At 37.1% G+C, this 72,089-nt stretch overlaps 2 protein-coding genes across 3 annotated transcripts; both read left to right on the top strand.

Moving 5' to 3' along the window:
• The first annotated feature begins 16,178 nt into the window (after nucleotides 1-16,178).
• Nucleotides 16,179-25,880, top strand: LOC149934362 (acyl-CoA synthetase short-chain family member 3, mitochondrial-like). Its single transcript, XM_090153911.1, has 14 exons — nucleotides 16,179-16,194; nucleotides 16,621-16,755; nucleotides 17,267-17,404; nucleotides 19,156-19,205; nucleotides 19,282-19,411; nucleotides 19,472-19,582; nucleotides 19,644-19,684; nucleotides 20,337-20,440; nucleotides 20,503-20,598; nucleotides 21,891-22,036; nucleotides 22,519-22,641; nucleotides 23,959-24,058; nucleotides 24,229-24,404; nucleotides 25,786-25,880. The coding sequence occupies exons 3-14, from the start codon at nucleotides 17,273-17,275 to the stop codon at nucleotides 25,870-25,872; spliced, it is 1,296 nt and encodes a 431-aa protein (XP_090010037.1). The 5' UTR covers nucleotides 16,179-16,194; nucleotides 16,621-16,755; nucleotides 17,267-17,272; the 3' UTR covers nucleotides 25,873-25,880.
• Nucleotides 25,881-26,292: 412 nt separating this feature from the next.
• Nucleotides 26,293-60,524, top strand: LOC149934361 (acyl-CoA synthetase short-chain family member 3, mitochondrial-like). Of its 2 annotated transcripts, XR_016472202.1 has the most exons (20): nucleotides 26,293-26,365; nucleotides 35,380-35,554; nucleotides 38,393-38,537; nucleotides 38,597-38,785; nucleotides 42,204-42,338; nucleotides 42,507-42,644; nucleotides 43,793-43,842; nucleotides 43,921-44,053; nucleotides 44,120-44,230; nucleotides 44,631-44,671; nucleotides 44,733-44,836; nucleotides 45,477-45,572; nucleotides 45,632-45,695; nucleotides 46,315-46,396; nucleotides 47,172-47,294; nucleotides 48,299-48,398; nucleotides 48,473-48,648; nucleotides 56,025-56,221; nucleotides 58,494-58,601; nucleotides 60,331-60,524. XR_016472202.1 is itself a non-coding variant. In XM_090153053.1 (18 exons), exons 1-18 carry the CDS (start codon nucleotides 26,341-26,343, stop codon nucleotides 56,094-56,096), a joined length of 1,959 nt encoding a protein of 652 aa, XP_090009179.1. In that variant the 5' UTR covers nucleotides 26,293-26,340; the 3' UTR covers nucleotides 56,097-56,553. The 2 variants fall into 2 exon arrangements, 1 of the variants encoding a protein (XP_090009179.1); XM_090153053.1 differs by lacking the exons at nucleotides 58,494-58,601; nucleotides 60,331-60,524 and having other exon boundaries at nucleotides 56,025-56,553.
• Nucleotides 60,525-72,089: the final 11,565 nt, after the last annotated feature.

Here is a 72,089-nt window from a genome sequence, read left to right as displayed (position 1 = left end):
TGGTGGTTTCTGTGCTTGATTTATTCTCTTGGAAGTTTTAACTGCGTTGACTTTTGACGTTGCCTCATGTTGAGTATGTGTCCTCATTTGTTGGGCATTGTGTTTTGCTGTTTCGATCTTCTGAACCAGATCAATTGCTACTTGCAATTTTATGTCATCGCTTTCTTCTGTTAGTCGTTGTTGCATGTCCTCGTTGTTGATGCCACAAACGAGCTGGTGCATAATCATTTCATCGAAGTGTTTGCCAAAACCACAATGAGCTGATAAACGCTTTAGTTCCGCAACGTACTCCGCTACTGTTTCGTCATTTTGTCGATAACGTCGATTGAATTTCAATCTTTCCAATATCCTAGAAGGTTTGGGATTGAAGTGTTTGTCGAATAAGGCTGCCAAAGCCTCATAGTCAGTTTCTAATACAGTTTTCGGATATACCAAACTGTTTAATAGGGTTAGAGTAGGTGCTGGTAATACCGTCAGCAAAACAGCTCTCTTTTCTTCTTCTTTCACTTTATTGATTATAAAATGGGCGTCTAAACGTTGTTTATATTGTGACCATGGCTCTGTGTCTTGATGAAAGTCCGGTAATTTTCCCATTGTGGAGGAATTCGAAATCCTTGTTGCGTCTGCCAGGTCTCTTGTTGAGCGTAATTAATGTAATTGCTTGTTGCTCTGTTAGAAACGGCTGCCGTGGATGTTGACTTTATTTCTGTTTTCTTAGTTACTTAGTTGTTACCTCGTGGCCTTCCCCTCGCCTTGAGGCTTAGGAAAGTCGTGCACTGTGTCCGCGGTCCGTTAGGCTTAGCACGCGGGCCTTTGTTGCCCTCGTGGGTTCCGTCGGAAAATCCTTATTGCGCGGAACTATCTCCGTCGCCATTGTTGTAGTTATGATGTTGTAAGATGAATAACATTCAATTACAAGTTAAAATACACTTTATTATTCTAAGTATTAAAAGGTTAAAATTGAGGTACTAAATTTGCCATTACTTGCCCGGTCAGGGACTGAATCAAGAGAGACCTCTGTACTTTTTCCTAACTTCTTCCCTACCCCTCATGCGCCCCCTAGTGCTCGCAAGAGTAACTAATTTTACCTATACACTTCAATTAAGTTATCGTCTCTACTATTTCCTTCGACCGATAAGACACAAATAGCTGCTTTCATTTACGGAACTTTAATCTTTGGGATATCCATTAAATTTCTGTCTTTAAAACTTTCTTAACGGCTTTGACACAAGTACTTCACAAATACGAGATCTGGAAATTTAAGCCAAGGTGCCTCCGTCGAAAAAACGTTTTGCCGTTTTCTAGCCGGCGCACATTGAATTGGAATACCAGCGAACACCGCTAGTTTTGCGGGGCACAACTTTGTCCGAATTGCCGTCCAATCGATCGAGACAGACCTTCGACGGAAGCGGGGACGTGCAGAGAGCGGTGATGTTGCCGACTTGTTGTGCGAATAAGTCGAAAGGGGGAAGGAAATCGAAAGAGAGGGAAATCAAAAAGTTGTGAATGGCGTGCGTGGTGTGCGTTTTGTGCTTTTTAGCAAAGCATTTTGAAGTAAGAAGCGGTGTACGCTTGTGAACGGTGTGCGCTTGTGCTTTTTAGTCAAGGCCCAGGAAAGTCTTCAAATGGGTAACAAGTTGCAGACGATTCCTCAAATGTCAACCAAAACAACAAGGTCTAATATAAGCTTTCCGTAACCGAAATCTACATTCAGAGGCTGCTAATAGGCTACCTATCTAGTTTACAAAGACCACGAAAAGAGGGGTTTGGATAGTATTTGTTATACAAGCGCTAGCTACTAACCAAGGATTAAATAATCTTACAGGGATAGTTCTCTGGGGTACGTACCCTGGTGGCCAGAATTGTCAACGACCGGAAGTCTCAATTTCAGTGATACAGGGGGGGGGGTGATATTGCAAAGGGGGTGCAATCGCGATTGATAAAATTATTATTTTTGTAGGCCAAGGCCTATATATAGAAAATTGCTTACAGTTTGAAAGCCTATAAACAATTTAACGAAAAATTAGGTGATATACATAAATGGCTCAAAAACAATAAGAAAAAGGTCCATTTCAAATGTTATATTACAATAAACCATTGGGAAAATATTAAAAACTAAAATATACTTTATATTTAATTTTTTGCCAAAAAATATCTCTAAAGCATTTTAAAAATCTCAAACTAGATAGTTCTCAACTTACTCCATCCCCCTTATACCTGCCTTCAAAATGCTTTGGTAAAAGCATTTTTGTTTTCATAGTTATAATAGGACGTAAATACGATTAAATAAAAATGACGACTCTCATGGTATGTATTTTTTTATGAAAATACAAAGCTTTTCACTTGATTAATTTTAAAATATCTGATAACAATAACAATTTTATGCCTTTTCATAAACAAATCGGTTAAACAACTGACGTAGGAATAGAATCGCGATTATCGCTGATCGTGAAAGGTTAATAAGTTATGTCGAGCCTATGACTGCCCCTCGAAAAGACCTTTTGTAACATATTTTCACTTCTTTATTTCAAATCTAACGATCCAGTGGACTGTTGTAAGCTGTAGGAGCGTTTCTACTTACCGCGATCAACAATTGTGAGGTAAGCGGAAAAACGATAACACACATGAAGTAGCTAGAGAACCGAATTGTAAAGCTTCACGTACGCCACACTATTAGTAAAAATAGCATAACACATACTACCCACCAAAACCTTGGGTAATTTAGTGTTGCCCTTTGTTGGTACATAAACAATTTGGGTTTGATGTAAATGATATGGATAATTCCCAAAATATCCGGTTTAATCCAATTAAATCCATGGAGCCTTTAAAAAAATACTTTTTACAACTCCCGAGGGAGTGCTTTAATTAGAATGGTTCAAGAAAAAGATAACGCAATTGGAAAACCTGCAAACTTAGTATTTTGGTTAAATATTTCGATATGATTGCGCCTTATTTAATTATAAGTTGAATTTGGAAACAAACCATTGCATACAGTGAAAAACAAGTTATCATTACATTATTCCTGTCAGACTTGGAAATAGTGATATTTTTTAAGGGGGCCCTGGGGGCCCCCGACCCCCCTTAAGTTTATTTTTAATGAGAGCCACTGGCCCAAGCGAGGGGCGAATTGGGGGAAAAAATTAAAATTAGGTAGGGAAAATAGCAAAATAAATATTAGTTACGTTACTTAAATAACATTTATTAACTTTAAAACAAGCAAGTATATTATAATATCACACATAATCATTTGTAACTTTAGATCCCGCTCTCGTATAGGAAAACAGAGTTTCAAAAACGGCGTACAAATCACGTTCCAGACATTTCCGTAAAATGTTTAATACATATTTTTTAATTAAATTGAGAGCCCCGGTGGCCCGCAACCCCCGTTCGAATGATTTATTTTAAGAGCCCACTGATTTTTATTAACAGCCATTGGCCCTAAGACTCCCGCTAATTCCAAGTCTGATTCCTGTATTCTGAAATCTTCACGTTAGCTACCTTTAGAAATACAAATCTACTCAAATTTTGAAATTAAGGAATAGTCGCAATTGCAAGTCCTACTGAACTAGCCCTAAATTGTCTTTGGGATGATTAAGTTAATTTAACTCTTAATTAAAAGAAAGTTCTATTAAAATTAAAATATTATATTTGTACAATGTATAGACTCCCTAGGCTAGCGATTAAACAATAACTAACAAACCAATTTTTATATATATATACTAGCTGAGAAGCCAGCCTGTAAGGGGCAGCCTTTTCCCCATATTCGAACCACCGCAGTAAGGCCGCCTCCCCCTTTTTCCCATGCGAGAATTACCGTGACACCCTTTACCCCATATTCGAACCACCGCAGTAAGGCCCCCGACCCTTTTTCCACGCGATAATTTCCGTGGTACCCTTTACCCCATAGTCGAACCTCCCCCACCCCCAGTAAGGCCTCTTCCCCCTTTTTCCCAGGGGATAATTACCATGGTACCCCATCCCCCCTTTTCAAATGTGATAATTACCGTAGTACCCCCTCCCCCTTTTCCCATGTGATAACTACCGTTGTATCCCCTCCATCCTTTTCCCCGTGTTATAATTACCGTGGTACCCCCTCCCCCTTTTCCCACGTGATAACTACCTTGGTACTCCCTCCCCCTTTTCCCATGTGATAATTACCATGGTACTCTTTGCCCCATAGTAGAACCATCCCAGTAATGCCCTTTCTCCCCTTTTCCCCCAAGTGATATTTACCATGGTACCCCATCCCCCATTTTCAAATGTGATAATTACCGTAGTACCCCCTCCCCCTTTTCCCATGTGATAACTACCGTTGTATCCCCTCCATCCTTTTCCCCATGTTATAATTACCGTGGTACCCCCTCCCCCCTTTTCCCACGTGATAACTACCTTGGTATTCCCTCCCCCTTTTCCCATGTGATAATTACCATGGTACTCTTTTCCCCATAGTAGAACCATCCCAGTAATGCCTTTTCTCCCCTTTTCCCCCAAGTGATAATTACCTTGGTACCCCATCCCCCCTTTTCAAATGTGATAATTACCGTAGTACCCCTCCCCTTTTTCCCATGTGATAACTACCGTTGTATCCCCTCCATCCTTTTCCCCATGTTATAATTACCGTGGTACCCCCTCCCCCCTTTTCCCACGTGATAACTACCTTGGTACTCCCTCCCCCTTTTCCCATGTGATAATTACCATGGTACTCTTCTCCCCATAGTAGAACCATCCCAGTAATGCCCTTTCTCCCCTTTTCCCCCAAGTGATAATTACCATGGTACCCCATCCCCCCTTTTCAAATGTGATAATTACCGTAGTACCCCTCCCCCTTTTCCCATGTGATAACTACCGTTGTATCCCCTCCATCCTTTTCCCCATGTTATAATTACCGTGGTACCCCCTCCCCCCTTTTCCCACGTGATAACTACCTTGGTACTCCCTCCCCCTTTTCCTATGTGATAATTACCATGGTACTCTTTTCCCCATAGTAGAACCATCCCAGTAATGCCTTTTCTCCACTTTTCCCCCAAGTGATAATTACCTTGGTACCCCATCCCCCCTTTTCAAATGTGATAATTACCGTAGTACCCCTCCCCCTTTTCCCATGTGATAACTACCGTTGTATCCCCTCCATCCTTTTCCCCATGTTATAATTACCGTGGTACCCCCTCCCCCCTTTTCCCACGTGATAACTACCTTGGTACTCCCTCCCCCTTTTCCCATGTGATAATTACCATGGTACTCTTTTCCCCATAGTAGAACCATCCCAGTAATGCCCTTTCTCCCCTTTTCCCCCAAGTGATAATTACCTTGGTACCCCATCCCCCCTTTTCAAATGTGATAATTACCGTAGTACCCCCTCCCCCTTTTCCCATGTGATAACTACCGTTGTATCCCCTCCATCCTTTTCCCCATGTTATAATTACCGTGGTACCCCCTCCCCCCTTTTTCCACGTGATAACTACCTTGGTACTCCCTCCCCCTTTTCCCATGTGATAATTACCATGGTACTCTTCTCCCCATAGTAGAACCATCCCAGTAATGCCCTTTCTCCCCTTTTCCCCAAATGTGATAATTACCGTAGTACCCCTCCCCCTTTTCCCATGTGATAACTACCGTTGTATCCCCTCCATCCTTTTCCCCATGTTATAATTACAGTGGTACCCCCTCCCCCCTTTTCCCACTTGATAATTACCGTGGTACCCCCTCCCCCCTTTTCCCACGTGATAATTACCTTGGTACTCCCTCCCCCTTTTCCCATGTGATAATTACCTTGGTACTCCCTCCCCCTTTTCCCATGTGATAATTACCTTGGTACTCCCTCCACCTTTTCCCATGCGATAATTACCTTGGTACTCCCTCCCCCTTTTCCCATGTGATAACTACCGTGGTACCCTCACCCCCCTTTTCTCATGTGATAATTACCTTGGTACTCCCTCCCCCTTTTCCCATGTGATAATAACCGTGGTACTCTTTTCCCCATAGTAGAACCATCCCAGTAATGCCCTTTCTCCCCTTTTCCCCCAAGTGATAATTACCTTGGTACCCCATCCCCCCTTTTCAAATCTGTTAATTACCGTAGTACCCCCTCCCCCTTTTCCCATGTGATAACTACCGTTGTATCCCCTCCATCCTTTTCCCCATGTTATAATTACCGTGGTACCCCCCCCTTTTTCCACGTGATAACTACCTTGGTACTCCCTCCCCCTTTTCCCATGTGATAATTACCATGGTACTCTTTTCCCCCTTTTCCCATGTGATAACTACCGTGGTACCCTCACCCCCCTTTTCTCATGTGATAATTACCTTGGTACTCCCTCCCCCTTTTCAAATCTGTTAATTACCGTAGTACCCCCTCCCCCTTTTCCCATGTGATAACTACCGTTGTATCCCCTCCATCCTTTTCCCCATGTTATAATTACCGTGGTACCCCCCCCCTTTTTCCACGTGATAACTACCTTGGTACTCCCTCCCCCTTTTCCCATGTGATAATTACCTTGGTACTCCCTCCCCCTTTTCCCATGTGATAACTACCGTGGTACCCTCACCCCCCTTTTCTCATGTGATAATTACCTTGGTACTCCCTCCCCCTTTTCCCATGTGATAATAACCGTGGTACTCTTTTCCCCATAGTAGAACCATCCCAGTAATGCCCTTTCTCCCCTTTTCCCCCAAGTGATAATTACCTTGGTACCCCATCCCCCCTTTTCAAATCTGTTAATTACCGTAGTACCCCCTCCCCCTTTTCCCATGTGATAACTACCGTTGTATCCCCTCCATCCTTTTCCCCATGTTATAATTACCGTGGTACCCCCCCTTTTTCCACGTGATAACTACCTTGGTACTCCCTCCCCCTTTTCCCATGTGATAATTACCATGGTACTCTTTTCCCCATAGTAGAACCATCCCAGTAATGCCCTTTCTCCCCTTTTCCCCCAAGTGATAATTACCATGGTACCCCATCCCCCCTTTTCAAATGTGATAATTACCGTAGTACCCCTCCCCCTTTTCCCATGTGATAACTACCGTTGTATCCCCTCCATCCTTTTCCCCATGTTATAATTACCGTGGTACCCCCTCCCCCCTTTTCCCACTTGATAATTACCGTGGTACCCCCTCCCCCCTTTTCCCACGTGATAATTACCTTGGTACTCCCTCCCCCTTTTCCCATGTGATAATTACCTTGGTACTCCCTCCCCCTTTTCCCATGTGATAATTACCTTGGTACTCCCTCCACCTTTTCCCATGCGATAATTACCTTGGTACTCCCTCCCCCTTTTCCCATGTGATAACTACCGTGGTATCCCCTCCACCCTTTTCCCACGTGATAACTACCGTGGTACCCCCACCCCCTTTTCTCATGTGATAATTACCTTGGTACTCCCTCCCCCTTTTCCCATGTGATAATAACCGTGGTACCCCCTCCCCCTTTTCCCATGTGATAACTACCGTGGTATCCCCTCCACCCTTTTCCCCATGTTATAATTACCGTGGACCACCTCCACCCTTTTCCCACGTGATAATAACCGCGGGACCCCCTCCCGCTTTGTCCCATGCGAGAATTTCCGTGGTACCCTTTTCGCCGCAAAAATAACTCAAAAACTGGCAGGCGTCCAAAACCCCTCTGTACTCCTTTAAACCCCCCGTATCCAATGGCTGATTTACTCTCATGACGAACAAATTAAAATTACAGTGCGAAATCCGATCCGAAATTCCAAAAACAAACTCAATGACAAAAATATACTCAATGACCTAGTATTAAGGCGAAGCGCAACGACCACGGGTTATACACAGAGAAATTAACTTCAGCGATGTCACGTTAGACCCTATTTCTAAAATATACTCCATGACCTAGTATTAAGGCGAAGCGCTAGGTATACCTTCGGTGTGTACCTCCGGGTACCTTCGGCGATGCCACATAAAAGTCGCGAAAAAAAATTGGACGGAAGGGTCTTAAAGTTTTATTATGTAGATACTCAATGACCTAGTATTAAGGCGAAGCGCAACGACCACGGGTTATACACAGAGAAATTACCTTCGGCGATGTCACGTTAAACCCGATTTCTGAAATATACTCAATGACCTAGTATTAAGGCGAAGCGCTAGGCATACCTTCGGTGTGTAACTCCGTGTACCTGCGGCGATGCCACGTTAGAGTCGCGAATGAACGCCAGAAGAAAATGCGACGAAAGGGGCTTAGAGTTTTATTATGTAGATAGATAAATAATCTTTCGTTTCTTTGTGGTTCTTTATGCACGGATTTAGCTTCGACATAACACAAGGATGGTTGTAAAAAAACAATTTAGTAATAAAACATTATCCCTCGATTTTATGAATAAAAAACCTTATTTCCCCGTATCAAGAACACTGCCAGCTCATATAAGCCAGAGCTATGGAATTGCTCTTTTTATCTCCAGCTAATGGTAGTTCTAAGTTTTCTTTGTTCGCACTTCAGTCACGTGTTTAAAGTTTATTGCCGCCCCAGCTCTTCCGTTCCATTTACCGAAGTTATGTGTGCTTTAATTTCTAAAACGGTTTCCTAATTATTTTCACCCACTGCTACCAGATTTGATTTCAAATAATATTTAAATGTCTCTGAAACAACTAACTAAAGCGCTTCAGCTAGTACGTAATTATTCGGTTTCAAATCTACCGCCACGAAATCCTTTAAAGATTATAAAGGTACCATGTTTTCACCGTAATAAAGTACACTTTTCAGGCGACCATTTAAATCTCGCTAAGTAATTTTTTACAATTTAGATGCGAAATGCCCAATATTTATCAACCATGCCTTAAGGTTTATAAATAAAAAAGCTGAATACACAAACAATCAAAGATAGATAATACTTTATCCTATAAACAGTTAGATCTATTATGTTCTGGCCAAGCGAGGTCAACCGTGATTCGTCGTAATAAATAAATTGAGAGACATGACAATAGCCTTGGATCTGGCCGAGTAATCGCGCCTCTTCAAATGCTAATACGCAATCCTTTCGCGTGACTTCCGAAATGGATATAAACCCTATAATTTTAAAAAGTAAAATTGCAACGCCCATCCCGTTTAAAATCTTTATATAAATCTTCGCCACTCAATAGAGGACTGGGATTTTCACCCGAGTGTTCGATTCTTGAAGATTATTAGCGGAGACGATATGGCACTGTCGCACCTGGAATTGGATAAGCTCCGCAAAGAGGCGCTCACCAATCGAGACGCCTTTTGGACGGGCGTTGCTGAAAAACTCGTCTGGACCAAGAAATGGGATAAAGTTTGCGACCAGTCTGACGCTCCGGTCACGAAATGGTAGATAATTCATTGCCTTTAGAGATTGATACGATATAGCGTTGTAAATTAATTCGAATGAGGTGTTGTAAACTTTGGCCGCTAGTTAATTTAACTTAAATACTACGTTAACTTTTTCATCTTTGGAACAGTATATTAACATAAGGAAGATAAAAGCGGAAGTATTACAGTTTCTATTCTCCCAACCAATTGTTTTACATGATAGTCTGTTTCGACAATGACCACTTCATTTATCAAAGTTAAATATTCGCGCGTTGTTACTGCTATTTGTAACGGCCAGGTACTGATGCCCGAGAAATATCCGCCGTTAGCTTTTTTACAAAATCAGCCAAGGCCTAGTGAAAATTATCCTTTTTCAAAAGTAAAAATAACGCATAATTCTTATAAATAATTATGAATAGAATCATAAATTTGACTATTATAAACGGTCATTTCGTTTCTCTGGGTAAAAAGTTTCATATTTGAGACTTGAACCCGTTTAGGTTGTATTATTTTGCCATCAAACTAATCTGGGCCGCGTCAAAATTCTGAGAAGGAATTCTTCTCTTGAAAAGAGTTCTTCGTGAGAATTTTTCTCCCCGTGAGAACTCGCTAAAATGCGTCCAATGTAAAATGATTCTTCTAAAGATGGCGGCTTACAAAGTTACGATAATCCCACGAACGTGATAAACTAAGCCTTTGACAATTAATATTATTTTTACAGAATTTCACGACAATATATGAAGGAAGGAAAGATTTTATTTATAATTTAAAAGGAAAGGTTTCATAGGAAATTTAACTAACCATTCTATATACTCTGAAATTAATAATCGTCCACAAAATTATCATAATGTTTATTTTCTTCAGCATCAAGCAAACTTATTAGAATATTAGCTGCCATTTTCATTTGTAATTTGACCGAGTGAGAATGCTCGGAGGCATTCTCACTCTTCTCAAGAGAGCTCGTGAGAAGAGATTACGTCACCGTGAGAAGGACCGTCATAATTTTGAGAAGTGAGAATTCTCACTATCAAGGGAAGAATTCTTAGAATTTTGACGTGCCCCTGGCAGTGATCGTAGGGAGTATAGAGTTTCCTATTTGAAAACTAACGATTACGTATTAAAATAAACTCCTGAACCTAAGAACGCTTATTGTTGATTTGCAATTTACCGAAATGTCATTTTAAGTCAGTGGTTTTTGTTACCAAAACCAGATGGTGTACTAATAGATTGTCAAAATGCGAAATATAGTTCGGCGCTTAAAATTGGGCTAATGTCAATTATAAATATATGCCAAACTAAAAAAACTTAGAAACGTTTAAAATAAAAATAAAATTATTTGAAAATTTCAAATTACGTGTCTTACGTCCATATCCCGTATTAGAAGTTAGGTTCGCTGATTATTCGTATCCGAAAGTAATTAAACGTTTCGGTGTCGCTATGGAAAGTCCAGACAGTCAATCCCACAAGCGGTCCAGTGAATTTCAAGTGAGGTGAATTTTGCATACACTTTTATTTAAATATAACTAATGTATCAACTCCCTCATCATTTGATCGCGGGACTGTAATATTCGTCTCGCATCAGCTAGGGAAAGTGGGAAAACAGACGACATGAAGGGAAGTGATTCTGCACTTAAAGTTAAATGGAACGAAATTTTTACTCACTGACTTTTGTAATCGAACTACAGTTTCTTGGAACCACACGAAATTGCTCTTAAATACGCTCCACAGAGTAGTTTATTCAGAAATATTAAATTAGGCAGATTTCTACCGAAGAAGAATATTTAAACCATCATTCTACCTTCTTAACACTAAGTTTATATTATTAATCCAGTAACTTTAATAAAATGTTTGGTCAATCTTCGGGATAATTGCCACCGGGCGGAATTTTTTCAGGCTCCTTCATTTAGTCAGAATATATTATCTGTCAAAAGTCCCCATCATTTGGTTGCGAGCACATTTTTATGGCGGGAAATAGGCGCACAAAAATGTTTTTTTTTTACTATCTCCGTTTGCACAAAGTAATATCGGCGTGACGTATGTCGACGACACCGATGCTTTTTACTATAGATAAAAAACTGCCCTCAAAATGGCTGTTATAGCCCAAAGCTACAGAGCGATACTACTCTATTGTATTTACGCCTAATTACTAAAATTAGGGCCCATATTTCTAACAAAAACGATTTTTTTTAAATATTTCGGTACGTGCTATCGATTTTGGACAATCGTAATTTGAACGTTGCACCCGAAACGCGTTTCACAATTTGACTAAAAACGGAGCCGCCACTCTCCTTCGCAGTTGCCTGAATGCACGTCGCGTTTTTATGAGGCTCGGATATTTCCGATCGATTTAACCGGTAAATTTAGTTAACCATGATTAATTGGAAAACTTACAGATAATTGAACGGTAAAATCTCGATATTGTTTCATCAAATATTGTAGTTTTAAAAATTTGTAGCTGGTTTTAGTCGAGATAAATTTACTTACGACTAACTGTTCATGTGATTTTTTATTTAAATTAGATTGTAAACACTTATTTCAGGCAAAAAAAAGCTCTGATTAGTACTCTTTTAAATATGTTAAAAAGTAATATTTTACAAAGAAAAGTGCGAATTGAATTTTTTTCGAATAGACAATTTTTCGTTATGAATATATTGTTGTTCCGATTGTGACGCAGCCCGACTCATAATAAAACACAAATTTTAAACTCGTATTTGTTTATCTATGGATGATAGTTAACTATTTTCAATTTTGCCGTAACTTATTTTTGAACTAAAAAAATCAACGCTTTAGCGAATAATAATATCACTTGGTGTTTCCATCCGGTTCTGCCTGGAAACGATATTTCAACAGCTAAGGTAACCATGGAAATAACTCGATAATCAGTGAATTTAAAATTTGGAATGTTAATGGTGACTTATGAAACATTAATTGTTTAAATGTATTTTCTCCTTGTCATATGGATACATTCCGTCATAGAATTGTTTTGGTTCTAATCTGGGTCGAGCCCAATAAAACCAGTGGGCGTTGCAACCTATACTAACATACAGTGAAACCTTTAAGTCATATGGGCTTGGAGCCCTACTGCCCCACAAAAGATATTCAAAAACACGAGAACCACCAATGGTCTAGAGAGTGAGCTTATATGACAGTCCTTTTTAGCTTTTTTAGCTTTTCTAGTCTCCCCCCCCCCATTTTTGGTCGCGTGTTTGTATTCTCCTTTTGTTGTCGCGTGTTATCGTCTCGCGCCTCGCGTCTCGCGTTTTTAATAATATTTTTAAACATTTTCAAATTGTCGGTTAGTCGTTATAATGTTTTTCGCCTTGAAGGCCTATCGGCCGAAGTACCGCATATTTTTCCCCATTAAAGCTTCGTTTTCTCCCCCACTTCTTGGTCTCTTTACTTGTTCGCGTTTTTACTCCAAAAGATATTCAAACCATGGTTGAGTGACCACCCATTTTAAGCTATATCTGGAAGTTTCGCCTTTGGACCTTGTCCACCGGCTTACCTTGCCAGTCTGCCCCTGCCAACATATGCTCCATTATTTTAGTAGTTAACCAACCATGCCAAATAATATTTATTCTGATAGATACTAGCCACCGTCCACATTTATCAAAACGGAAGGCCTTGGACTATACTATACCTATACCTTCTAGAAATGTGAACATTTCAGTATGTACTCTCTCGGTGGTGATCGTTGTTATTTGTGAATATTAGAAAAATCGTGAAATTTTTAACGGTTTTATAATTTGTAGTGTTTGAACGCTAGGTGGTAGACGAAACGTTTCAATGAGTAAGTTGTAGAGCATACTCGAAAACCTTTAATTTGGTTGGTATGGTCAAAATCGTACATTTTGTCACTGAAATAATAGGTCATGAAAAATAACAAGTTGGTACTACCCAAATGTTTTTACGCCTCATGTTATTGTAATGATTGTCTGTGAAAAATGAACATGTTTTGAGCCAAATCATTGTTTTACCTTTACAAATTAAGTGTTAGAACAAGTGCAATTTTATAAGGAATTACAGTAGGACTCCGCACACGTTCTCTAGGGACAAAAGTTGGTGTTTTTAATTAAACAAGAAAAATTAGTTGTTAGGGTCTACAAATGGTGTAATTTATGCCAACTGAATTTCCGAAACCTTTTTTTTGCACATACGATTTTTCTGAAATTCACAAATTCCACCGAGAGAGTACATTCCGAAAATTTCACATTTCTAGAAGGTATAGTTTTTGAGAAAAATGCCTGGGCCGATCAAATAAAGACACCCGGTATAAACCTTCACTGTTCAACTTTTGTGAAGATTATAAGGAACTCGTTCATCGTTTGAGACAGCGCGGCGGCTGCTTCTAAAAGCATTATCTAAGTACAAAATAATGAAGATGAGATATGGAAAAACAAATATAGTTGAAAACATTATTGTAGTGCCTTTGATTAGTTAAATTGATTATATTTAACGGTAAAGGTTTTGTGACCTCTAAGTCTGCATTACAATATTTATTTATGACAAAGCTCAGACTTTTCTCACACGTGGAAATATCTCAAATCGGATTGTACCTGATGTTTACGGTTGGAAAGAGTTGATTAGTTCAAAACCAGAACACAAACGTTTCAACGATATAGGAATGTACGGTATTAAATGATTCAAAACGTTTGAAAATATTCACTGGTCTTATTTATGATCTGAGGTTGTGATATATGGTTAAAGTGGGTGCGTTTGGTATATACAGGATGTTACGAAAGATTACCCAAACATTTAAGGCGTATTATATGGGTTAAAAATGTCACATGAACCATGTTTCTAAAGTCACCCGTATCCGAGTTAATAAGCCCTCGAAAATCAGCCTAAAAATAATTGATATCACCGAAAATGTGAAGTTGGTATGCTTTCTTGAACCCAATGGTTTCCATAAAATGATTGCGGTTTTTTTTTGCGATAAAATGATAAAACCATTATCGGATATCGAAAGATCATTAAGACTCCTTCAGAAGAATGCTCCGCCTGATTTTGGATTTATTAAATTCCAGCCTGAAAGAGTGAATAATTCGTAAATCGTTTAGATCAGTTAGACTATATTCGTAAGTGATACGCAAAAACTAGTAACAAATAGTGATTATCTCTTTTTAATTAATTTAAAAAAATCACAACAACTGGGCTTTATTACAGAAAATGATTGTCGAACCTTTTCGTAGATGTCAGGCGTGTTACGGATAGTTTCACATCCAACAATAATGCGCTGACGAAGGTCGTCAACAGCACGGCTGATTTATGAGATTTCCCCAGAGAAAAAAATCGCAAGTTTTCTAATCGGGACCATTCGGGCAGCCACGGAATTGTTCCTCCTTGTCCTACCCACCTCAAAGGAAATGTCGCATCAAGGTGATCTCGCACTGCGCGTGTGAAATATGGTGGCGCCCCAACAAAGAAACATTTTTGACAATTTATGATTAAAATAAATGGAATGAAAAGTTATTGCCTCCTTCAATCAACTTGTTTTTTCATGACCTCATATTTCAGGGAAAAATTGGCAGCTTTTAACCAAATCAAGTTTATTCTAACAATTTAGACTCTGCTCTTTCACTTTCTCATTGAAAAGTTTTGTCTGCAACCTACCGGTGAAAACTTAGTTTTTCCAAAACCCCGATTTTCGTGAAAATTAAAATTTAAAACGACTAATAATCATCGAATACCCCTTCTACAAAAAACGCTTATATCGATCAATTTCAAACACCCTGTATATTATGACCATATGAAGGGGTCTACCAAAATTCAGCCCGGTATCAATTTTTTCGAAGTGAAAACCTAGAGTTACTGGTTTATATTGGTTATTTAAGCAAATAAAGTGAACCAATTAGTCGAATTGCGTTAAGGGCCATAAAATAACTCACTGGTCTCCGGAAAGAGAGTTGCGAAAATGCTTAAGTATGATTAGATATAATCTGCGCTCTTAAGGAGATCAGATACCTCAAATTTAGACTGACAATTTCGAACGCTTCCGTACAATAACGCATGTGACTAAATTCAATCAAATGTGGTTTTTATAAAACTGTCATCTTAACAACATTTGAGTTACTTTTTGCACACGTTATATTAGACAGAAAAAAATTTGAAGAAAATTGAAAGGATCGTCGGCTTCGTGAAGCAAAAACATTCGCGGAATCTATAGGTCGGTGTTCGATTAACTTTTATCCATGGATAAAATAAGTTCAGCGATATGTAAATAATATTTATTTAAATAACCAATATTTGAATAATAATTGTAAAATGATTAAATAATCGAAAGGGGATAAGCCTATTATTTAAACAAAACAAACAATTATTTAAATTAATATCATTTTAATTCAAATAAATGCTTGGTTGCGTAAAAACATAATTAAGTAAGTTAAAATTATATTCTTTTTGCCAACTTTTGTTAAATAAATCGGAAATTTTGTGGATAATTAATAAACAATTCCAAGCACTAGCGGAATCCAATTCTCCTCCGAAAGCCCACATACACATTGATAGTTTTTTCTCTAGGTTTACCGGTGGGGAGATAAACTTGTGCTACAATGCATTGGATCGCCATATCAAAGAAGGATACGGAAACTTGAAAGTTCTCTACCTAGACAGTCCCGTCACGAAAACCAGAACCAAATTTACCTACAATCAAATACACCACCAGGTTTTTATCCTACACGAAATGTGACGAAAGTGGGACGTGACGCGGATTTATATTTTTACAGGTGACACGTCTAGCAGGAGCTCTTCGAGAGTATGGGGTCAAGAAGGGCGATACAATCATGATATACATGCCCATGACGGTGGAAGGGGTATTCGCCATGCTCGCTAGCTGCCGATTAGGCGCCATGCACGCCGCCATGCCCAGCGGTTTACCGCCTCAAGATCTAGCTGTTCGAATAAATCATTCCAAAGTAAAATATACCATTTTAATGAAGTTAAGTGAACGTTAGAGACTCGTAGCGAAATGTTAGCAATCAACGTAGGCATAGTAAAAGTTCTCTGATTTTAAGGAAATGGATCTACCGACTGTGTCGAAACAGATCTCGTATTATAAATTTCCATCTGTGGAGTGAGTTATTCAAGGTCAAATTCTTTAGCACGTGTGTCAATGAGAACCTATGACTACGTCATTCGGTGCGCGTTGAATATCTAAATAAAATTAAATATTATCGATAAATATATATTGCAGGTACGCTAAGTAACGTATTTTTTAAATTAATCGCATCATTTCTAAATTTATTAAATGATGTGATTGATATTCCTTCGCTACAGTGTAAGGTTTGCTAAAGAAAACATAAATTAAAATTACCAGTATTCATTGAATTGTTTGTCTACAGCCAAAAGTAATTCTCACCGCGTCACGCGGGTACCACGCAAACGGATGGGTGAACTACAAAGAGCTGCTCGACGAGGCTTGTTCCAAGGCAACTCACAAACCGGATCGAATATTAGTTCTTAAACGAAAAGATAAGGTAAAGCTTTAAATTTGTCCCAATGTTATACTGTAAATTCGAAAAATTGATTTAAAATGATGGTGGTGTAATTAATGCGCATGGTCACTTCAATAAAACCCTTTCCGCAATTCGCCAGGAAGTATTACTATAGCAGTTGATAATGGACGAGCCAGGTACTCGTTATATGGTCCTTTCTGCTTGGGCTCAATTGATACCGTAATGGCGCAAATAATTGTCTTACTCTGAATGGGCGTGGTTGTTTTCAACGCTCGCCATCTCGGCGATTTTTCCCTATGAAAAAGTGAAAACATGTTGGAAGGAAAAAATGCGTTTAGAACCTAGTGGAATTCGTTCGTTTTAAGTATGGAGTGTAGCTTTGGCTTGTCAGGTCAATTTGGCAAATCACCAACCAAAACTATTTCGTATAAACGAGATGGTTCTATTGAAGCATCTAATCTACGAAATAAAGTTGTGCGCTTTTAATTGAATGTAATTTGCGTAACCGATACACGCTTGATATCGTCGTTAGGTCAACATGGTGAAAGGAAGAGACGAAGATTGGGAGGAGGCCTTGAAGAACGCCAAGCCGATGCTGGAGTGCGTTCCAATGGAAGCCACGGAGCCCATCTTTGTTATTTACACATCCGGATCAACTGGAGCACCCAAAGTAGGTTTCACGAATTTGGTGCCAAAATTTCAAGTTTAAATAACCCGGCCACCGGTTTAAAGGCATTAATTTCGCTAGATGCCTTGGGCCTAAGGTGCACAGTGTTCCAGTTACCGCTAATTTTGGAATAAATTCCACGAAAATTTTTTTTTAAATATTCTTACATGGAGATCGTCGAAAACGGCCTCTTCTAAAATGTTATAGGGGGCTGTTCACAAATTACGTAACGCAGAAAAACCACTTTTTGGACTCCCCCCTTCCCCCTCGTAACATAGAGTAACAAATGGAAGGACCCCTCTTCCTAAATTACGTAACAAATTTTGAGCCCCTCCCCCCTTAAATTATTATAGTACGTAACAACTAATATGCTGGTAATAAAGTACAATAAGATCAGATACTAAATTTTATTGTTTGTAATTTACATTTGAAATTACAACTGTATTTTTACGCAACACTTCATACCCAGCATGGGTATGAAATTCTTTTAAACTTGAGTAAACCAATGAAGATGCTTATGTTTTTAATAATTGCGACTGTTTCTGAAAGTGATGAAAATTTTATTCTACGATATTAAAAATAAGATGTGTTACGTAACATTTTAGTGAACCCTCCCCCCCCCCCCCACGTAACAATTCGTAACGCTTGCGAAAACTCCCCCTCCCCCCTACCACGTTACGTAATTTGTGAACAGCCCCCAGGCAACAACGGCGAAATTTCTGATTGGCTAAACGGCACAATTTGTTTGATAAAAAAATATTTTATGGTATATATAAAAATTATTCTAGTTTGAAACGTTTAAATAAATCCTAAAACCGTTATCGCATTTTTCTCAAAACTTATAGTAGGTATAGATTTTAAACCAACTTTATTTGAACGTGTTAAAGAATGCTCTTAAACTTTCTTATTGAAGGTTTTCGTCTATCACCTACCGGTCAAAAATATTTTTAAAAAACATAAAAATCTTTTTAGAATTTTTCCCTTCCTTATACGTAAGCCCCGAAAATTTAAAAACTCTACCTAGCTATTATAGATTTTGAGAAAAATGCGATGTCAGAACAAAATATGTTACCCTAAGACACTGAAAATGCCCAAATTGATTTATCTGATGATGTACTATCCATTGCGGTTTTTGACATTCCCTCACGGAAGCTAGTTACGCCGCCAGGGGTCGCAGTGCTTCCGTTCTTGATTTATAGTAAATCGTACAGTGTACTGAACGATAATATGTAAACATATTTCCACATAATCTTTCGTGGAATTTATTCCAAAATTTGGGGTCTCTGGAACACTGTGAGGTGGTTCTTATTATTCTTATTATTATTATTATTATTATTATTATTATTATTATTATTATTATTTAATGGATGATAGATAGACTATTTGACCAGTATTTATTATCATTCAATACAACTCCCACAATAGAACAATTTACGTACAGTACTTTCTGTTTATTAAAACTAGTAGCGATGAAAAGATTTTAAGAGGTATTGGCTTATATGTTTTCACTAGACGTCTTTATAAAGTTAAGTGCCCTTCCGGTTTTATTGTAGCTCGTACGTCACTCTCTTTAACTTTTACAACAACTTTACGAACTTATGGTCGAGTCGCTAGGAACTTATGTTTTTCTAGCGGGTGTCTGATCACTTTACCAAAAAAGGTCTGTGTTGTGACGTAAGAGCATCAATTAAAACTTTCTATTATTCTAAAATCCTTTTTGTGTGAACATACTTTTCTATTTATTTTCTAATTAGGCCATCGTCCACGCAGTAGGAGGATACGCAGCCCGTCTAGTGTGTGACTCGTAAGTGCCAGTTAACGGAAATAAATAAGTATTTGTAGAACACAATGGGTTCTAATAACTCTCGCTTTGGTCACAGACCCATTCTTTTCGGGCACGGAAACAGTGACGAAATGGTGTTTATGACTTCAAATTTCGGTTGGATTGCCGGACACACCATTGTCGTGTACATTCCGCTTGTGATGAGACTGAAAACTCTCGTATTCGAAGTAGGTGAAACGTAAATGTGTATCTGTGAAATATCAGTGTTTCAACCATAAATCAAACAGGGTGATCCTTTACTCACGTCTGAAGTGCACACATTGTATCGCCTAATAACGGAAAACAGAGTTACACGAGCTATCATTCGTCCTGGTGTGTTGAAGCTTTTGAAGTCCATGGTAAGATATGTTAATTCGCTAATAAAATCAAGGATATTTTTTCAAATTTATCTTTATGTAGGATTCAGAAGGAAAAATAGCTTCGAAGTACGATTTTCGACAGTAAGTTTCAATGTCACAAGTTTAATTTTAATTTTACGTGTTAAGTTTCCTTCAATTTCCCAAATGTTTTCCTTGAAAGATAATTTGTAAAATATTTGTTGGAAAACTGTTTTATTTAAATTATATTTTTACTCAAAGTAAAGTATTTAATACATATTTTAAACTAGGTTATTTACAGTTTTCTATTCAAAAACAGTTCCAACAAAAAAGCAATGTCTATGTCTATGAAAAATCACAGTTTTGAAGAGTTCCATAAGATCTAGTTTTCTAGTTCATGTAGAAGGTCTTTTATTTTTCATTCACACGGAAAACCTCTTTTTACACGTATAAACATTCCTTTTGTTTTTAAAATACATTTAAATGTGGTGGATCCAGTAGATTAGTTAAGGAGAAAAAGTCATAGATCAAGGCTTGTTTTAAACGAACACAGCTTGATTTACTCTTTTTAAAAAGGTCATAACTAATGAAGTAACTATTTCAAAATATTTAAAGCGATAGAGAAGAGTGAACTCGGTTTTAGTAAATTAGTATTGCTTATTTAAATAGAAAAAAACTATGTTAGGTTTTCAAGGCAACGGCTATAATAATCTCGCCTCTTAAGACAACTTTTAACATTTTTATTTAAATTAAAAAGGTAATTCCGTATATTTAGCGTTCGTCAGATGTACGTTGGAGGCGAAAGAACCGATAAGAACACTTTGGAGTGGGCCACTAAAATATTTGATTCATCAATTTGGAATGCTTACGGACAATCAGGTTAGTTCAGATGACTTTTATTACCTACATTTATTTTAAGCTTCATTTTCTGTTGTCTACAGAGGCTTCTTCCGTTATTACCGGATGCCCGGATACCATGTTCGGGAAAACTACACGAAAAGTGGCAATAGCCACCCGACCTCTTCCAGGATGGAATGGTATGTCAATATCATCATGACATCATTTGTCATAGGGAGATCATTAAGATGGTAGTATTAAACTATAAGGGGCGTATAACGAGACGTCGTTGTAAAAATTACTAAATATGTAAATAAGGGGGCACCAGTCCTAATGGGTCATTCCACGTGAAATCGTCAAGCGTTGTTGCTCGATAGTGATAGATGTCACCCAAATTTTTTTCCCTGGTTTTTTTACCCTAAATATGAAGCCACCTGGAGTTTAGCGGGCTAATTTCAAAAATTTGTAAAGTTATGATTTTTTGAAATTTCATGCATTTTGGCTATAGTTTCGTTACTTAATAAACACTTTTATTCAGTAACATGATTCGTAAAGCTCCGCAAAACATGGATACTGGTACCCTTGGGTAAAAAGACCTACAGATTCCGAATTTGGCTTCCAATTTACTCTATGGGCTCTAGTTTTTTATATAAGAGCTGTTTGGGGGGGGGGTAGCGCAAAACATCGTTTTTACAAAGGGGTCCATCTCAGAATTAAATAAAAATTTCAAATAAGCACCTACTTGCACATCGAAAGATCCTTCTTAAATTTGGTGTTGGCGACCAAACTATTTTCATCAAAAGAAAATTTTTTCAAATTGGCGGTGTACGAGCTGTATAGAGGGGTGGCACTTATCATTAATGTATCGAAATATTCCACATCCAAATTCAACGAAATTTCCAAATAAGAACCTTCTTACGTATTGGAAGGCCTCTGTTTCGCTGCCCCCCCCCCCCCAAACAGCTCTTATATACAAAACTAGAGCCCATAGAGTAAATTGGAAGCCAAATCCGGAATATGTAGGTCTTTTTACCTAAGAGTACCAATTTCCATATTTTGAGGAGCTATATGAATCATGTTACTGAAAAAAGGTTTAAATTTAAAGTTCATTGATAAATTCTAGGAGTTGTTTTTTTATATATTTATTTTACTCGTTCATTTAGTTTCAACAATGTATGATAGGTTTGTTTTGAGTAGATGGGACAATACAGTCCACTAACCTCTAAGCGATTAATCAGATGCTTGGGATTACAGAAGTATACGCCACTACTCCCGGCATGTACGATAGGTTGAACCATGGTAAAGAGTATTTTTTTAGTAACAGCTTCACGGGAATTTCAATAGATGGCGCTTCAGCCACTTTAATTTACATGACGTAGCCCGTCCGTGTGGATTCGTCTACGACGAAAAGACGTTTGAATACTCCTATACCTCGATAAACTCCCGTGATAATTTTGAATTTATAATATGTAAAGGCTTTTTTTTCTTTCAGTGGTGATATTGAAGCCAGACAATACCGAAGCGAAGGCCAATGAAATGGGTCGAATTCTGGTGCGGCTTCCACTGCCACCTGGAGGACTAATATCGCTTTTGGGAGATCACGATAGATGTGTTAATACGTATTTTAGCGAATACCCCGTAAGTCGATACGAAAATAGACCCTTCTAGGAAGAAAGGGGGCCTTCTTGTTTCATGTAATTCTGACGTCACTTCCTCTTACTTTTAAAAGAGAAGTGACTAACTGGTTCCCAATTTCATTGGCTGTGGATTACGTCATCGGTTTTCTTTATTCGGGGTCTATGAAATACGGAAATCGATTTTCGTATAGTTTTGGTTAAATTGAGTTAGGTTAGATTAAAGATGTATGATCGCGTGGTAGAGTCGCGAAAAATTTGAGAAGACAATTATTCATATTAACAGCGATAATAGCTTCTGGTTTCTTGATTCTAAAAAATTCAAGTAACAATATTAAGAAAAACCACTTAACTCGTGTTAAGTGGCTTTTGCTTTCTGATTTAAGAACCACTTTGAATACTTTCCATTCATTTTACTTTAGAGAAAAACTTTTTAATTTAAACCCTCTATACAGAAAAGCCTAATTTTGAATATCGTTTGGTCAGGGCTTCTATGATACGAAAGATGATGGCTATATGGACGACGACCAAAATTTATGCGTCGAATGTCGAACTGACGACGTCATGAAACACGCATCTATCTACCTAGCCGCCCAAGCTGTTGAAGAGGTAATTATTCGTTCCGTGAAACTACTAGTTCACACTATTCCTTTTTCAACCGTATTAAATTCTGAAATTTAAGTGTAAATTTAATAACAGATGTGTTTAAGTTATATGGTTTACATATAGTCTAGACAAGCTGACTATTTTTCGAATTTTCTGGGATTTCGAGGTAGATGCAGTGAGTGTAGTTCTTTGACGTAACTTTACTCTAATTCCTTCTTGATGAAACGTAGCCGGGGTACAGATATTTCCGTAAAAATAATACGTTTTCACTGTTTACGCTAAATTTTACTATTCGCCTGCTACACCAATAAAACAGCTTCAAACTAGACTTTTAAGGAGAAGACAATGACAATTGTGGTTAGCACTTTTGCCTCGCAGCAAGAGGAGCCCAGTTCAAGCTCAGTTTGCGGCACTGCGTGAAACCTCTGAGCTACTACTTCCGCGTTCAGTTCGCAAGTTCACTTCCCATGGATGAAAATGATTTTTTACCCGAGTTCTTCGATTTCACATTCCAAAAAACTTGTTGAGGTTACCAGAAATAGTAAATGCAGCGAGCTGTTAGTTCGCGTGGTAATAATGGCTTGCCACCATCCTCCTACGCGTTGTAACCCGCTCGCCTAGTTTAAAGGCAAAAGTAGTCATTAGATGACTTGGGCCAATGGTATTTGACTAAAAAAATTAATATTAATTTAATTTATGTCAGGGTTGCCCAAATCGCTAATATTCAGTAAATGGCGATCTCGATCTCTTAAATTCAAAATGTTGACATCCTTGAGTTATGGTAAAACATACGTCACTGGTAATTTTGTTCGGATGATGATTTATTTTGGTTGTCAACGTAACCACGGATGTCCATGTCGGAAACTGAACATTTTCTCTACAAATATAAAATATTTCAATGGTATCTTTCTTCGATTACGCGTATGATTTAGGTACTAGCCATAAAGATAATATCAGTGGTGGCGCCAGGGAGTAGGTCAGCTTACCTTTAAACTTTAAACGGACCCCATATCCCAACAGTTAGGTTCAAAAATTAAATTTAGCTAAACGCTTTGGCCATATCTTTTCAATTCTTTAATATTCAACTAAAATATATTACATGGAGTGAATAGAAATCGAAATTTTGAAGACGAAACACCACATTTTGCTACCTTAAGAAAAAATAACCCAAACTCCTTCAAAGGGGTCCAATGAGTAAAACACAGTGGCCCTTCTTCCTTGGCTTACTTGATCAAAAACGTCTGGCACCAACAACCGAATCTGAGTCGGTCGTACGGATAATTGTGGCGGTTCCAAACATTTATTTTCTTCTTATCATAGGTTGTCCTCTCCCAGCCAGATGTGGCTGAATGCGTTGTCATTGCAATACCCGATTTGATACTTAAAGAAATACCCGTGATTCTTTACATGGTGAAAAATAGTAAGTAAATTTGTGCTGAACTGAGGGGTCGGACCTCCGCCTATTTTCTATTACGGGAGTTTCTGTTGATGAAAAATCTAGAAAAATGTTCGACCCTTCGTCCCGAACTCAACGTGGGTCGTAGTCTTTAAAGCACCAATAATATTGTATTTCGGTATAATTTTTCTCAGGTAGCAAGAAAGATGTGAAAGAGGTTTCGAAAGAGATTCTCGAGAGAGCGTCCAAACATTTCGGCACGGCCGTCACTTTCGGAAAAGCGATTCCGGTGAAGGCTCTGCCCAGAACTCGAACTGGAAAGATACACAGACCCAGCGTGGCGGCGCTCGGAAAGGGAAAACACTTACCCGTACGTCAACGTTAGGTTTTAAGAGCGGTACTAAAAAGAGTTGTTAGTGACTGCTTTACTTTATGATATTCGTAGCTCGCTCCTGGGCCTGCCTCGTGTTCGTTGCCATGGTAACGCATATAGGTCGACCATGATATTAAGATGCCCATGGCGGTCACTCGATTATTTATCGGGATCGTGTGGCGTTTGGCCTCGTGATCTGTGACGTTAAATTAATGTCATGGCGGAACTTAGGGACGACGCTATACGAGCAAGCACCCTCTATGAGTGTTTGACTTTTTGTTGTCTAATTTACCTCGGCTTATTGAGAATCCTACACAATAATGTTATTTTTATATTTTGCATAAGTGTGTCCATCTTTTGTATGTCAAATATTTACTTAGAACCATTTCTAGATTGACTTCACCCTTTTTGGTGAGCCACGTTATGCGGCTTAATACGCGCGTGCAGCAAACCGTACTGAGACTGGTGCGTTAATATTTCTTTTTAAATGGCGAATTTTTCTAGCTAATGTCGCTGAAAGTAATCGGTAAGGAGTCAATTCTACTTTAATCGGTACATTACTTTGCGAATTTATTTTGACAAACTTATCAAGTATAAATAAAGACATGATTCCACACACTTCGAGGGGCGTACCGAAAGGAGTGGATTTGGGGGGGGGGGCTCATCCCCTTTTGGAAAGCCCCTGCACCTTTACTCCCTTTGGCCCCAAGTATCGTTTCCTCAATTGCTCTAAAGTTTCACAAGAATTCCGATCCATTTTATATAATGAAAACGACGTCCTAATAGTTACTAGTTTTATATTTTTCCCAAAAATGGTGAACCACCGAAATTTCATTGACGTAGGTAACATAAACCTTCTGAACTGCTTCTTATGTTAACAAGTGAGTAACCACGATTTAGTTGGATAGTTTGTTGATGTGAAAAGCTATTAGCCAAACATAAAAATAAATCATTTTATAGGAAGGCGTTTATTTTGTACGAAACTTTCTCAAAGAAGTATTTATCTAAAAACCATATCAGATTATGTTAATTTTAAATTTCAATCAGTTTCGAGAAATCTATCATAAGTTATCGTATCAGTCTACTCACTCCACCAACAAGAAATAAACTTGCCTCTTACTCGCGTTATCTGTTCATTAAAGCATCCATTTATTTTAAATTATCTTAATAAATAATAATACTTTTCTAACGCATTCAAACGCTTGGGAATCACCAAAAAGGGAATATTTCTGAAATATATGTTATTTAGAGATTTTGGTTTCAATGAAATTGTGATATCTTCCATTGGTCCTTAAGTCTTTACCACTTAAATATTTTAGTCTTAATTTCTGGTCATTAAAGATAACTTCATTTTGAATAAAACTTGATCTTTTAATAGTCTACAGGAGCTGTTGAAAATCCAGAAGTGCTCAAAGACGTTGAGGTGGCGCTGAAAAACGCTGGCTATGGAAAAACCGAAGAATGAGATTAAAAATAGAGACAGGAATTTTTACGGAGTCATCCTTCGAGTAGTTTTATCTTTTGGTATAATGACTCTAATATATTTTATTTAAAATAAATATTTTATTACATACGAATGAGTAATTTTTTTAATCGAATATCATATTCAGAGATAATAATTGCGTAATTATCTTATTTTGAGCGCTATCTCTTTCTCCTAAATTACGTATCGAATGTTTCGTGGCTTCTAATTAGCAACTTGCAGATACTCTTTTTGGAACAATTATAGGTTTAGCCCAAAACTAGTGATTTCAAAGGCTGTTGACTCGACCCTGATATTATCAACGAATTTCAAGGGTGTCAAATTTCAAAGCGAGATATATTCTAGATTCAAAAACTGTAAACATCTATTTAACGGCATTCGTGATACACTTTCGAAGGGATAACTCTTAATTGGAAATTATCACAACTATTAGTGTGGCACTTAATCGCGATGGAACGTAATGTAATACGAAATGGTATGTAAAATGTTAATATTCGATGAAAAGGTTTAATAGTGGATCTTAAAATAAAATGAAATTTTTAAATAAATACAACCTTCAAATATGCTTTAGGAAAAAGTCAGCAAAAATAAGCTTCGGCGACCTTTTTTAGACGAACAAAACTATGAAATTTTTTAAGGAGTTAGAACAGCGTTTCCAGGTAGAAAATGCAGGTTTTAAATAATTGGACATACCGGCATTAAGAAATTTTTTGAAAAGATTGATAGTTATGTAACTTTGGCAAAAACCAAAAATACGGCCAAAGGGCTCACTACAATTAGACAATACTGACAAGGGAACTACCCGAGGTGTTACCCACCGATTTTGATCAAGCTCGCTGGTTATGTAGACCCTTATATATCATGTAAACCCCTAAAGGGAAAAGTTTCAATGGCCACCCATTTTTCCATGGCAACCGAGAATGTTTTTGACAACTCAGAACTAATAAATTTCAATGTCCTTCTCCCTATGAAAGCATTTCAAAAATATTTTTATTTTTACTTTTTATATAAAATTTATAATTGGGCCATTTTTGAACGGTTTTGGTAAACTATCAGTGAATTTGGGTGAATGACAGTAAATTTAATTAATTTCACCCAAACTTTGTGAATTGCCGGTAATTTCGATAAACTCAAGTAGAGTGAGACCAAATCGAATGAATTGGATAAATTAATGTCGTTTTTGATAAGATCAAGTACATTTCGACAAAATCGAATAAATTGGGTAAAAATTGAATAATTTTCTAAAAATAAATCCAAAAACTGGGAAGGAGAATAGTTTAGGTTCAGTTGTTTGAAATTCGACAAAATCCAATTTATTTTGGGTAAACTCAAACATATTTGGCGTAAAAAGGTTTAATTAGACCAAATCGAAATATTTGGGTAAACTCGAATAATAAGTATTTCGCTTAATTGGATAAAATTGATTTACTTGAGTAAACTCAATTAATTTCAGATTAAAATGAAGTAAAGTTGAACAAAATATCTAAACTTGGATGATTTTATTGTTAACACTAGACAGTGTTAATCAGTCCCGGCAATGAAATACATTTTACGAGAAATGTGAACAATAATTAAATGTGAAAAGGTAATACATTTATTGAAATACTTTTATAAGAGTTTGAAATGTTTTTAAAGCTTAAAATATCATTCTTTAAGTGACAGTAATTTCTAATTTTTAAAATTAACTTTGAAAAAACCGAAGGAATTATTTAATAATCTAATTTTAAAAAGAGTGATTAAGCGAATTTGAAGAAAAAAGCTGAATTTTAAAAATTACACCTCTTTTTATTATATATGGAGGTTATTCAAGAATAGGTTTATATTTTAGAAAAATGGTATATTTCTTCATTTAAATGGTTAAAATGCTTTATCTTAAGTACAAAAAATTATAATTTTTCCAAAACAATATCATGAAAAGATTGAAAGTGTGCTTATTATGATGTGCAGAAGCAAATAAATTATTGGAAATGCATGTGGTAATCATAGTAGAAGCAGGTAAAGGATAATATTTTCATACAATGAGCCCTACAAAACGATTTTGGTAACAGTAGGATTGACTACCTGAAAAGGAGCCGCTCGCTGCGAACGCAAAAGAACTTCTTTTACGGAGTAAAAACGGGAATTTTCGTCACAGAGCCCTGAACAGAATTACAGAACCAACAATACTGTATCATTGACTCGAAGATTGGCGCTGACAACTGGTAGTGAAGTAGCGAATGTAGTCGTATGATGTTATTTCTGGTAGCATTTCATCGACACGATTTTCAGCCGAAAACTCAAGAGTCACTGTGAAATATATTTGTTTCGCAAAATATTTTAGCTGTCGATGAAGGTGGGGTCTAATGGCTGACAAGTTGATGTTGATTTTTCAGGAATTACTTGAATTTCGCACTTTGGATTACCATTTACTCCAAATCGTTTTTCATTTGACTGTCCTAACCAAAAAGGCCCTAAATGGGTCGAAGTGTGCAATAAATGGTGGCTTTACCGGGGAGTCGGGGTCCGGCTCTTGTAACCCATAAGGGCGGTGGCGCACTAGGAGATTTTAGCTCCGATCAAATGGTCCTATCTCCACCTCCGACTTCGGTCAGGTGTGGGCTGGATACTGAGCTTCGGCTCAGGCTAACGGATAGGGTCCGTGCAAACTGGCCGCCTCAGCGGATTGGGTAGCCTGCTGTGGGGCGGTGGGCCACCGTATGAGGGCACGGCGGTCCTGTTTCCCGGCCTTTTGGAGTCCCACCGGGATCTCCGGTGCCAGCTGTGCCAGGTTACTTGGGCTGCTGTGTGCCCGTCGTTCCCCTTTAGGAGCTCTCTCCAAAGGGTTTGACTCCTTACCTACGTAGGTACAGTAGGTTGTCGGCTGGAGTTGCTACAGCATCCACTCTTACTCCCACTGCTGTGTTCGAAGTGGGCAATGGTCCCCCCATTGCTGCACCTTCTGCTGGGTTGGGTGGCTTGCGTCTAAGGTGCAACCATAAGTAGTAGGGTTCTACTACCTATGCTGGATTTGTCACCTTTCCGGGCTGTGGGACGCTGGCTTGCAGCCATTTGCTTTTAGGGTTTTAAGTCTCCAGCTGCGGCGATTGGCAATTACTTTTAAAATCTCCTCCTTTCTTTCAATTGAGCAGTTATCCGTTATTAAGAATTGAATTTCAGCACCTTGGTAATTTATTAAATTAGTTTGACTTGACCCAAATCCCTGCCTGCTTGTTGGAGTTTGAGAGCATCCAGGTGATACAGTAGGATGGCTCTTTGTACCATATCAACAAAGAAAAATATAACATAACACTAAAGAAACAAGGATTGAATAGATCTTTTTCGTTTGAAACGCGCCATCTACTGGGGATTCGCTAGGTATTATGGGTATCAACATTTTCGCGATTTCCGTCTGCTTAGCTAGGACCGTATAAATCGTCTGCTACGTAAGTTATCGGAAAGGCTTAATCAGTTTAGGTGTAAAATATGATTTTCAAACGAGATGGAGAGACAAAACAGGTAATTAATAATAAATATTTTCGCTTATTTTATTGAATGTTCAATTTTTAACGATAGTATATTATTTTCAGTTCTTCAGAAACTACCAAAAGGGGAGGAACAAGATGTTGTGTTATCGGTTGTGGGAAAAACAGCTACAAGAGTAAAGCTAGCTTTCTCATTTGTTTCCAAGGGACAAGACTTTGAAATAGGAATGGATTAGTAGGATTCAATCAGCTCCTCATGATTTTAATACCATGCACAAGTTCTGAAGCAAATTTTGAAACTGGATTCCTTCAGCAACTAGCAAAATCTGCGGATACCATTTCAACCCCGCTGGAGTCAAACATTACAATGCATTCTCCCTCGTTACTTTCCTTGGAAATCATTTGAACATGTTGTTTTAAAGCCTTTTAAAGGTTGGAAATTAACTTATAAATCCATTGTCATTTATAACATTTTTACCGTGTTTTTATTTACAGAACGGTTAAGTTATAACTAACTGGTTCTTCCTCCGGATGAAACCTCGTCGCTAGGAGCAGATGTTGTTATTAACAACGAGGAAAGTACGTTACCAGTACCACAAATGAGCATGAAGAATGAGTTTACCATCAGCCACTGTGAACATTCGTATATAATAAAAGACCATTACTCATCAATTATCAATAAAAAGGATGCTCTGATTAAACAGTTGATATTTAAAAATAATGAGCTTAAAGAGAAGGTTTCAACCCTAGAAAAAAATAAAAAAAAAACACCTTAAATGAATTAACGAATAAATGTAAACAATTCATAAACCCTGGGATGCAATTTGAGGTTTAAAAAGCAACTAATAAGTCATTCAACGTAAGAAGAAGTTACAGTTTTCGAAAGCAAAAAAAAGTTTATGGGATTTTATAAATTTGTAATAGGCTGGTTATGCTGTAGCTTGTGAAAAATTAAGGAGGCAAGATACAGGCGTATTAGCAGATATAAAGAATACCAGAAGTGGAAAACAATTATATATTAGTGAAATTTACCAGCTCTTCCTGGTACTGTGTAGGCTGCGTGTTGGTCTACTGGAAAGTGATCTTGCGTAACGATCCTAACTTTCTTTGATCTGGCCATTTTATATCCTTTCGTAAAATGTTTACCTGACTTATGATTGTTTTTATATTTTATTATTTCCTGCTCACTGAAGGTTTTATGAAATTTTGTTTTGTCCAATTTCTATTTGGTATGTTAGGTTTCGCTATATCACAGTTATTTGACGAAAAACTAACCACTAATGTACAAATAAAAACATTGTCATATTAAAAACTACTTGGCAATAGCAACGGTAACTATATTTACACGGTCTATCCACTATAGACACTGTTTACACTGTAAATTCAACTTACTGGTTTTGGTTTTCCATGTTTGAAATATGTATAAGATATTTCTATTGCTCACATTACCACCTAGGTTTAGATACAAATTTCAACTTTATCTATAAAAATTTAATATTTTGTATAATTTTATGTACGAAAACTATAAAGAATAGTTTAGGAATAAATTGCTTACCTGTTTAAAGTATTGAACTTTTTCATAATCATTAAATAACCCTTTAAATTACTAAGATAATGCAGGAACGATTTAAAAAAACTATTCCTAAGCAGACGATATTTCTGTAAAAATTTCAAAGAACTCTGGGTAAAATGCGATTTCCCATAATTCTCGGAATAGTTTGAATTAATTTCACCAGGTGTCGTATTCAAACGATAAAGAACTATATGGATATAAATAAATAATCAGTATATAAATCCAGTGGCGGTGGAATAGGGGGGTACAGGGGTACATTGTACCCCCCCCCCAGATTTCAATAGGGGGTACAATGTATGTATTTGTACCCCCTCCCCCAAATTGCAGTACAGTAATACCACCAATTACTACAGATGGCCCATCTACATAACTGTCATCGGTCCTCCCCCCGCGTTACCAAGTTGGATGCGTTTGCTTGTTTGTACACCCCTTAAAATTAGATTCCGCCGCCACTGTATAAATCATAATTATACGTTCAAAAGCCTTTAATTTTAAATATGTAAAATTGTCCATGGGACAAAAGGAAACAAAAAAATAATAGATGAAAGCCAAATATATAAAAGCGAATGAACATATTTGCCCCGCCTTTTGCAAGAAGCATTTAACAATATTTGCATTAACGGTAACATCTAAGCCCCTACACAATACACTAACATATAATTAACGCCGATAATGGTTTTCAATGTTTATTTACACTTATGAGTTTTCGGCGCTGCACTTGCTTAATATATTAGAAACTTACAAACCAACTCCTCTTCTTCTTGTAAAACATATTCTGTTAATCCATGGTACAAACTTTTAAAATGTTTTATCTTGAAATATAGATTGGAAATACTAATTCTACTAAATCTTTTCTTTACTGCACAACGCTTATACAACTTTCAAATCTAGCATGACTCGGAACTCGCGAAGACGTAATTGTTTAAGTAAACTAGGGCGTCTCAAAACCCGAAGCGGGTTCTCGACAAAAAATTGAGCGGAGCGCGCGTAATGGCAGGAATTCAAGTCATGAGTTTTTTCTCCTTTACTTTGATTCAAAACTTTTAAGTATAAAAAAGCTACATTTTATAATGGACAAAACCACGATAAAAACTATAGAGTCGGTAAACGATTTTCAATACATACGGAAGAAACAAGACTGAAAAATGAAGACCAAAAAGAACTTTCTTTCAAAATACGAAACGCGTCGCGCACTGTTAAAAATAAAGGTTTATAAAACGACCAAAATTCGACTTTTAATTTATTTCAAACCATTTGCTTACTAAAAACGGTCTAATCAATTTTTTTAGACCCATTTTACTCTTTCGTGTTTATTACAATACCTTTTGGGGTATTGAAAGGGAACGAGCCATAAGAATAAACATTTTCCAGTCCTGGTGGTAAAGGTATAAAAAAGTTATGTTCTAACATTTAGTCCTTTTGAATACCCATTTAATTCCCTTAAACGAAGAAAAAAATTATCTGAACCAATTTCGAGACTAGTATTTGAATACTACGTTATTAATTTTTGTAATATTTTCTTTAAATTAACATAATGCGAAGAAATTCCAATCACCAGGAATATTTAACTAAGGTTAAGTCTTTAAAAATTTGATAACAGATTTAAAATATAGGGGATATCGATTAAGGCGTCAAACTATGATAACCCAAATATCGACACCAAAGAATTCTTGCTACGTGTATATAAAAAACCGAAAAAAATAAATGATAATTTACGTGATCAACCGCCTTCGTTCAACGACTTCAGGGACGCTCATTCGGCTATTACCCCCGAGCGAAAACCAGCCTAATCTGGCCATGTTAATGGTTAATATATTGAGTCGTATTGAATAGTAACAAAAATAATTAAATAAGGGCCTTCAAAGGACTAAAATAAAGTTTAAAAGGATTAACCTCTTACTGTTCATGAATTAAAATGGATAAAAGAGTGTAAAATAAGTACTTAAACACTCCACTGAATTTGGGGTGCAGAAGGTTTCAATATGTTTTATGTTAAAACCCTAAATGGTCTTAAATATTGGAAAAAGTTTTAACCACTTTAGAGGTCTAAAATAAAACCTTCATTTTTAACAGTGCGAGGCTGACAAAGGTTTTATAAGCGAATAAAATAGAGAAAACTGTTGCTTACCAAGTACTGTTATTATAACTATAACCTACAGCTCTCGCCCATAATGTGAACGAGTCGATCAGGGAAAAAAGTGGGTTAAATAAGTTAAGGTCATTCAGGGTATTTGAGTTTTCCCCTCTTACCAAAAACAAATTTATGTTGTTAGAGGCTTAAAAGGGGGGGGGGGAGGAAGGAAGCGTTTCTTTGCCCCCCTCCATTTACGCGCCCCCCTAAAAGTGGACGGACAGCACGACAGGCATTTTTTTGCCATTGAAGTCGCTGCAATGAGAGCTTCGCTCAATAATATATCACCTCCAGCAACAAACTAATAACAAAAATAATTTGACAATGTTATTTATTGTTATTTATTGTTAAATAAGAATTTATGTTATAAATATTTTTTTATAGTTATTGATAATAAATAATTAAAGATACGTTTAATTTTTAAATATTTCTTGAAAAAATTAAAGATGATAATCAAATCAAAATTTTTATACAATTAAACGAAATTAATATTCGAGTTTACCCAAATATTTCGATTTGATCCAATTAAACCTTACTTGAACAAAATATGGTTTATTTTATAAAATTATTCCATTTTTACCCAATTTATTCGATTCTATCGAAATGTACTTGATCTTATCCAAAACGACATGAATTTACATAATTCATTCGATTTTGCCTCACTCCAATTGACTTTATCCAAATTACCGGCAATTCACAAAGTTTTGGTGAAATAAATTTATCTTACTTGATTTAACCTCAAACTTAAAGTTTACCCAAATTAATTTGTTTACCCAATTTTTCAAATTAACAATTGTATTTTAGTATGTATTCGCATACTTGCATTATATATCTAAATAAGTATTTACAACCTATTAATTTCCTTTTATGAACGAATTTTACTAAAATTTACTTGCATTTACCCAAAATCACTCATAGTTTACCAAAATAGTTGAAAAATGCCCAAAATTATACATTTATATAAAAGGAAAAAAATTTATTTTTCAAGCTTTTATAGGGAGGAGGACATCGAAAATTATCAGTTCTGGGTAGTGAAAAACATTTTCTGTTGCCATGGCAAATCGGCTGGACATTGAAACCTTTCCCTTAAGGATTTTTAATGCTACATAAGGGTCTACATAACCAGCGAGTTTGAAAAATATCGGTGGGTAACACCTCCCGTAGTTCCCTCGTGAGTTTACGTGACAAATATTGAAATATGCTCATCTGGACAAGGTTTTTATTAGTGAAAATTCTCACCACTAGATGGCAATCGGTGTTAACATAATTACTAGTCTAATTTTACACTATCCCTGATTTAATGCTGCGAAGAGTATGTTATTTGAAGTAAAATGATCTTGTAATTCAAAACTTTTAAAGAAAAATGAATTTACATTCTAATCTGAATAATTTTGATAATTATGTAAGTTTTAAAACTTACTAAAGCAGCGGTAATTACTAATTCATTAATTATCAAATGTTTTAGATTCTTTGCTTAAAGGTGTTTGAAATACCATTATTATCGTTCGGCGGAGGTTTTTAAAAATTTCTAAATCCAAAGCCTTTTCAAAAACCATAAATAAATTTATTAATTAACTACAAGATATGAACAGTTAATCTAGCTAAAATCCCAAAAATATACTAGCAGAGACTGGCTTCAAACCGGAAATGAATTTTCAATCCAAGGGCGATCAAACTGGCTTTCTGAATTCGTAATCGGAATTTCAAAAAAATTATAGATGGTGCTAAATAAAGAATGAGGAATCAACTAAATCAAAATTACACCGATCCAACTCGTGGTGTTAGGAAGTGAAATACTTTTTAGTTAATACCACCACACGTGATCAGAGCTTTCCTGAAAATTCCCTTAGTGCGCCGTATAAGCCCAAGTCGTAGAGCGTCCTTGTTTTTATTATTTGAAAAATTCAAATAAAATTATCTTTTAAGCCACCTTTTGAATTTAGAGTTTCTAAACCAAAAACGTATCGTTAATTTATGGTTTCGCCGGTGGAATTATCTTTTCCAAGGCATATCTTGTGGTTTGTCTAGGTAAATTTAGCTTTAAACTGTTTTATACTTTTTTTGAAATCAGTCTTTTTCTCTTGCCCTTAAGGTGTTTATATTTTCGCTATATATGAAACACCGGAAATGTAGTGCAAATTTTTGCATTTTTTGTTCATATATTAAGTGTAGATATAACTATATTTCGAATAAGTCTGTCAGCTCCCTATAATTCGTGTGTTTCATTTTGGCTGAGATCCATTTATTGAATGACTACACTTCTAACTACCTCATTGACATACTATTAAATGTCAAAGTGAAAATTTGCGTTGCTTTTTTCACAGGCGTCAAGGGTGATGAAAATGACAAAATAAAACTGAAGCATCGTCAAGTCAGAGAAATGACGCGTAAGTCATTGGAAAACCCGGAGCAGTATTGGAGTGAGGCTGCACACAGATTGACATGGACCAAGAAATGGAACAAAGTCATCGACCTCTCCGAGGCGCCGATCACAAAATGGTTAAAATTTAAACAAACAGACACGCTTATTACAGAGATTACGAACGGATACGAACTAAACCAATATAATATAATATAAAAATAAGTGTTAAACATTCTTTAAAATTAACCAATTAATTTCATTCCCAATTGTTTTAAGCGTGTTGGGCCTGTACACACAAAAACATTAACGACCAAAACAAAAATATGGAGAAAACCCGCGAAATTCAAACTTTCTTTGCCTTAAGATACGCCAATTTACTTCTTTCAAGTTTATATAGTAGACTTGGATTTTTCAACTCAAATTATATTCTGGTACTAAACAATTTACAGGCCAAACGATATTTCACAAATATCATTAAAACCATGTCTTAAAACACGAAATAAAATGCGTTTTGATTTGACTTTTAAAGAAAATAAACACATTAATGCGTTTTTGGTTTGAAAATAATTCAAAAACCTAAAATAATGCAAAAACCTAAAATAATGCGTTTTGCAACAAGTCATTTCTCTAAGAACAAAAATTTTAAATTCGAAAATTAGTTCAAAATTGAATTTAACCTATAAAATAAGGAGAAATAAAACCAAAATCTGTAAATCGAAAATTTGGTCGTTAATGCTTTTGCGCTTTGCACGGCAGTGAATGGATTGAAGGTTATCTAAAATTGGACATCTGGCGAGAAATAGGCAATACTATAAAGTAAATTTGGTTTTAACCAACTTGTTAAAATGGGGAAAACCAAATCACTTGACTAGCTTTTCACAGCCAACTTCGATTCGGTAACTCGTGTAAATAGTTGGCCGTGCGACGCTAAAGAAAAAAATATTTCTTCCAGATACTGCAGACAGCTAATTAACTTACACTTTCTATTACAAAATGTTTGAAATAATAATAATAATAATAATTATAATAATAATAATAATAAATAGATAATTTAGACGAATCGATCAAAATTTAAACCGCCATTAGCAAAATAAAATGAATAATAGTTCGTATTTCTTACGATAGATGGCGTTGCAGTTCTCTACAAAGTCACGTGACTACCATTTTTTCAGCCCCCTGAACTTTATAGTTTCGCCTATTAAAGAAGGACTAAATACACTCGCCTCGCGTTTTCGTTCGTGCTTAAACTCACTAATAAGCAATATTTCAACAATGTTTAAGTCAATGTTTTAAATTAAAGCTGATCGAAACGTACTATACGTTCTTTCCCAAGGAAGTATCCATCTCGGCTATGAATAAAAATATTTCACCTAGGGCATATTAAGACTCTAGGGACCTCTGTGCTGATATGTGATTGCGCAATATCAAAGAATCAGTTTGATGACAATTTTTGCTAACTGTCATACATATTATAAATTAAAGTTTGAAAATCAACGGAATTTATTGCACAATATTAAAACATTTTATAATCATGGGACAATTGTGTATTGTTCCCCTGTTGATGACCTAAATAAGCCGAAACCATAGTAGGGTTTTTAAATGATTTAATATTGTACAATAAATTTGTTTTTTATGCACAAGTAACCTTAAATAATTCATTTATTACTGTCATAGATATTGTTATTATATTACTTAAGATGAAAGGTACACGTACCTGCACGAGCTCTTGGTGTAGTTTTCAATGAGAGCCCTTGTTGTCAAACAGCAGGGTACGCTGCTTTAAGCTGTATTATGAATCCCCTACCTATAAAAGGTGTTAAAATTACACTTATTAATAAAAAAAGCCAGGAGGATGAACTTTTGAGGCGGGTAGGTGGGGAAAATGTTTTTAGAATGTGGTAAGGCCCTCCAGCAGAATACAATGTAAAAAAATATCGTTTGACATCCAACTGAATGTTTAACCACGAGTAGAAAAAATTACCTATAGTGAACCGGTATGTCTTGTTAACCAGTGCTTTAAACAGTCCTTAAAATTGTCAGTTAAGCGGCTGTTTCAGTAGCGAAAAAACCCGTCTGTTAACCGAACTTTAAACACGCAGTTGTTGAATTCAACGTGCCAACTTCTAAATTGCTACTTTACTGACTTAAAGGCCGACTACATAAGTCTTTAACTGGAAGTAGGCTTACTGCAATACATGTGTGCCATGCAGTCAGCCTACTTCCAGTGAAAGACAGAGTAAACCGAAGATTTATGTAGTCGGCCTTTAAGGTACCCATGCATTTTTTTTTAAAGTCGTTAAAGGCTGTCGATCTAAGAGCACCGTTTTCCCTAAAACGTAAATTTGACGTGTTTTGCCGTCGACAAGGGCCATCAAACAGATTTTGGCACTCCTCTCTGTACATACGTTTTGGCTTCTCTCTAAAATGAAAGAGATGGAATGGCGTCGCATTGAGGCTCCCGTTAGCCTGAGGCCCAAAGATCTTTGAACACACTTTTGGTGTAGCGAGCAGTGGCGGTAGAAGGAAAATATTTAGTGCTTTATAAAAGTAAAGATCCAGGGCAACCTACATTGGTCCTAGAAAAATGGGTTTTTGTTAAGAAAAAGCCGCTGATGATTTTGGTTTATTGTTTGTTTTTCTAAATTTGTCTGGCATATTTCCTATGGATTTTCACGACAATAGAGCAGTGTTTAGCAAATAAGAAGTCTAAATCAGTATTTAACTAAATCACTTTCTTAACTTATATAATTATATGAATATATTATTATATTATGTATAATGTTTTGGAAAATTATAGACCAAAATGTGATTTAATAATACTTATGTACCCACCTGAGATCTCGTATGGTACATAGTACCTATTTACCCCCTATTCCAACGCCACTAATAGTGAGTTGCAATGGGGGGGGGGGGGGCTTTTATATTTCAGAAATCGAAGGAAATATAGTTTTACTGTAAACTTTCTTTAATCGAAGGTTCACGGGTGGAGAGTTAAATTTGTGTTACAACTGCATTGACCGCCATGTCGAAAATGGATTAGCAGGACAAACTGCCATCGTCTTTGAGAGTCCCGTGACCCAGACCAGAAAGACCTACACCTACAAACAGATTCAACACGAGGTCTTAGCTTTGAACTAAAATAACTCTGATATGTGGTAACGACTAATCTGTCATCCTAGGTGTCACAATTATCTGGTGCGCTTCGAGCTTTAGGTATAAAGAAAGGGGACAAAGTTATGATATACACACCGGTAATGACTGAGGGCGCTATTGCGTTACTGTCATGCTTTCGATTGGGAGCTTTAGCCTGCCCGACGCCCAGCGGTCTACCAGCTCAGGATTTAGCCAAGAGAATAGATCACGCTAAGGTAAGTAACTTGAAAAATGATTTTATTAGAAACCTTTAATGCGCTATTGCCTTCAAATTGCAACACTCGCGGTACTACCATATTCTTAATGAATTTGGCTTATTCTTGGTTTAGATTCATTGTGGTCGAAATTCACATTGAATATTATCTAAACGCTAGTTACTTTCGTAAAATAATTCTAGAAGGGGTCTAATACTTTATTTTCAATCCGATGCCATATTGGAAAATGGAGTTTTCCATAATCTATGAAATACATACATGTGACCTAATGTGTTTAGTTTAAATACTACGCCATCTTGGAAAATGGGGATTCTCATTAATCCCCGTACTAGTTGCAACCCGATTTGGCTTAAATGTTCTGTGATCCGATGCCATCTTGAAAAATGGCGTATACTATCACATCTCACTGCTGTAATAAGCTTTCTATAAAGTCATTACGCTTGCCGAACTTGTTTTAATGTATCGCTTTCGTCACGAGATACGTAGAAGTTCAGTTCAGTTTGGAACCATAGATATTTATGAATATACGGCGACTCGTCGAATTTTAATTCATGTCTGGTTCAACTTTGTAAAATGTTCCACGCGCTCTTTAATATTTTAGGGTAAAAGGCTCGCGCATTTTTTTTATTTCATAGAGCACACGCAAAATCGCTCGAGTCCATTTACGCTAAAATATATATAAGACGCGGGTGGAGCTTTTTAACAAGTTGAACAAGACATAAATAGAGTTTATGCTAGCGTCTATTGTCTATTATAGTGAAACGCCACGAGTGACGCGCCCGATACATCTATACAAGAAGGCCAATGTTACTTTATAGAAAGGCCTATTGTTAGCTAATATGTAGAAAATACAGGATGTCTCAATTTGCTCGATCAGGCCATTTTTCTCAAAATCTATTTATGCTAGGGTTTGGGTATGGAAGGCTTTGGTTACTAAATTTCAGAAAAATCGAACGATTTTGTGCCGTTTTGGAATTTTTTTTTCACCGGTAGGTGTCACGCAAAATGTTTCAATAGAAAAGTTGTAGGGCATAGTCGAAAGTGTAAAAATAATTTTGGTTCGGTTGAAAAAGACCTATTTTTCACTGAATTTGGAGGTCGGGGGAAAAACAAGTTGTACTAGCAGGCAATAGCCTTAAACGAATTGTAGGTAACATGCATTTCAGTTATAAGATTTCAAAAAATAAACAAATAATAATTAGCCCAAGTGACAAATGTTTTTTTATGACTTCTACAAAATGTTTAAAAAAATGCCATCTTCTGATGCAATGCACAAATATGCACGATGTTGCATATTGCGAAATGCTCTCCGAACCATTTCTGGAGTCACCCGGCGACATGCTTCGATGTTTCTTTTTCGTAAATCTTCAACGCTCGTCACAGGTGTTTGGTATACGTAGTCCTTTACGAATCTCCAAAGAAAATAGTCGAGTGGTGTTAGATCAGGGGATCTTGCAGGCCAACGAACAGGACCAGTTCTTCCGATCCATCTTCCAGGAAACTCGTCGTTTAGATATGCAACCACGTCACGATATTGGTGAGGTGGCACCCCATCTTGCTGGAACCAGATGCGTCTGTACTCGGCCAGAGGAATGTCGTCCAACACGTTGGATATTTCATTTTGAAGGAACTCCAAGTAGTTTTGACCGTTCAGACGATTTGGCAGGAAGAACGGGCCAATAATTCTGTCACCTAACAGACCAGCCCACACATTTAAGCGAAACTGCACTTGGTGGCGGTGAGTAAATCCCCGGTGTGGATACTCGTAGTCCCACATATGTTGGTTTTTACGGTTGAAAGGCACATCTCTTCCGAATGAACATTCGTCGGACATCAGTAGTTGATCGTGAAAATCCTGGTGTGCGTCAGCCATGAGGCAAAACCAATTGCAGAAGTCGAGTCGAGTCGGCGCTATCTATCACCGTCATGCAGTCCTTGGTGAAGTGTCGCTCGATAAGGATGAAAATGGTGTCTTTTGAGTGTTCTCCAAACGTAGTTTCGATCCAACCCTTAGTCAAAGCTGACAGTCCTGACGCTCGCTCGAGGATAGACGACGAAGTAGGCAAGTATGGTGTTTTCCATGTCGATGTCCTGGAGACCACGAAACCTCGGATTGATATTACCCCAGTTGTCGAAGTCGCGGACCACTCTAAGAACCATCGTATGACTTGGTCTGCAATTTGGAAATCTTCGTCTAAATAACTGACTTACTAGAGTAGCATTACGACGACCTTCTCCGTACAATAATTCTAGCATATGAGCGCGCTGATCTCGAGTGTAATGAGGCAAACTGGACAACAATCGGCCAAGCTGAGATAATGTTTTAACTTTGAAATGTAAACGCTTTAAATACTACTCGGACAATTGATATTTCACGTTAAAAAACAACAAAAGAAAATAAGCGTAATTTTTGGTCTACAAATCTTTGTTTGATGATCTTACTCGTAACCACGTCGAAATTGAGGACGCGGTCTTTGTCTACTTTGTCTAATTAGGTGTTGAACGTAATAATTTTCTTTAACAATAACTTTTTGCAGATCTGATTATTAACAACATAGCTGACGTTCCCTAAAATAAATGTTCATGTGTGTTGTGATTATGTACGATTGTTTAAGTTAAAGGCTGTTGCCTGCTAGTACAACTTGTTTTTTCCCCCGACCTCCAAACTCAGTGAAAAATAGGTCTTTTTCAACCGAACCAAAATTATTTTTACACTTTCGACTATGCCCTACAACTTTTCTATTGAAACATTTTGCGTGACACCTACCGGTTACAAAATAAATTTTCCAAAACGGCACAAAATCGTTCGAGTTTTCTGAAATTTAGTAACCAAAGCCTTCCTTACCTAACAAATAAACCCTGAAAATTTCAGAACCCTAGCATAAATACATTTTGAGAAAAATGGCCTGATCGAGCAAATTGAGACACCCTGTATATTATTTTTGCATGAAAAAATCAAACAATTTAACTGATGCTCGTTTGGGTAAATAAATGGATGAATCGCTGATTCAACTAAATCATAATCTTTGTGATAAGTGGGTCGGAAATGGATAGTAATATAACTACTTATCATTGAATTTTAAATTTTAAAACCTATTGAAACACAACAGTCTTAGGTATTTGGGTGAAATTGGTGTTTACGAGATTAAAAAAAAAGAATAAGAAAGTCACTAGTTCTAATAAAATAAAACTATCGAAGGCAAAGGTTATATAACTTTTCCACCTAAAGAAAGTAAACTCTAAATCTAAACTTTGATTGCTAAAAAGCACTAGTACTTATTTTTAACATTGGCTTCTGTTAAATCAAACGGCAGAAATATGAAATTAGGTGATTCATCATAAATATGGATCTTTACATACCCTTTAATGTCTTTTTACTTTGACTTCAGCGAAAATATTTTATAATCGTTTATTTCAGCCGAAAATAATTCTGGTAGCATCACATGGATACCACGCAGATGGTTGGGTTAACTACAAAGACATTATCGACCAATCGTGCTCTACAGCTTCTCATAAACCAGAAAGAGTTCTAGTCCTAAAACGACGAGATGAGGTATGGATTAAATAGGGTAATAGCATTTGATAGCTTTATCCGTGACTAATATGTTGGTATATAGGAAAAAGTGTAACTAACATCCTAGAACGTTATGGTACCAATTCTCTATAACGAATAAATAATTAGTATTTAAATTTTTTAAGAAGTTATTATTTTTTTTTTCAGATTGCAATGGTCGACGGAAGAGACTTGGACTGGGTCAGGGCAGTTGACAGCGCTAAACCAGTGGTCCAATGCGTCCCTATGGAGGCCAATGAACCAGTGCTTGTGATATACACGTCTGGTTCGACAGGAGATCCCAAAGTATGATTCATTAATTTCATCCTCAAATGGAAAATTAAGGTGTAACTAAATATTCCCAAAATATGTTTATATTTATGTAAGACGTATTCCATTTACTATTCAGTTAATTTGCCCAAAACACTTCTACCAAAATTTAATAATATTTTTCCAAATTTGTGCAAATTTAATTTTTTCCTTAATTATTTGAATATGGCCTACTTTATCATATATTTCTCTTAATCAAAATGCATTCATTACCTAAACTACTTAAAATATTTAGTGGTCAAAATAAATTTTGATTGCTGTGGCAAAACGAATGTCAATTTTCCCTTCTCGAATTTCTAAGTTACATGAAGGTCTACTAAATCCACGAGTTTTATTAAAATCAGATAGTCAGTGAGTGAAGTGCGCGTATTATCATTAAATTTAAACGACAGTTTGAGCACAAAGTTACTTTTGTTCGCCATATTTCAGATTTAGATTTTTTAGTGTACATGTGTACAATCTGCTCGAGATATAAAACTATTTGAACTTTAACCAGAGGGGCTAACCACTCTTAGAAAGTCTGTACACCGGATTACGCTTAGATTAGCACTACCAAAGGCAGGGACTTCAAAGATTACGCGTAATCCCATTAGTACAGTCAAAGGTACGGCTCTGTACTGTACACCGATTACGCGGAGTGATCAGCCCCTCGCTTTGACCAATGAAATGAAGCTATTCCATAACGTCACTGACGCAGCAACTTTGAAGCATTTGGTCCGTCGACTCCTTACTATCTAATATAGCTTTTATTGAAATAGCAGACCTAAATAATTTTCATAGGCAAAGTCTAATTTCTGAATATCATAAAGAAAACATTATAGCAGACGTTAATGAAAAATAAGAATAATCCCATTGGAGGAACGCAAATCGTGAGACCTCGTGTAGACAATTGTCAAAAGTGTGAACAGCGTAGGGTATCCAATTAATTGTTTATCGGATATGAACAACTGATTTGGCAACAATAAGTTTGCATAGTTTGAGCGGATCTTAAGTGTGAAGCCCTTATAGACCTGTAAGATTTAAATACTTTTAATTAAACAAGTTATCGCCAATTCCAACGTTGTATATGAACAGGAATAATTACCAATTTATTTATTACCAAAAAAAACGTTTAATGTTTTCAGGGTGTTGTTCATGCGATTGGTGGATTTGCAACGAGAATTGTTCACGATACGTACGATAATTTACATTAGATTTAATTTTGTGTTACCTTAAATACTCTTATCTTTTACCTCCAAACTACCTAATCCAGACAAATACTTTTCAAAGACGACCCAGACAGAAAAGAAATTTTTTTCGGGACTTCGAACTTCGGTTGGATTGCTGGAATAATGTTCAATATCTGTTTCCCATTACTTACCAAAAACCAATCGATTATTTTTGAAGTATGCTTTTGAAATCCACATTCCTTATATGGTTATCTGTAATCTGTATTTGGGTTTTTTTACCAGGGTGATCCTCTGTTGAATACAAATGCTCACGCTTTATATCGTTTACTGCACGATAACAAAGTATCCAGACCATTTGTCAGACCTGGAATTTTAAAACTTCTTAAATCAATGGTCAGTAACGAAAATATAATTAAACATATTTCCTAACCAAAAAAATTTCACAAGCCAAATTTATTAAGTGAAACTAATTATAGGGTTTCTTAAAAACACGAAAATAATTCAATTATGATGAGGCCTAATGATAATAAGGGCGTTTGTACAAGGAAATCAACTCGAATTTCAAAACACGGTAACGAAAGTCTGTGCACGTGATTAGACATTTGGGTTGACACCTTTCCCGACGAGCTCAATGTCAAACGTTTTCGTATAAATCTAAAATATAAAATATGAAGCGGTTTACTTAAGAAATTTATTTTGATTTAATAATGAATTGTGGTTCGCTCACCTTGTTTACAAGATCAGAAAATAACATTCGGTAGTTTAGAATAATTTATAAATTTCTCGTTCACAGGATCCAGAGGGTAAAATAGCTTCTCAGTATAACTTTGACTCGTAAGTCAGTTAATGATTCGTAAGAATGGTAAGGGATCGTTAAAAATTTAGTGTAATTTAGCGTCGTTCAGATGATCGTGGCAGGCGAAAGGTTGGATCAATCAACGTTGGAATGGGCCACCAATATTTTTCAGACATCTCTCACCAACTTATATGGACAAACGGGTGCGATTATAACTTCATAAATAAGTATCTACGCGAGAGTTTGTATCGTAAAGACCCTATTAATTTAAAAAGCATGTTTAACATGAAGTTAAGGACGTACTATCTAAAGGTGTTAGAACGTTCAACCCCCCCAAATAGGGCTCCACCCAGAAATGGTGAATGGGGGTAATTCAAAACGGTATTCTCCTTTTAGCAGGCCCGTAGCCAGTGAGGGGGGCCTGGGAGGGCCCGCCCCACTAAAAGATTCTGAGAGTGCCCCATCGTGCTCCCTCAAAAGGAATATGTGCCCCCTTAAATATATTATTGTGCCAAACATACAAAAATACTTTGGATTTACGATTAGTCTCGCTCGGTCAATAATCTTCGTACAGGAATCCATACCTCTACTTGGAATGCTTATCCTGCCGTATCGCGTATGGTTAGATCACTCTGACGGCTTTGACCCCGCCTACGAGAGAAAAAATCCCCTTGCGCTCGCTCCCCTCTCACGCAGTTCTTTGTTAAGTTAATATAGTGACGTCAAAAAAAACCGTCAGCCACATCGAGAAGAAAATCCGCTGCGTTAAGCATTTCAAGTAGAGGTATGGATTCCTGTTTCGTATCATGTTTAATTTTTAAAGTGTTGGTCTCTCGTGTGCAGAGGTGACAGTTTGCGTGTCCGGCACACCGGACATTTCGTTCGCCAAAAAAGATCGTGCCATTGTCATTGGAACTTCTATTTTTCCAGGATGGGACGGTACATTCATTTCAAATTAATTTTCACGAATTCTTTTTAAAAACTAAATTTCATCACAGTTGTCATTATGAAACCCGATCAGAAGGTCGCTAAGACAAACGAACTTGGAAGGATTCTCTCTAGGTAAGCCGCCATAAAAAATGCACAATCGCCTTGAAGATTAGTTATGACAACATCTGAAGTATAGCAAGTAGAATTTGGTTATGTTTTTGTTTCTGCCGTTTTGAAAGTAGATTTATAATTTTAACCTTTACGTTTGAGGTGGGAACCCGCTTTCAATGCAATATAAAAAAAACTGTTTGGAAAATATGATACCCTGAACCAAACTGGGTAAACCCGTTAAATTGAAACCCAGAAGCAGGTTCCATTTATTACAGCGGGTTTGTTTTCCTTATAGTTAGATATCAATCGTGAAACATACTCGTCTTTAGCGAAGACTATTTATTTTATTATAGTTTTACATAAGTTTGAGTAGAGTAGATAAAAATTTGGTATAGATACAGCTCACTTGGTGATCTAATACCAATAGTTATAAAACGCGAAATGCCAACCCCACATTTAAAAAGCCTATTTACATATCTTTATTTTTTACTTACTGTTGTTTATTAAAATAGAAGTTGAAACTCCTCTTGTTTAAGCGTAAAATGTAAAATTCTAACTTCGCCTATCAGTAATTAGTCTTGTCACAATCATATCGAACCACTACAGTAGCAATCGTACACAATATATATCGTATTCGTAGGTTACCTCTTCCACCAGGAGGATTGTTAACGTGCTTGGGTGACCACGAAAAGTGTTTATCATCATATTTCAATGATTTCCCGGTAAGTTTAAACATTTTTTAGGGAAAACGCTTTAAACACAAATCCCCCTAATTGCAATTTAATTGACCAATTTGACGATACCCGAATATATGCTATCGCTACTTGTTAATACTCCCTAACAGTCAGAACTTTGATAACAGCAGTATTAAGTAAAACCAGATTTATTTTCAGTCACGGTTGATGAGGAAGCTAATACTAACATCAAAAACTTTATCGACAGCACTTTACCTTTCAATTCTCGAAATAAGAGTGTGATTTCCATGGGTCAACAAGACTTTTGGTCTTGAGTCTCCAGTCCTACAGCCTCCACCGGAAGGTCTGGCTTCCGGTGTTCAATTAAAGATGACTTTTACAGGTCCCCTGTTTTCCGGCCTCCAGTCTCCACCACGCTTTGAGGCCTCAGGTCGCCACGCTTCAGTCTCCGTAGAAATTTAAGCCGGAGACCTTAAACTATCGGCTGGATGCCAGAACTGCCGATACGTGTTTGTAACACTTTCGGGGTCAATACCCCCTTGGCCCTTAGGCTAAAGTATTATTTGCTTGAGCCTCGTCTCAAACTACCCTAATCTTTGACCAAGTTCAAGCCTCAAGGATTGAGCCTGCTTAGTCTAGTGGTTAATCAGGTACTGCCTGGGGGCCAACCATCCTCGGTACGCCACTGATTAACAGTAGCTTAAACTATTACTGTAAAATCGTACATGTTTTATCGCGTTATTGGGAATTGAACATTCCACCGTTTATTTTATTTGCATATTTATAATGACATTATTTTCAGGGCTACTTTGACACGAAGGACGAAGGTTACGTGAATGAAGACGGTTCCCTCTTTATAGAATGTAGAGCGGATGACATCATGAAGCATGGTACAGTGTACCTTGCTGCTCAGGCAGTTGAAAATGTAAGCGGTAAACAGTTAATAGTGATGTCTATTTTACTTAATTCCTTTGGATTGTGAAACATAATGATTTGTCTGCTAACACTTTATCTGGCAAAAGGCAAATTTGAGATAAATAATAAAAATTATATGGTAATAATTATATGTAAACTAATCCTGCTAGGGAATATGTAAAACATTACTCATGTATTTTTAGTGTATTTTCCAAAAAGAAAAAGCAAACCTTTTTAAAAATAGCGAATGTCTGAAATATTTCAACATTTTGAGTTTTCACGAACTAACATCTACATCAAAAAGTCTAATGCGTTTCCAATATTTTCGCTTATACTCTTACATCACGCATAATTTGCATTTATAAAAACTGACTTACTTGAGCATACGAATTTTTAAATGATCTAGCATATGAATATTATTAAGGTTATTTCTACGGATTATTTTCGTAATGTTTGGTTTAAAATGCGTGTTTTACACCCTCGTATCTCAGTAACTATAGGGGCTAGAATCTGGGGTATCAGATTCGAAATAATAAATTTAATTTAATAAAATACATATTCAAACTCAATTAAGGTATTCCTTTATTGTTATTAAATACGAAAAGTCGATAAAGGCTGGTCGAAGGAGAAGATTCTTTCTCGGGGCCAACCCCTTTAGATGCCGAATTTAAATACCAGAAATCTTACCAAATGGCGCCAACAGTTTTCGTACACATCTTAAAATAGTGTTAGAAATGGTTTTCTTTGCAGTAAATCAATAATGACTTATTCCCTTAAATCTATATGGGATATCACAGACACTTTTCTAAAGAGAGGGGGGTGGGCAATATTAAAAACTATATTAGCTCATTCATAGCTCACAAAAGAGGCTATTTATCACGTTTGCCTCCTTTAAAGGTTTCGCTCTAGGCTATTTTCCCTGTATGCAATACCAAGATCGAGCGACACACTAAATGCCCGGAATTATCTTCATATAAATCGGGAAAACGAATATCTAAAGATTTTTTTACTTAGATTGTGTTATGCCACCCGGATATAGCCGAATGCGTTGTAATCTCTACACCGGATCTTATTTTGAAAGAAATTCCCGTGGCCTTGTACATCGTAAAGAATGGTAAAGTTAGAATAACTTGATATTAAAAAATGCAATCTATTGTCCGTGATTAGCGATGTTGTTCCTTTCACTAGGTACGAAAAGAGACACCACGAACATTTCGAATGAAGTTTCGGAAAGAGTCTCGAAGCATTTTGGTCCAGCTGTCCAATTTGGTAAAGCCATTGCTGTTGATGAACTTCCTAGAACCAGAACTGGCAAGATTCATCGGCCCAGTGTCGCTGCACTGGCGAAGGGTCAAAAGACCAAAGTAGGTGAACCCGTAAAGAGACCTTTACGCGAATGAGACTGACTTTCTTGTTTCGCGTCACCGTTTTCCTTTTTACTCGTAAAATTTCAAAAATTGTGGGTTCTTTTTGTGATGGAATGTGACTTAATTTGAAATCCCGATTTCCCCAAGATGGGACATAAAAGAATCTTCTTTGAAGAAATCATCTTCAACTGAGCTCGGAGAAATGCTCTTGGGAAAAATCCCTTGGGAATTTTGCATAAAGTGGTAGAATTGAGTCCTCATAAAGACGTCTTGCCCTAAAACCTTTCAACAATGTACAGTACTAACTACTAATGACGAGTAGGTCACATTCGTTGATCCACCATCGAACGTCCTACTTTTACGAATTTTAATATCCTTTAATTGACTAAAGATTGTTTAAATGATAAAGTTTTTGCAATGATATCAACAGTTAAAAGGAAAAAATACGTCTTGGACGGTTTGCATATTCTAGCGCTTACTGTGGTTAACCAGTTTATATGTATGGTACAGATTAGGTGACTCAAATCTGCGCCTTTTTCTTTAAAAAAATCTAGGCCAGTTTTGATCAGGACCAATAATCCAATTATTGAAGTTTTTTTCAGCCATTTAGTCGTGTTCCCAAATGTTGAAATCTCAAAAAAAACTCAAAAGAAATGAGTTTTTTCAGTGATAAATAAAAATTATCGGAATTCAAAACCAAAAATAATTTTATTTTTAAAGTTAAACCAAGAATATATATATTACTACTTGGAAAGAATGACTATCTTGAGACGATCCGTGGTCATCATGCTCGAATTACCCCACAGATTAACAAGAACTCACAGGGATAGTTCTCTTACATAGAACTATCATCCCAGCCAAAAATACGTTGGCTACAAACTCTTCTACTCTGACAGAACGGCGCTCCCCACTTTCGTCCCAAAAACGATTCAAATCCGGAAATAATAACACCATCTCGTGTCCGAAATGAACACTATGGTTTTATTCATATGGTTTTTAAGCATGGAGACTGTCAGGGAAATTGGCCCACGGATGTTCTTCTCCATTCTGTCACACCTTTAACCCTGTAGCTTGATCTACTTTGGAGTTAGTTATAATATTCGACAGGCTAAGTAATTGTTAATAGTTCCAATACAATTTTAACCAACTTTAAATTGGTATTTTCATAAAATTAAACATATTCATCACCTTAAACATTTCTTGTTATCACATTAAGTCTTAAGTTTTAGATTCTATTATCATCAAAAATAAATCTTACCTTATGAAATTTCAATATTTTCATCTTAATATGGCTTTGTACTTTTTGAGGTGTACGCTCTTTTTCAAAAGTCTTTGGCTGTGGGCGATTTTGCAGTAAAAGCCGATTAATTCAAAAACCGTTAATCGCAAAGAAACGGAATTCGAGAATATCAATAAGGGTATCGTTGTCAGTGAATTTCAGCTGTTTGCGTGACACAATTTTAAGCACGCGCCAAAATACGCGCATTTCCCAAATATTGAACTTTCTAAAATATTGATTTTAGGAGAAAATAAATGTGATTTTCAGAATCAGTGGGGTCAATTTATATTTAGAAAGTGTCACTGTAGTTGTCGTATCTTCGTTATTTCACGAGCAATTCGCGCGTGATTAAATTTTCAGATTTTAGGGATTGCCTACTTCGCTCACTATGTCAAATGGAACTTAATATAAAAACATTCTATTATAGAGTATTTATTAACGCCGTTAATTTTTTATTTATGGCAACATGTTATATTTTTACTATCTATAAAACACTAATTGTTTTTAAATGGTAGAGCCGCGCCTCGAGTTAGGATGCGATAAAGGTTTTTAGGCCACAGCTTTGGAACACGCGTATTCCTTATAGGTTGCTTTTCTTATCATAAATGCGCCGAAGATATAAACACAAATGTGGAGTTAAACAATAAAAAACGTCAACAATAAAACATTAACAATAGTCGCTTGTGAAAACTAATTGGTGAGAAACAGCGCGAACTATTCAGCCTTTGGTAATGCTTCCAGGTGAGAGTTATTTCTAACAAAGGATCTGGGACAATTTCTTAAAGCGAGTCTACTATTCGCTCTATATTTGTTCCGAGTGGAAACCAAGTTAAAAGAGTCTCAGAGCTTACGGGGGCTGGCAACTGACGTAGAATATTTGAAGTTATCGCTGCGATAATGGTCCCCCCCCCCCTACAAGCAGCTTCGGCGCCTATACTTCGCATTCCTTCTGTAACCAAGTTTTAGCAACTTGCTAAGATACAGGTAGCCACTAGCCGAACCCTTTAACTCTACCTACACTACCAGAAATGCAACTTGTTACTAATTATTTAAATGAAATTAGGAACACGAGCAACGTAACGAGATTATTCGTGACCGAAAGTAACGTTTTAATTTGCTGGTTAACTAAACATTCAATTTCAACCCTTACTTATATACTGGTGTCTACATATATTTTTGTTTTAAAATTTAAAGTTAAACCGTTAATGGCGGAGAGTAAATTTGCCTTTTTGTAAAAGCGTAAGAAACTATCGTAACAACTGTATGACACTTATCGACAGCGTTTAATAATTTTCGGGAAACCAGAAATAGCTGTAGCGCGCGCTGATCCTCGCCTCGATTCATTGTTCTTGTTACCTAAATCTTTTCTCAAAAGTATAGTTAATTCTACGTTCCGATTGCATAATTTAGCATTTTATATTTTAAAACAAAATGAGCTCTTCTAGCTGTCATTTTAAACGTCCCAGTTGTTTAAATGGTCTGGTTCATTAAGGAATTTAGCATTACAAGAATTGGTCGTGCCGAAAATTTCAACTTATTACAAAAATGTTACGTGTGTGTTGAGGTTAACGGTAATAGTTAGTGTAGGGAGCTGTTGTTTTACCACCACCCTCTTACGCATTGTAACCCGCCCACCTGAATTAATGGCTTCAAAAGTCGCTTGATGACTTAGGTCTAAGGCGGCGCCTTAGTTATTAGCCTAGCTGATTATAACAAATAATACATATGAGGCTCACTTTATTACAAATTAGGCTTACTCTAATAATAATTTGGCTTAAAACAAATTTAATATTTATTTAATAGTCAAGCATACGACCCCCGTTTGCCAAACATTTTCGTAGTCGTCTACGGAAGGACATACACAATCTTCTAATATAACCTTGGGGCACCAAATCGAAGGCATTTCGCACCATTTGTAGTAAATCTTCCCTGCTCTCGGGAATCCTGTTTTCCATTAGATGAACAATCATCGCCCACAGATTTTCAACGGGGTTTAGGTCGGGCGACCTGGCTGGCCAATCCAACGTTGAGATACCTTCCGTGTCAAGGAATGCGGTCACAATTCTGGCCTTGTGTGCGGGGCAGTTGTCACGCATAAATTCAAATCTACAATACCAAAAATATATAAATATTAAAAGCTATATTTATTTGTGGCCGGTCAATCTTCCTTCAACATGGTGTAGGATCCCGGCTTGGTTGTTTCCGATACAAACCCACATATTGACGCTAAATCGTCCACTTGTCCGCGTTTCAGCGATATTTCGTGGGTTCGTTCTCGTCGAACGTCTCCTCGAGACCCAGCAAGTGGGCAAAGATGAGGAGCTTTGAAAAGTCTATTTAAAGTAGTGTCATATTTAATAATTAGGCTATTGTATGCTTGTAAAAAATACTTTGACACATTTTCTCTAATTCACGGCTACATTTTGGGTTTTAACGACTACATATTCGACACGAAACCCGTACTCCAAACAGTAACGTAAGACTTGTCATTTCACCATTATTTTTAAAATAACGATCTACATCTGCATTGTTTACTATTTCCTATTTAATAAGGGTCATGTGTCATTCCGCGTTACTAGCTTTGTAACAGTTGTTAATCATGCAGGGAGTTGCTAACTTGGCCACAAGCCACTCTGCGATTTATTCTCTTCTCGGACGAAAAGGTGTCAAAGTATTTTTTACAAGCATACAATAGCCTAATTATTAAATATGACACTACTTTAAATAGACTTTTCAAAGCTCCTCATCTTCGACCACTTGCTGGGTCTCGAGGAGACGTTCGACGAGAACGAACCCACGAAATATCGCTGAAACGCGGACAAGTGGGCGATTTAGCGTCAATATGTGGGTTTGTATCGGAAACAACCAAGCCGGGATCCTACACCATGTTGAAGGAAGATTGACCGTCCACACCTACATAAATGTATTGCGAGAAGCGATGATTCCGTCTGCGGCCGCCATTTTTGGACTGGATCACGGGGCGGAGTGAGATTTTTTCAAATTTAAAAAATAAATATAGCTTTTAATATTTATATATTTTTGGTATTGTAGATTTGAATTTATGCGTGACAACTGCCCCGCACACAAGGCCAGAATTGTGACCGCATTCCTTGACACGGAAGGTATCTCAACGTTGGATTGGCCAGCCAGGTCGCCCGACCTAAACCCCGTTGAAAATCTGTGGGCGATGATTGTTCATCTAATGGAAAACAGGATTCCCGAGAGCAGGGAAGATGTACTACAAATGGTGCGAAATGCCTTCGATTTGGTGCCCCAAGGTTATATTAGAAGGTTTTGTATGTCCTTCCGTAGACGACTACGAAAATGTTTGGCAAACGGGGGTCGTATGCTTTACTATTAAATAAATATTAAATTTGTTTTAAGCCAAATTATTATTAGAGTAAGCCTAATTTGTAATAAAGTGAGCCTCATATGTATTATTTGTTATAATCAGCTAGGCTAATAACTAAGGCGCCGCCTTAGACCTAAGTCATCAAGCGACTTTTGAAGCCATTAATTCAGGTGGGCGGGTTACAATGCGTTAGAGGGTGGTGGTAAAACAACAGCTCCCTACACTAACTATTACCGTTAACCTCAACACACACGTAACATTTTTGTAATAAGTTGAAATTTTCGACACGACCAATTCTTGTAATGCTAAATTCCTTAATGAACCAGACCATTTAAACAACTGGGACGTTTAAAATGACAGCTAGAAGAGCTCATTTTGTTTTAAAATATAAAATGCTAAATTATCCAATCGGAACGTAGAATTAACTATACTTTTGAGAAAAGATTTAGGTAACAAGAACAATGAATCGAGGCGAGGATCAGCGCGCGCTACAGCTATTTCGGGTTTCCCAAAATTATTAAACGCTGTCGATCAGTGTCATACAGTTGTTACGATAGTTTCTTACGCTTTTACAAAAAGGCAAATTTACTCTCCGCCATTAACGGTTTAACTTTAAATTTTAAAACAAAAATATATGTAGACACCAGTATATAAGTAAGGGTTGAAATTGAATGTTTAGTTAACCAACAAATTAAAACGTTACTTTCGGTCACGAATAATCTCGTTACGTTGCTCGTGTTCCTAATTTCATTTAAATAATTAGTAACAAGTTGCATTTCTGGTAGTGTAGGTAGAGTTAAAGGGTTCGGCTAGTGGCTACCTGTATCTTAGCAAGTTGCTAAAACTTGGTTACAGAAGGAATGCGAAGTATAGGCGCTGAAGCTGCTTGTAGGGGGGGGGGGGGGACCATTATCGCAGCGATAACTTCAAATATTCTACGTCAATTGCCAGCCCCCGTAAGCTCTGAGACTCTTTTAACTTGGTTTCCACTCGGAACAAATATAGAGCGAATAGTAGACTCGCTTTAAGAAATTGTCCCAGATCCTTTGTTAGAAATAACTCTCACCTGGAAGCATTACCAAAGGCTGAATAGTTCGCGCTGTTTCTCACCAATTAGTTTTCACAAGCGACTATTGTTAATGTTTTATTGTTGACGTTTTTTATTGTTTAACTCCACATTTGTGTTTATATCTTCGGCGCATTAATGATAAGAAAAGCAACCTATAAGGAATACGCGTGTTCCAAAGCTGTGGCCTAAAAACCTTTATCGCATCCTAACTCGAGGCGCGGCTCTACCATTTAAAAACAATTAGTGTTTTATAGATAGTAAAAATATAACATGTTGCCATAAATAAAAAATTAACGGCGTTAATAAATACTCTATAATAGAATGTTTTTATATTAAGTTCCATTTGACATAGTGAGCGAAGTAGGCAATCCATAAAATCTGAAATTTAATCACGCGCGAATTGCTCGTGAAATAACGAAGATACGAACACTACAGTGACACTTTCTAAATATAAATTGACCCCACTGATTCTGAAAATCACATTTATTTTCTCCTAAAATCAATATTTTAGAAAGTTCAATATTTGGGAAATGCGCGTATTTTGGCGCGTGCTTAAAATTGTGTCACGCAAACAGCTGAAATTGATGGACAACGATACCCTTATTGATATTCTCGAATTCCTTTCTTTGCGATTAACGGTTTTTGAATTAATCGGTTTTTACTGCAAAATCGCCCACAGCCAAAGACTTTTGAAAAAGAGTGTACCTAAAGTTTCCTAATTATTTGCCGAAAACGTTTAAATTCAGTTTAAGAAACCCAAACGTGAAAAATACCATGATACTTCTAGAACAAACCGAAAATTCGTTTCCGCTTAGGCCCAGATCCGATTTCTCCCACAAGGACCGATGGCGATTGAGACAAACTTATTTGCGAAGAGAACTATCCCAGTGAGTTCTTGTTAATCCATGATTGGCCTGGAACGAAAGGGGACGAAGGAACGTCACTGGCGTGCACTTCAATTGGCAAAGCTTCCGGTTTAGGAAACCAATGAGATACCGAGCTGATTTGATTTGGTTTAGGGTGAAGGAATTATCTTACTCTTCGATCATGAGTGGGATAGGACTTTCCATAAATTCGCTAGGACTGCCCAACTTGTTCTGGAAATTGTGCAGTCAGACCTACAGATAGACGAATTCATTCGCTCTCTTTAGTGGGAGAGCTGGGGAAGCATTGTAGAAGTGAGAAAAAATAAGTAAACAAGAACGCCACGTTCATTTATAGAAAGGCCTATTGGGAGCAACGCTCAAAATCGTCTCAACATAAATAGATTCTTCATATTACAGTTTTGCTTTTCAGGCTTTATACAGCGGTTTTTCATGAAGGACTATACTATAGGCCCATGTTTATTTGTTTGTTTCAGAGTTAAAAGCGAAACTTAATAAGCCGAGTAAAATTGAATCAAATTCATTTATCTGGGTGGATTTCGAGGTGCACGAAGCTTTGAATGAAAACGCTTACCACGAATTTAAGAATTTCAGGACAGAAAGCAAGCCAGATTTTCTAGGGACACCACTATCGTTCAATTCTATTAGTTTTTGGTTAAATTTTTTAAAAGGTTTCACGCGCTTCTTATATTTTAACGGAAAGGGGCTTACGTGGTTTGCAACTAGGTCGACAAAGTTGTACCAAAATATATTTGCTCTTAGTTGTTCAAGTTTAATTTTCTTTTCTAGTCCGTCGGCGTTTTGGAGAATCCCGAAGTCCTTCAGGATATTGCTAAGGCGTTACGAGATGCCAGTTATTGAGATCCAACGAACAGCCCAATCCATTGTCATTTCACCCGGGCTCAAAAATTTGCACGCCTTCTTAATACATAATTCGATATATACTCAATTAATATTCATTCACACTTTCAAAAAACGTTCACTAGGTATGATATGCTTTTTTAGGGCATTAAATAATTAATAGATAATATAAAAGATTTAAAAGAAACTTTGTACAGTGTATGATTTATCACATCTGTTATATACATTTAAATTTTACAAGCTGGAAAACGTTTAAAAAAACCAAGGTAACGAAATTTAGTTTTAAAAGTTAATGTCAATTCCTGTATGAGATTTTCCCCAGGTTAGATTTGGGCAAGGCATGGCTTATAAATGTCTACTATAATAAATATTATAGATATTTATAAGCCGTGATTTGGGACTTTTGAGGTCATTTTATCGCAATTTAAAACCGCACGGGTATATTTTATCCGATCAATGTTATACAAAAAGTTTAAGATAATAAATTGTATTTGTTATGTAAACTTTATTAGTACTAACACTTACTATACCAAACTTGTCTAGTTAACCATAATTCTTTTAAATTTCCCTCCTGTTGTCGAACACAATTCAAAATGGCCTCCCATTAAATCATTTACATTTAAAATAACAATTTAAAACTAATAAAAGTTGACGCTCATAAAAGTAAAATTTTAATTTTATTAAAAATATTTACCTACAAGCCTTTAATATATCTATAAAAAATATCCCACAATTTTATCGCAGAAAGCCTTAATATGTAAATTTAAGAAAATTAAAAAAAATTAGTTTTCTGATCGGAGTGCTCGGGATGGATGTCATCTGGGTAGTTGGTAATGATAGTTTGTTTAAAGTTAAGTTAATTGAAAAATTCGAGTGCGTTTTACCGCGCATTCTTTTATCGTTGTATTGGTGTCAGCATGACTTCTCTTGCACTCGGACTGTCAGACTCTGTCGCCGCAGAATTATCTTCTTTACGTGGCTGGCAAATCATAAATTCTGAAGTTTAGGGGCTCTGTCCTCCGGTTTTGTTCCGGGGATTGTTGAAAACCAAACAATTAGTGAGCTCATTTTTACTTGGTCATTGGTCAACTGGGACTCGTGTCTTAATTGTGATGCTACGGATGACGTCGTCTGATCTGGAGAAATTAGCTCGTGGTTGGCTCTACGGGGTTACGGCGGGGTTAAGAGGGTCTCGAGTTTACTTTTAGTTTCGTTTCCTAGCATAAAAGTCCGGGCGCACCCTTTGACCTTGCAGAAGGCAGGATTGGACAATCACGCCTTTGTTGAAGTCCCGTTACCTCGTGGTAGGGCTAAGGCCCGCGAACATGAAATTAAATTTATAGGATCACTGTGAACTGATTGAATGTTGCTGGTCTTTTCTTTTGTCCAGCGCATACCTGGTGAAAGTTTTGGGAAAGATCTGAACTTGGTAGGGGGGATGTATTGCACCACGGCCATATGACACAGAGAAAATAACTTTCATTCGCACTATCATGCGAGGGACTAAATTTTAGCCTCCCCGAAGGCTAATAATTTATTAAGTTTATAATTTCTTTTAAGAGATCTTTATATTTAATTAATTTTTTTTTAATGTCAAGCGAGGTAGATCCATTTCTATGATCTGTGTAAACTGTATTCGTTTCTTATGTGGCATTCAAAAGTTATTCAACTTTTAAGTTAACGTTAACTTTAATTACTTTTTAACAAGCGGGATTGTTTTTATTTATTATATCTTGGAATTTTAGGACTTTCGACTTATTGATTTTTAGGAATGCTCAAGAATAATTATCAGTGAATAGCTAAAATAGTACCGTAAATAACATACAACAAATTGGTCAAGACCATTTTGTTTCTACTCCTCGATGGTTTATTAAATATTGGTCAAGAGTGTGGGGGAGTAGATAATAACAAACTTAAATAACGCAAAAAAAAGCAAAAAAATGGTATGCGGGGAAGGTGAATCTGAGAAAGGGTTACAAAGTTTCATTAAGTATGTTATATTCAAAGTTTTCTTGTTAATTTGTCACTATTTAACAAAGTGACTACTGGCAATTTTTCAAAGAACCCACAAGACTATACTATAAATTAACCAAACAAACTTTATTTTGCTATTTTACTGTTTTCTGAAAATAAATTGTTGTAAAAAATGAACAATATATGTATAAAATAAGAACACAGTGAAAATGACACGATATCGGACGAGCCACGTCGATTTCACTATTTTCTTTAGGCGTGCCAATATACCCTTGAAGTTATGTTAGTCTTAGTATATTAAACTTAAAGTTGTTTCTTTTTGTCTTAAACTGGCGGACAATGTCTTATTTTCCTCAATTTCTCAATTGCGTCTAATTGTTTTAAACTTTATTTTCACTGGCGGGTTGTATGTTATACTGAAAGACCGATACAATCAGCTCAACTAGCTGAATGTCAGGGCGAAGGATGCTCTACCATAACGCACGGATCCAATCCCAAAATTTGCATTCGACTGGAATCAAGTCACATCCTGTAAGCGCTTCAATAAATTCCGTACTCTTTTTCGTTCCTACTGTACGCGCACGCGCGAGTCACCGAATAAAATAGTCAAGTATTTATGTTAGTTTTATTGCTAGGCTGAAGTTTATAGCGCGCCCATTTTTAGCGATGAAAGTTGAATTGGGATCTGGTCAATTTCTGATGAAATATTTAAATCCAATGTCCAGCTACCACCATTGTGGCGACGATAAAAGTGTCCGTTAGGGCTAGGCCTAACCCAATACACTGTTTTTGCTAGGACGCTCTCCGTCGCGTTGTTTGGCTTTGGTCCTATAATGAATGTCACGCGTAGATATACATTCAATTGCGTGATTAGTATTCTTTGATATAATTTCTAACGTCTCCTATAGCGACGCAACTCCACCGTCGCGGTTGTAATTTCTTTCTCTCTCTTTTAAAAAGTCTGAACAATTGAAGTAATGCTTCAGAAAAGTAGGATATCGGACGAACAATTCCTGCCTTGACAAGAGAACGGAAATTTTGACATTTCAAGGAACTAGCGATCTGCGGTGGCCTAAAGAAATTTGACACAAGCTAGTCTAACCAAGTTACCTTAACCTACCATAATTTACCTTACCTAACTTCGTTGAAATAAATGAAAGTACCAAATTTTTCTGTAGTTTTGTCCCAACGGACAACACCAAAAAGTTTGTTATCGTGTATCCTACTTTATTAAACATTCCGAAAACTGATATATTACACTCGATATATTATGACCGTGATTACGACGAAAAGTTCGGTTTTTTCAGTGTAACTTCAAATATTTACGAAATGATTTTGACGATTACAGTTACAACTTACAAGTTTGCAAGATTAGTAGATTACAGCGCGTAAAAAGTGACCTTAGGAAGTAAAAATATAACAGAACTATTTTAAATGATAACGGAGGAATTTTCACAATTTTACGTTGATAATTAGACACGATTACAGAGCGAAAACAGCGGATACAGTTTTAACAGAGCGAATACAGCTTTTTCAGATCGAGAACAGCAATTACAGTGATTACAGTGCGACTACGTGATTACAAAGTGAATTTAAATTGATTTCGACCATTCTGTAGCTATTACAGAGTCAGACCAACTACAGCGATTACAGAACGAGTAACTTGAACTGTGAGTATACTAAAAAGTGATTGCGCAGGGATTAGGTAATCATTTCAGGCCGAGGCCCGTGAAGCATAGGGGCCCTATTTGAACAAACGAGGTGTATTTATCCTGGGTTTCACTCCGAAAAAGTATAGCTTTCTCAGGTAGTATAACGGCTCTCTTGGGGCCCGGAACTTATATGATAAGAGCTCGTGAAATATTTTTAAAATTCATTTTTGAAGGAACTCAAGACCCGAGTTGATATTTTCGAATTTTGTTTAATAATTCGAGTGGAAAGTTTCATAGTTACGTTTTCTATAAAATTTGCGGAACCTTATTTACTAGGGTCCATGTAGTAAAAATGTACAAAAATTAGAGTCTATTAAGTCTAAATTTTAGAGTAGACTCAAACCAATTGCAAGATTAATTTTCTCTTGCCTCTTTATCATGGTAAAACCTCCATATTATTTATTGTTTGGGGGCAAGCTCTTTATAATTGAACGGATTGTGGACGATTTGATTTTGCGTGCACCTTTAAATTGAAAAAGAAAATAGTAATTACGTAGGATTTCAACTAGTTATACACGTTTTATTTTTTTAAACTTCTGTCTTTATAGCCGTAGCTGATCATCCGTAAATTTTCGCTTGAAATACTGTTTGAATAATATTCAGCAAATACGTTGTACTTTCGATACTCGATATTAAAGGCCAAAATAAAGCACGTACGTCGCCAGTACTATTGAGTCTTCTTGTTAGAAAGAATCCTGTAGCCACGTGATCGCCGCCGCCGTTCGCAGTAACGCGTTCGGGAATAACCGTACGCAGACTAAAACGGCACGCAGACGTAAGAGATATACACTCTTTTACGAGCGTATCGGCCCTCGCCCTTTACAATCTCCCATGTGGCGGCCACCACCGCCATACTACCTCTGCCTCCACTATGGAATTTTTTCCCCCTAACGTGTCCCCTCCCCATGTAGTCAAGCTATAGATTTCGCCACGAATATTCTCCGTAAAAGAATCTATAGATAGGGTTTTTTTTTAGGCAGAGAGAGATATATCGTGAAGAATATTGGATGGAGACCTACCAGCGGAGGGGGGAAACGAATGAGGGAACGGGAGAGAATGGTTGGCGGGTGGAAAAGGGGGGAAATGTTGCCCAGTGGTCTATGGAATAATTATCCTAGTGTTGTAATTCCCGAAATTTTCCGCGGAAAATGACTGAGGACTTTTTCCGGAAAATTTTCCGTATTTTTACCAACAAAATAAAAAAAGTTTTCATTCCATGATTAGTCTAATAGGTAAATTGGAACAATAGCCCCGCCACTCCCTTTGCTCCCCTTTCTCGACCCCCCTTAAAGTACTTTTTAAGGAGATTCCAATGGTGCAAAAATTATTCCCCGCAAAGCATTATTTAGAAAGTTAATTAAAAATTGCCCAAAGACTATACATTGGCGCCGCGCACTCACTTCGCTTGAGCGCTGGGACGCGCGGCGCCACCCCCGCCCCATTCTTGCTAATCAAGCTGTGCCATCTATAACGCGACCTAGAGGACAGTACCTAGTATAGTCTCATGTGATGAATCGATCCCACACGAAGGAGTTTTTCCTCCTCCTGGATGCATTAACCCAACCTACGGACATCGTTTCCAGTGAAATCGGACCTAGTATCTATCGATTTGAATTCGCCGTAAAAAAATTAGGTTTGGACACTTTTTAAAAATTTAGTAATATCTTGCCGTTAAATGTAATTCGTCATCAGTCCTACCTTATACAACACGTACAAAAATCTCGTATTTCCCGAGAAAATCTCAAAATATGTCGTATTTTAAGAAGTAAATTTGCTGACAAGTAACAATTTTATATTTATCATATCTTTCTAAATAATAAATTACGGTTAAAACTTTTTAGATTACTGTAATCCTTGACAAATAATACACCTTAAAAATAATCAAAAACCATCCTTGACAAATAATGCACTTTAAAAAATAAACAAAAACCAAAAGTACCTATTGTTTAGCCTTAGAATCTTCCGAACTTGCGGAACTACGTGAAGACCCGGTATCGAGCATCGTTAGCGGAAAATTAATACGATTTGTGAAATGTTTCTTTGCTATCTGTATAGTAGCCCCCGTCATTTTAATCCTTTAATAAAAGCCTTGTTTCGGTCACCGTCATTTTAATCCTTAGACCCCACATCTACTACAGCAGCGTATTTCGCGTATATTGCGGTCCTACTGGCGCCATTACCACTCCCAACAAATAAAGAAAGGCCAATTTCCGAAAGGGCAAAAACGGCGCGACGGAGAGCTATCTTCACCGCGGAGTGAATTCTACGCCACGAACCATTCGGTTCATACATCTCTAAAATTAGTATAGGCCTAACTTTAAAATTAATTATTTGCGGCTAATAATTTTTGCACCATTAGGTTCTCCTTAATAAGTACGTTAGTAAGGTGCAACTAAAAAGTGGAAAATATGTGGCGAGGCTATTGTTCCAAATAGCCGTCTAATATATTGTTTAGAAATTTAAATAAAGCGGCATTTTTGCCTAATTTTTTCGAATCTGAAAGTAAAACTAAATTTCTAAACGGATTAACAATGTAACACTATTAATGTTTTGTAGTATGTTTACTGATATTAGATATTTTATATCGATAAAACGATAAAAATATTAAAAACTCTTAAATAGTAATTTACGTTTCAATTTTGTATATTTCCTATTTTCGGAACATTTTCTGAATTTTTTTCCGCATTTAATTTTTCCGGGAAAATAACAACACTAAATTATCCTGTAAAATGTGTAAAACGGGAACGGAGGGAAAGTTGATGAGATGCGATAGCGACATCGCAGAAGTTCAAGGGGTAAATATTATGATCTAGCGTCTGCTACAGTCAAAATAAGAGTAATCCGAACGTTTTTTTTAAATAAATAAACTTATATAATCAAAATATAAGCACACAATGCAAAAACTATTTTAAAATGCAAGTATCATTATTTTTAAAGTCAAATTTACGAATAACGATGAGGAAAAAGTAATAGCGTCTGCTTTCATTTCTACCTTTCTAGTTTTAAATGGCGAACCAAAGAGTTGTACGCTACCTTAGAGCAAGAGTCAAGCAAGTCTGAAAGCCCCTATTTGTGTAAAACCAGTTTTAAGTTCGAAATCTAGCATAATAACAATGATAATCTAATAATGAAAATTGATCAAAATAGAGTGAAAATATAGATTGAAAATTTTGTACTGAGGCACTTTAATTTAAAAACACTCAAGGATTCTTATTTTGAATTTTTTTCAATAGTCACGTATCTCGACTAACTTGACTTTTGCTCTCAGGTAGCGTGTAGCGATAGTTGTCGGTCGCGAATAAAATTTTCCACTCTATTTCGTAAAAATTTGGCTATAAATAGGGATAGAATTTGGGCTATTTAAAAAAAAACATTTTTGACAGTGGGCGGTTATTGGGCTAGTTTAATTTCCGTTTGGGCTGCGGGACGTCACTTATAGCTGATAACTCTGACTCAGGCGTGTTACATGGCGACTAGATATTCTGCCAATCTCATATTGGGACTCATTTATTGTTATAAAAGTATTTTACTAAAAATTATTTAAAAATAAACAAATTTGGTACTTTTAATCTTACAAACCCGCTGTCATTCTAGATATAAATTTAAGAAAAAATTTAACGTGCGACAGATATGGGACTGAGTTATTTATTGTTATTTGCGTATGTCACATAGTTCGCTAGGTAAGCTCGTGTTAAACAATTATTCGGGGTATGGCGTGGCCCACTTATAGTCGGCTAGCAGTTGAGTCGGTCAGATTAGAGTCGGAGTTGGCATTGAGTCGTTATTCGTTCCTTACCCGACTCCCAAACATCTACTTAAATCGTAGTCTTCCCCGAGCCTTTGCCCCCATAGATCGTGATCATCTCACACGTATCAAAAAACATGGAACATCAATTTTTAATGAATTTGATTAATTTCCAATCCGCTTTGGAATAACTCTCGTATATGCGCATAAAATGCTTTTCGAACAACAGATAGAGATATATTTATTTACTCTTGAAATATCAATCCCTTTATAACCAGGGGGGAATTCACTTTAAATGAACTCTCGAGTACAATGTAATTGAACGATAAAATTTTACAGAATAAATTTAATAGTAAAATATACTAATACTAAATAATAAAAATATTGAATCCAAGGAAGGCGTGAGTAGAATAGTTATGAAAGAAGCCTTCGTAATGCATCCCAGCGGGCCAGAATTATCTTCGTGACGGTAATGTCCTCACACATTACGCCACCGGTTCCAAAAAAAACCAAGAGATAGGCAACATACTCATCCGATTTGGCTTCTCCTTCACCACCGGGTACAATGACCTTGCACTCTCACAAAACGGAAGACTTTCCCAGCTACTTGGATCTGTTTGAATCTTCCCAAGTATGGAAGCTTAATTAGGAGCCTCCCTCTCCACGAAATTCGACCAAGCGAGTTCCCCTTTGATTGCGGCTTCAGTAGGGGCCTCCAAAAGTCGTCTTAAGGGGCCTCCAAAATTTAATATATGGGCCTCCAAATTATTTAATATAAAAAATTCTGTAATTTGTTTGCGAAATAATTTATTTATTTATTAATTTTCCAATATTCAATGCAAGTGATTGGCTTAATGTTTTTATTCCTTTTAAAGGTCCGAGTAACTTTGATTGACAGTAGTTTATTTTTTAGTTTTAATTTTTCGCGAGCGCTACTATATCGAAATTGTATCTTTAATTTTATCTTTACAAATTAATGGTTCTTAAACTTACTTTACTTAGTGTACCTACGTACATTCATTTTCGTAAAGTTGTAAGTTCTTATGTAAGGGATGTAAATGCAAAGTACCGAAGGAATGAATGTAAATTGATAGACTGGAATTCAGTGGTAGAAATAAGTAAATAACCACTCATTTGTTAAGTGTTATCGGTACACAAAAGGATCAACACACACTCAGTTTTTAGTAATGTTTATATTAAAAATTAACTCTAATTTTTTTTCGCGTACCCATTTTACCCAAAACTTTCACCACTTGCTTCTAAAAAATTAAATAACGGATTTGAAAAAAATGTGGTGGGAGGGGCCTCCAAATGGTTGGCCTACCTCCCCAAAATCCTGGCGCCGCTACTGTGCGGCTGTCGCGGTAAGAAAATTTCCACCAACAGCAGCCTTGCTCACGATAAATGGGGACTGTTCTAAATGACGTAGGATTGGCTCTCTTACAGGCATAAGGCATCGTCGACGTAAGAAAGAAACGCCACTTGCTTCCAATATTGGTGGAGGGGGCTGCCAACTCTTACCTTTGATGACTGAACATGCGGCACGGTGTACATAAGGTCAATCGTGGGTCTATAAAAGCTTTGCCCCGTTGTCGGTTCCTCTATATTGTAAAATTTATTTAAATCCGTGTACTCTGAAACGGAACGTTTAATTTCACGTTGTCGGTAATCATCCGTGACTATATATTAAGATCATTATACATAAGACCGTGTCGTCAATTACACTGTCGAATTATTATTGTTATAAAAAGGCAATTGTTTGTCCGCTGAAATCAGACTGTGGATGTTTGAGAAAGATCTAAACTGCAATTCTGCTACTTTTTCTCCTGATTGGCTCAGCGAAAGGTAAGTACATATTTTAGAAAGTGTTTTCAATTGCTTAAATATCCACTCGTTCTACCAACCATGATAGCTTAACTGTTATTTGACCTGTATCGAAATCAGATTTTCAAAATTTTCGGACCATCTACAAATAAAATATTATCTGGTTCACAGTAATTTGGGTAAAACATTTAAGTAAAAAATAATCAGTTTTCTTTCAAATAATTTACAATCTTTTTTTTCGAGATATTAGATCGGATAGTAAACGTAACATTATACACTCTTAAAAAAAAGGGTTTCTTTTCAAACCTTTAAGGGTGTTTTCTTGTCCCATATTTAACACCTTAACAGGTTTATAAAGGATGTTATTCTACACCTTAAAAGCTGTTTTCCTGCAAGGGTGTTTATTTACACTGTTTGGGGTGCTTATGTCCTCCGTTTTGGTTCCTTTGTTAACAGTTTGTGGTATAAAACTATTCCCTTCAGGGTTATTGTCTACTCCCTCTAGGGTACAAGACTACTCCTTTTAAGATACCAAACGACTCCCTTCAGGGTGTTAGACTACCCCCTTCAGGGTTCTAGAATACTCCCTTTAGGGTTCTATAATACTCCCTTTAAAGTTTTATCACTACTCCCTATAAGGTTCTAAACTACTGCCGTAAGGGTGCTACAACACTCCTTTTAAAGTGTTAAAATACTCCTTTTAGGGTACTAAACTACTGCCTTAAGGGAGCTACACCCTCACCAGGTGTTAAATCACTCAATTTACGGGGTAATATAACACCCTTTATACACCTTTTCAGGTTTTTAATTTGGGACAATAAAAATCCCTTTAGGGCGTTTAAATTAACATTAAAGAGTGTTTTTACAGATATTGCAGCTTTATTATACCATTAAAACACCCTTTTTTAAGAGTGTATAAAACTTCAGGCGAGATATTGCTTATTAAACGGGAAGCAAATCTAGTCGTCTTGTTTTAAAAAACTTTTTTATTGTACTTTATAAATAAGTGGTTTTTTAGTTTACTTATTTATATTAATTTGATTTATGGCTTTTTTAAAAAGTCACCTTAGCCTAAGATAGAAAAACTTTCACTATTTTGTTTTTATTATTTACTAACAGAAAATATAAAATCTTTTAAGAAAAAAGTAACAAATCTGTAACACTAGGTAGCTTTTTGGCTAACAAATTTTTAAATTAAAAACAGATCAGTTTAAATATTCAGATAAGGCAAACATATTTTAAGTGGTCAGACATGATATAGGAGAGTTCGCGAGTTCCTCTTCGGTGTGGTCTGTACTGAACAAGATTATGAGAAACGGTAACCAAATATGACTGAACAGTTAAAAAAAGGAGCAACAATTAAAGAATTCTAATTGCTTTGAACTTGCAAATTTCCTTATTTTAGGACTATTTCGTGGTTTAACTTTCAGGTATTTCTAAAGAACTGTAAAAAAATGTTAAAACTTTAAAGTACAGCCTTCGCAAAGAACGAATCAAAATATTAATTAATAGAATAAGTGCGCAATAACAACCTAGCCATCCTGTATATTAACAACTTTATCTCATTCCCCCGATCGTTCAATATAACTACCCCATTAACAAGGAGACGACCCGAGGTGTAACGCACTGATTTGGTTCAAACTCGGGGGTTTGGTAGTCCTTCATGTATCTTGAAAACCCCTAAAGGGAAATGTCTCCATAGACAACCGTTTTACCATGGCAAACAAATTTTTTTTTGACAACACAAAAAGGAAATTTTCCCATTGAAAATATCATGGGAATCTGAATAAATTTTTTAAAATTTAAATTTTTTAAAATGTTTAAAGTAGAAAATATAAATAAAAAATAATGAAAAAGTTCGAAATTAATTAAAACTGGTCAGATTCCCATGTTATTTTCAATGGGGAAATTTCCATTTAGTGTTGTAAAAAACATTTTTTGTTGCCATGGCAAAACGGTTGCCCATTGAATTTATTCCCTTTAGGGTTATTCAAGTTATATGACGGTCTACAAAACCCCCGAGTTTGAACTAAATCGGTGCGTTACACCTCGGGTCGTCTCCTTGTAAGCATTAATAACCAAAGAGTAATTTTAACTCAGAGAAAATCCCATGAACATGCTTTTTTAATCACCCTGACAATTGATTATGAATAAAATTTCAATCCCCCTTTACTTTAAATTAATAAGCGCGCCATTATAACCTTTCTGTTAATTTTACAAAAATATCAACCGCCCTGCAAAATTGGTGCTTCCAATTTATATCTGAAAAGGGCAATCTGTTTTATTTTCTCACGTCGGATTATAATCGGACAGATAATCAGAAATATTTGTCTACCTGCCTTTAGTTTATCTGATCAGGTACCATATGCTTCATTTATCGAAAGAATAGCCAGGTTCTATCCTAGCTGGTGGCACTGGGTGGAAGCTCGGAACAACTCCTTCTGCGTTGAGTTTACAAGTTATCTCTTCACTGGTTAAAGGGGTTTTCCGCCGAGTTCTTTGGATTCCCCTTCCATAAAAACTTGTTGATAGTAATAGTTAGTTTAGGGAGCTGTTGGCTCGCGTGCCATGAAGGGCTTGCCACCACCCTCCTACACATTGTAACCCGGCCACCTGAATTAATGGCTTTAAAAGTCGCTTGATGACTTAGGCCTAAGGTGGTGCCTTGGTTATTAGCCTAGCTGATTATTATCCTTAATAAATATGTATCCGAAGTGCTTCGGATTTTGAAAGCCCACAAAAAGAAGATAAGCAAAACAGATACCTATCGTTAGCCAAAACCATTTTAGAACAAAATCATAAGTAACGTATTGTCTTCATTTTCTTATATCATATTATATTTGGGTGCAATAGGTGCATAGTTTTTAAAGAAATATGGTTTTGTAATAATTGAAACTCTAGCGATCTAACCAGTTTTACAAACTGAGAGTGGTCGTTATTGTCTCCAGACATAGGGAACCACGTCTAGGCGTCACTACGTCCGTTCCTTGTGAGAACTGTCGTTCGGAAGCCACCGAAGATACAGGAACGTCACGCACGATACTCGTTTACAATTAGCTCCGTGCAACTGTGTTGGAATAGATAAAATTTGACCGAAACTTAGGCTGGAGGTTGTAGATTCACGTCCACCATTGCAAAATATTTGTATGAGGTGGGGCAACGTTTTCTTTTGAATAAAGTGATAGCTCGGAAGCCTTGGCTTTGCTATTTCGTTGAACCCTCTTTTTATTCAGATCTGAAACGCCGACTCCAGGATAATTATTATCTACCGGTGATATGGTACTATCTTTGTAGAAAGCTAGAAAGACTGACATGACAATATTTCTTGCCTTTTCACCAGCATTGTCCGTGGTCAGGGTTAAGACTTAAATGGGGATAATGAAACAATAAGCGATTATCTACTTAAAAAGATGAGCTATTTTTAGACATAAGATTTTTTGCGTTCTTCAAGCAAAAATTTCAAACAATTATTTAGGCCTGTATGGCGTCGGGAGGAGAATAAAAATCCTAGCGAGCATTCGTGTCCATTCTACAATCCATCCACCCAGTGGCACGGAACGGCAATGAATGGTATGTTATTGGATGATGTTAAACAAACGTGCGTGAACGACATTGGTACTGCTCATTCTTCTGTCAAAATATGTGTAGATGGCACTAATACTCCACCGCAGTCTACTACTTCGCTTTTAGAAAATAAAAAACCAGTTTCTAAAGTGATGGAGTAAATATTAGCGCAAGAGACATTATCACTGATTCTGTTAAATGGCATATTGGGTGGGGCAATAATGATTTGGTTAACGGGTCTGGCCCCAGTGGCTCGTATCCTTATTTGACTTGGAGTCTTGGCAATATCTTCCACTATATCATAATTCAGATGCAATGTACCTTTAAGTAGAGAAGAGAAGAAAAACAGGTACCATGTACGATATTGCGAAGACCCTAAATGAACAATCAGACTGGGCTTCGTTTTCCGTTCTAAAATGTCGCCAGACCTCACTACGATAACGCTTCTCTTTACCAGCCTTGTTATTCGTGGTTATCGAATTATTGGCCATGCCGATAAAGATGGTCCCGTCCTAGTGCGCGTTAGTTTCAACTCAACGAAGACAACTAGACTGTAAGAATCGAACGCAAAATAACTTCCAAGTGACCTAAGACAAATAAGATGTTTTATATTTGGTAAAAAATATTTATCCCAAAATCGGGGTTTTACTCCAAAATAACAATAGGGCAAGCCTAGCGAACTGTAAAACTGTAGATATCCCAGTTTATAACATTTTAATATAAAACAGATTGTCGTAAAACTTTTCCAGATAAGGCTATCAGCGAGCTGTTGATCCGCAGATTGATAACAAAATTTGTTAGTCTGAAAAATGATCGAATTAAAAACATCAGCTAATCTGTTTTGTGCAACAGATTACCGGTTTGGTTGGAAGCACTATGTACAACCGAGATGGGCAAAACTCAAGAGGGAAACTCTAATACCAGAGGGAATGGGAGGGAACGTCAGGAACACTTTTGCACTCCACCCTCTGCCCTCCGGAGCTAAACAATTTACTCCGACAGCCCTCCACGGCATAAATGCCACCTTCGCTCTCCACCCTCTATTTTCCGGAACTTAAGTGCCCTTTTTGTCCTATATCTCTCCACACTCCAGAGGGAAAGTATCTTCCGGCCTACCTCTCTCCAGAGATCGGGAAAATTACGGAGATAAACTCGAAGACTAGGAGGGAGTGAGAGGGGACGTTTTTGAAAATGTTTGCAATCCACCCTCCACACTCTCCCCTCCAGACCGAAACCATTAACTCCGACAGTCCTCCACGATATAAGTGTCGCCCTCCGCTCTCTGATCTTTACTCTACGGGACGTAAGTGCCCCTTTGCTCTGTAGCTCTCCACATTCCGGAGTGAATATATCCTCCGGCCTACGTCTCTCTATCATCCAGATCTAAGGCTTGTTTTCACACATTTGTCCCTCGGACCCCTGAGGAAAATTTGCACCTTTGTCTTCCGTCCATCCATCCCCAGGAAGGAAACTTTGACTCTTCATCTTCCGTTCTTTCAACCTCTAGAGAGAGATTTCCTCTTCAATCCTCTGAGACATCTACTCCTAAAGCTGGAGGGTTAAATAACCTAGTAAAACGTTCCCTTCACAGGAATGTGGAGGGAAATTATCCTCCAGAGGACCATAGACATTATGTTACAGGGATGAGACAGTATAGTGGTGGCCTCCGTTAAAATATATTTCTTTAAACAACCTAAACGTAAGGGGAGTCAGTAGTAAGCAGAAAAGATGGCAGCGGCATCTGCTAGTAATTTTGGCGCTCCTCGGCCAAGCTCAGATGTTAAAATTTAAATCTAATGATCTTTAGCTATTTATTTGGTTTTCATTTAATTAAAGTTCATTTTTGTGAATTCTTTATCTAATCTAATCAAAGCATTGGCTTAAACATAGAGACGGTTTGTTTCCAAATGACTCCCCGTGCGCAGAATATCAAACCGATTTAAAACCACATAATATTCACCACTGTCTCGTCCCTGTTATACATTGTCCATGAGAGGACAGAGGGAAGAATGACAGGGTTTAAAGCTTCCAATCGATGGGCGCCGTGGAAAATGAGGTATAAAAAATTGTCCCTGGGCAGGTTGGAGGTGCGAAAGACGGATTGGTCACATTTGCTTTGGAGGGGGGATTAGTTTACTCTGGAGGGGGGATAAGTTTGCTCTTGAGGGAAGGCGTAAAGAAGGGAGGGGGGATACGTTTGCTCTGGATTGAAGGCGTAAAGAAGGGAGGGGGGATACGTTTGCTCTGGAGGGAAGGCGTAACGAAGGGAGGGGGGATACGTTTATTCTGGATTGAAGGCGTAACGAAGGGAGGGGGGATACGTTTGCTCTGGAGGGAAGCCGTAACGAAGGGAGGGGGGATAAGTTTGCTCTGGATTGAAGGCGTAACGAAGGGAGGGGGGATAAGTTTGCTCTGGAGGGAAGGCGTAACGAAGGGAGGGGGGATACGTTTGCTCTGGAGGGAAGGCGTAACGAAGGGAGGGGGGATACGTTTGCTCTGTATTGAAGGCGTAAAGAAGGGAGGGGGGATACGTTTGCTCTGGATTGAAGGCGTAACGAAGGGAGGGGGATACGTTTGCTCTGGATTGAAGGCGTAACGAAGGGAGGGGGATACGTTTGCTCTGAAGGGAAGGCGTAACGAAGGGAGGGGGGATACGTTTGCTCTGGATTGAAGGCGTAACGAAGGGAGGGGGGATACGTTTGCTCTGGATTGAAGGCGTAACGAAGGGAGGGGGGATACGTTTGCTCTGGATTGAAGGCGTAACGAAGGGAGGGGGGATACGTTTGCTCTGAAGGGAGGGCGTAACGAAGGGAGGGGGATAAGTTTGCTCTGGAGGGAAGGCGTAACGAAGGGAGGGGGGATACGTTTGCTCTGAAGGGAAGGCGTAACGAAGGGAGGGGGATACGTTTGCTCTGGATTGAAGGCGTAACGAAGGGAGGGGGATACGTTTGCTCTGGATTGAAGGCGTAACGAAGAGAGGGGGGATACGTTTGCTCAGGAGGGAAGGCGTAACAAAGGGAGAGGGATACGTTTGCTCTGGAGGGAAGGCGTAACGAAGGGAGGGGGGATACGTTTGCTTTGGAGGGAAGGCGTAACGAAGGGAGGGGGGATACGTAAGCTCTGGATTGAAGGCGTAACGAAGGGAGGGGGATACGTTTGCTCTGGAGGGAAGGC

The sequence above is a fragment of the Leiobunum rupestre genome, chromosome 7, assembly GCF_980474605.1.
Source record: "Leiobunum rupestre chromosome 7, qqLeiRupe1.1.hap1, whole genome shotgun sequence".
NCBI classification, from domain to species: Eukaryota; Metazoa; Arthropoda; class Arachnida; order Opiliones; family Sclerosomatidae; genus Leiobunum; species Leiobunum rupestre.
Note: the sequence above shows the minus strand (reverse complement) of the source record. Positions and strands in the feature narration are given on the sequence as shown.

Coding starts and splice junctions, on each gene's coding strand:
- LOC149934362 (XM_090153911.1), top strand. CDS start 17,273: ATGGTGAAAGGAAGAGACGAAGATTGGGAGGAGGCCTTGAAGAACGCC. Junction 19,206..19,281: donor GCCCGTCTAGTGTGTGACTC/GTAAGTGCCAGT, acceptor CTTTGGTCACAG/ACCCATTCTTTTCGGGCACG. Junction 19,583..19,643: donor TGAAGCTTTTGAAGTCCATG/GTAAGATATGTT, acceptor ATCTTTATGTAG/GATTCAGAAGGAAAAATAGC.
- LOC149934361 (XM_090153053.1), top strand. CDS start 26,341: ATGGAACGTAATGTAATACGAAATG. Junction 42,339..42,506: donor TCCTAAAACGACGAGATGAG/GTATGGATTAAA, acceptor TTTTTTTTTCAG/ATTGCAATGGTCGACGGAAG. Junction 47,295..48,298: donor CTGCTCAGGCAGTTGAAAAT/GTAAGCGGTAAA, acceptor TTTTTTACTTAG/ATTGTGTTATGCCACCCGGA.